General features: G+C 53.6%; 3 protein-coding genes and 1 non-coding gene across 4 annotated transcripts in view; all 4 read left to right on the forward strand.

Moving 5' to 3' along the window:
• The window catches only part of TRNAI-UAU, a 94-nt gene extending 11 nt beyond the window's left edge, over positions 1 to 83 (forward strand). Inside the window, exons 1-2 of the tRNA in view lie at positions 1 to 27; positions 48 to 83. The exon at positions 1 to 27 is cut by the window's left edge and continues 11 nt beyond it. This is a non-coding gene — a tRNA (tRNA-Ile). The remainder of the gene's footprint in view (positions 28 to 47) is intronic.
• LOC123372267 (myosin heavy chain, striated muscle-like) overlaps positions 1 to 1,743 on the forward strand; it is a 79,846-nt gene extending 78,103 nt beyond the window's left edge. Inside the window, exon 6 of the mRNA XM_045020270.1 lies at positions 1,600 to 1,743. Within this exon, the coding sequence (XP_044876205.1) occupies positions 1,600 to 1,743 (144 nt within the window). The remainder of the gene's footprint in view (positions 1 to 1,599) is intronic.
• A 5,057-nt stretch (positions 1,744 to 6,800) lies between these two features.
• On the forward strand, positions 6,801 to 22,886 carry LOC123372268 (unconventional myosin-Va-like). Its single transcript, XM_045020271.1, has 3 exons — positions 6,801 to 6,827; positions 20,841 to 21,080; positions 22,644 to 22,886. The coding sequence occupies exons 1-3, from the start codon at positions 6,801 to 6,803 to the stop codon at positions 22,869 to 22,871; spliced, it is 495 nt and encodes a 164-aa protein (XP_044876206.1). The 3' UTR covers positions 22,872 to 22,886.
• Positions 22,887 to 23,703: 817 nt separating this feature from the next.
• On the forward strand, positions 23,704 to 40,113 carry LOC123372269 (unconventional myosin-Vb-like). Its single transcript, XM_045020272.1, has 13 exons — positions 23,704 to 23,776; positions 24,303 to 24,448; positions 28,061 to 28,176; positions 28,776 to 28,950; positions 29,329 to 29,422; positions 30,660 to 30,809; positions 32,706 to 32,857; positions 34,432 to 34,521; positions 35,979 to 36,129; positions 36,787 to 37,057; positions 38,159 to 38,333; positions 38,884 to 38,964; positions 39,164 to 40,113. The coding sequence occupies exons 1-13, from the start codon at positions 23,704 to 23,706 to the stop codon at positions 39,320 to 39,322; spliced, it is 1,833 nt and encodes a 610-aa protein (XP_044876207.1). The 3' UTR covers positions 39,323 to 40,113.
• The last annotated feature ends 29,130 nt before the right edge of the window (positions 40,114 to 69,243 follow it).

The raw sequence follows: 69,243 nt of genomic DNA on the forward strand, positions 1-69,243 counted from the left end.
ACAATTGGTTAGCGCACGGTACTTATAGGGCAGTGCTGAGAGGAGCTATGCTGAGGTTGTGAGTTCAAGCCTCACCTGGAGCACTGGTTTACCAGAAGCTGGGGATGGAGCAGTTGATGATTCCCTCTGGGGCACCTGGCACTGGCCACTGTCGGTAGACAGGATACTGGGCTAGATGGACCCTTGGTCTGACCCAGTAGGGCCGTTGTTAGTCATGCCCCCTGCACCAGGCAGAATAGAAAGGACCATTGTTGTGGGTACATCCCTACTCTGTATCCTAGCACCAGACCAATGGGGCTCTTGCAATCATCTGTCTTTAATGCAGCAAAACAATGGTTCTTCTTTGACTGCTTGCTCATGTCCATTCCACATTAGATGTGTGTGCTCGCCACATGCACCACTGCTCAGCAGTATCTGTAGGGGAGCAGCTCTGGCGCCCTCTGGAGAGGTGTCCATATGGCGTGGTATAAGGGGCACTGCCGGCTTCCCCCATCCTCAGTTCCTTCTTGCCGCCAGTGACAGTGCACGGCACGTCCGCTGCTCTTGCTAGCGTTGCTTTGGCTTCGTTGGTACGAACCAGAGTTCTTGTAAAGTTAGCGTACGTGAACAGGCGAGGAGGCGCGCGCTCACCAGCTCTCTGCCAAGAGACTCTCCCTCTCTGGGATTTTTGCATTGGCCATGGCATCCATCTGGAAGCTGGTCACCTCCCCAGCATCAGGAACACCCTAGAAGATCACCTCAGCCAGGACTTCTCCTCTCACCACGAGTGGTCGCTCCACCTGGAGGTGGCCTGCATGATCTTCCAGAGGTGGGGAACTCCCCACATAGATCTGTTTGCCACCAGGCAAAACAGAAAGTGCCATTGGTTGTGCTCCCGGCAGGGCCTGAGCAAGGACGTCCTCTCCGATGCCTTCGTCCCCAAGCCGAGGGTCTGATGTACCCGTTCCCTCAGATCCTCTTGTCAGCCAGGTCCTAGTAAAGATCAAGAGGGACAAAGCACCGGTTATCGTGATCACCCGGGTGGCCTCGCCAGCACTGGTTCCGCACACTCATGAACATGGTGGTGGCCTCTCCCTGGCCCCCTTCCCTACCGTCTGGACCTGCTATCACAGGATCACGGTCGGCTCCTACACCCCAGCCTCAAGTCTTTACACCTCTCGGCATGGGGGCTGCGTGGCTGAACCCAGAGGCACGTACCTGCTCAGAGGAAGTCCAGCAGGTCCTCCTGGGAAGTAGGGAGCCATCCATGATACTATCTTACCTGGCCAACTGGACAAAGTTTTCCCCCTGGGCATCGGAGCGCAGCATTTCTCCCTCACGTTCTTCAGTGCAGTCCATCTTCTACTACTTACTGCAGCTCAGGACCCAGGGTCTGGCGCATTCTTCCATCAGAGTGCACCTTGCGGCCATCTCCGCGTTCCACCAGCCGATCCAAGGTCAGACGGTCTTTTCTCACAACATGACTGTCAGGTTCCTGAGGGGCCTCGAGAGGCTTTACCCGCAGGGATGGGCCCCTGTCCGGCAATGGTCCTCTCCAGGCTCACCAGCCCACCTTGTGAGCCGCTGGGCTCCTGCTCCTTTTCCTGCTTGTCCTGGAAGGTCGCCTTCCTGGTGGCGGTGACGTCGGGAAGACGAGTCTCAGAGATTAAGGCTTTGGCCTCGGAACCACCTTACACGGTGTTTTATAAGGACAAGATCCAGCTGCGGCCTTCCTGCCAAAGGTGGAATCTTCCTTCCACATGAGCCAGGACATGTTCCTGCCTCTGTTCTGTCCCAAGCCGCACAAGACTGCTGAGGAGAGGCATCTGCACGTGCTGGACATCTGGAGGGCCTTGGCTTTTTACTTGGAGCGTACCAAGCCCTTCTGTACATTGACCCAGCTCTTCATCGCTATGGCGGAGCGGAGGAAGGGCCTTCTGGTTTCTTTGCCAAGGATTTCCAACTCGATCACCTCTTGCATAAAGACCTGTTATGAGCTAGCAAAGGTCCCGCCACCACCAATCGTCAGGGCCCATTCGACTAGAACACAGGCGTCTTCGGCGGCCTTCCTGGCGCACATCCCAATCCAGGACATCCGTCGAGCCGCGACATGGTCCTCGGTCCACACGTTCACGTTTCATTAGGCTCAGCAGGCCAGAGACAACGCTGGGTTTGGCAGAGCTGTACTACAATCTGCACAGCCGAGAACTCCTACCCGCCTCCGCGGGATCTGCTGGGAGTCACCGAATGTTGAACGGACGTGAGCAAGCACCCGAAGAAGAAAAGACGGTTACCTGTTCTGTAACTGGTGTTTTCGAGATGGGTTGCTCATGTCCATTTCATGACGCACCCGCCTTCCCCACTGTGGGAGTTTCCGGCAAGAAGAAACTGAGGGTAGAGGGAGCCGGCGGCACCCCATATACTGTGCCATACGGGCCCCACTCCAGAGTGCGCCAGAGCTGCTCCCCTATGGATACTGCTGAGGGAAAAACTTCCAGCACTGGTGCATGTGGTGAGCGCACACACCTAATGTGGAATGGACACGAGCAACACATCTCGAAGAACAGCAGTTACGGAAGGGAACCGTCTTTGGGGGGAGGTTGCAATTCTACTCACTCCCCTCCCCTTGCCTGATGTGCTGTGAACAGGGCTGGAAAGGGCTGGAAATATGGCTCCCAGCCTACTCAGCAGCTTTCCTCTCTGGCCTTGGCTGCAGATTTCACAGCTGACAATAACTTCTTGCTACAACTGACTCCAGTTAGCCCTGCAGAGCCACGACCGCTGAAAGCTGGGATTTATTTGTGAACGGTGCCTAAGGGAATTAGACACCCAAGTCCCATGGAAACTGGGTACCTGAACCCCTTTGCAAATCCTAGATGTTGTCTAGTCTGGATCCTGAAGTGTGACCTCAGCTCAAACCTGGCCCTGGGCAGGCCAGAGCAATGACTGCAGCCGGTGGCATCTTCCATGGTGCTGAGGCCTGAACCAGGAAAGGGCCCAGCTTGGCTTTCACTCGCAGACTGAATTGGCAATTAGAAAAACGTCCTCCTCTGCCGTTTGAAATGCTCCAAACTGGTTATAAATAAGGGAGGCGCTATGAGCTCAGAGCCCGTTAGCCGAACGTGCCAGGCGCTGACCTGCAACCGGCTGGTGTCCAACGCTGCGGCCCGTCGATTCCAATGTTCGGGGAACGGTCTAGGCCGCAATGGGCGTAACCCTGGGGCTCTGACTAAAATCAGAGACGCCGACAGGAGGCAATGGCCACACAGAGCCCCTGGCAGCGGCTTAGCGATACCCGGAGCCTCCGCCGGCTCTGTAATTCCCTCTAGACCAAAGAACCAGCCGATGGCAACACTTCACACTGTCCGGCAGAACCCCGGCCCTCGGTTCAGCTCTGCGCAGGCCCCAAGGAGCTTAATGTTGACACCCGGCAAGAGAGAGAAAGAATTCGATTGGTGCCGAGGTATGAGGGGCTCAAACTCCTTGGCGTGGTTGGGAAGGACCAAGAACCCCGGTGGATGGCAGAACGGGGGCCCCTGGGATGGGTGGGGGGGCACACACAGAACCTGTGGCAAGAGGGAAGCAGGGTTGCAGGGCAGCTGGGGGGCCCTGACAGCTCCGCTGGGTCTCAAGAGTCCTGTCTAGAGACGGCAGTGAAGCTGCCGGGCTGCTAGCCAGGACAATGCAGCTGGGGGGGAAGAGGAACAGCGGGCCAGGGAGCTGGTCTGGCCTGAAGCACAGGGAGACACACACAGCCCTTGCTCCTTCCAGGTCCCACCCACTGCAGTGAGAGCAAGGCCAGGCCCTTGCTGAGAAATACCTGGGGAGGGGGGGGGTTAATATTGTAAAGTACCTCTAGAGCCCCCAGCTCTGTGCATGTCAGGGCCGAGGCCTGGCTGGCTCAGGGGCTTGGCTGTGAGCTCTGGAACCTTTCCTGGCCGGTGCAAACGCAGAGCAGGGGCTTCCCGTCCTCAGGGAGCCTGTGTGAACGGAGTGAGTCTGGAATCCCGGGGACCAGGGTCCCCGTAATAACAGGGCCCCAGCGGGCCCCAAGGCCCAGCGCCTCTGAGGTATTTAGCCACCTACGGCTGATTGATTTCACTGGGCGTTAGGTGCCTAAAAACCCAGAAGAACCTGCGTTTAGGTCGCTTCCCTTTGCTGCCAGTCTCACCAGAAAGGCCAAGGTCTGACTGGGCCATAGAGGCAGAACCTCCAGGTTCCCTCAGCTCAGTCTGTGAGCTCTGGGGCAGGGACGGTCTGCGTTTCTCCAGCACACACAGCGAATGCCATTGAACGGAGCATGGGGACCATGAGGCACTCGGGTTTTGTGGGAGGGGAAATCTTGCTCTGCCGCAGCCCGGGTGTAGCGGCTCTGGCACAGGGTTTATCCAGCAGGGCTGGCACTCAGTTTTACATGGGAACACTCAGGAAAATTAATCTGAATTAATTTTTAAAGTGGATTAGTTAAAACGCATTAAATCCCTATGTGGACACACTCATTTTGGATTAAAGTGGCCTAGATTCGGTTTAGCTTAATTAATTTTGGAAGAGAATTAACGCCACTTTCATTCTGAATAAGAGTGTCTACACAGGGGTGTCACACAGTTTAATCTATCTACTTCAAATTCACACCTTTAGTTCGTTCGGAATAATTCTTCTGAGTGTCTCTGCATAGACGATCATTTTTTACCAGGGCTAAATTTTACCATGCTTTTTTTGTTATTGGCAAGTGTGACAACCCCCTTTGGAATTTTTTTTCACCCCTCTTTTCTCCCTAGCTGTAAATCCTGCTATTAATGGCATTCCGTCTGCGTCTACTGGGTCCTGATAGGGATTTTAAGGGGTCCCGTGTGCCCCAGACTGTGTCCCGCTTGCCCCAAGCTGAGTTAGCTGCCAGACCCCCACCCATAGGGTCAGAAGCAGACTGCATCCTAACCCCTGCCTTTCAGGCCTAGGCCTGTTAGCAAAACCCAATTGCTATATAGAACAAAGGTTAACTTCTGCAATTCTTGTTTGTCTATATAACGGGCACGAGGGGGGGTGATGGTGGTGAAGAAACCAGAGAAAGGGGAACTGAGGGAAGCTCAGCTAGAATGCGACAAGAGCCTTATCCAATGCAACCGCAAAGGAGGGGTCTTAAGGCAGGCAGACTACCAACGAAAACTGTCAAAGAACAATAACAGGAAAAACCAAATATGGAAAAATACTGAACTAGCTTGCTTAATTTGCCACTGTTAATCCCAAATAAGGAAATCTAGGTAAGTGTTAATTTGCGGTTTTAGCCTTTATAAGCTTGGTGAAAATCTGTTGAAGACAAGGCAGCAACCCCCCTTCTTTGCGTGGGGCCATGCTAGCCTTCCCTGTATGCATACCTGTATTTCAATAAAGGTGCCTCAGTGTGTGTGACACAAAATCAACGGTGTGGTCAATTTTTCCACAACAGTCCGCACGGCGCAAACCCGCCTACATGATTTGTTAATGAGACACATGCTGCTGACAGCCCCTGGGCAATTAGAGCTTCATTATTTTTGCATCAGAAAATGTCTTTATGGGCTTCATGTGGCAGAATTTGTTTACATAGAAAAAGGCAACGTTTTAATCTCCCCGATTATTATGTTGCACTAATTCTGCGGGGCGCGTGCTGGATTAATGGAGCGTTTGCCTTATATAATTGTCAGGACCAAATTATACTGAGCCACGGAGACCAGAGAAACAGCCAGCCCAGTGTATGTGTGTGTGTGTCGGGGGGGGGCAGCCAGGGGTGCACGGGACATGGGCTGGAGGCATCAGGATCTTTCCTGCTAAATGACACACACTGTGCCCTGGGTGAAACTCACCCAACACAACGCCACCAACTGAGTCCTCAGAAATCAGGTGGAACTGGGGCCATGTTGTTATTATGATGGCAGGGCCCAGAGGCCCCAGCTAAGAGCAGGACCCCATCGTGCCGGGCGCTGCATGCAGAAAGGCAGGAGCAGAAGGCTGGCCCGGTGGTTAGGGTAGGTCCCAGGACGTAGACGACCTAGGTGCAAGCCCGTTCTCGGCCACAGCCTCCTCGTGCGCCTTTGGGGAAATCACTTGGCTGCTCTGTGCCTCAGTTTCCCCTCTGTGCCCTGGAGATAACAGCCCTGCCCTGCCTCCCCGAGCGTGGTGAGGCTAACTACAGTACGGGTTGTGAAAGCCTCAGAGCAGCTTGGCCGGCCTTGTGCGTCCCTCTCCCCATGAGCACTGACCCTCAGAACGTGGGTCTTGACTCCGCTCCCCTTGCCGCCTCCCAGGAGCGGCTTTTCAGCCAACCCCGCAGGCGTCCCCCTGTTCTCACCCAGCAGGCAGGGGCAGGCTGCCCTGGGGCTAAGAAATTCCCACCCGCCTCAGTGGGCAGGGAGCCCCCACCCTGTGATTGCTGCACCCGGCCTGACACGGGGGCTGTGCTCTCTGGGGCAGGGGCCTCCCCCCTTTGCTACCGGGCAGCACCCAGCACAAGGGGGCCCTGCCTCCCAGGGTGACCCCTGGCCCCTGGGGTGCAAAGCGCTAGAATACGATCCACAGGCCAAGTGGGGCCCCTCTTGCAGGAGTCTCCCCACCTACGCCTGGCCCCAGGGGAAGCCGGAGCTGGGGAGAGGCTCGGGGACGCGCTGGGGCACCTGGGCCCTGCAGCGCCCATCCCCGCGGCTGCTGGGCGCCCGGAGCAGCTTAATTGGCGATTGAGTCCAGGTGCAGGCGGCCCGTGCACAGGGCGGCGCGCGCTCCGCCCGCCCCATAAGCGCCCTGGGCAGCCCGGCTGCAGGCTCCTTGCACCGGCTGCTCCGGGGCCCCTCGCCATGGGTGCCGCGGAGCTGTACGCGCAGGTAGGTGCCGCGCCCCGCCCCGCCCCGGGGAGCTGAGCACGGTGCGCTCCGGACCGGGCTCCCCGGGGCGGGCAGTGCCCGGGGCGGGCTTCTCCAGAGCGGGCCCCCGTGTCGGGCCCGGCCGTGGCTGCGCCGCTGCAGACCCCGCCAGGGACGCTGTTACTTGCGCTAGTGAAAATAGCAGCTCGGGGTCTGCGCCAGCGCAGGGAGGCGGCTATTTTCAATGGAGGAGGCACCGCTAGTGCAGCCGGCAGCCCTGCCTGGCTGTGGGGGCGGGAGACTCCCCAGAAGAGGCACGTCTGTAAACCGTCCCAGCCCCCCGGCACTTACAGGCTGGGGGCTGAGCCCCCTCGGGGCGAGGGCTCGGTGCTTAAGGGCCGTGACCCGTTCATGTCCTGCTGCAACGCTCTGCAGGGGCTTCACATGTGCCGCCTGCAGCCCTAGCGAACGCCCTGAGCCTCCCTGGGATTGGGGGCTCGGTTGCTATTTTTGTGCTCCTAGAAACGTGGGGCTGGTAGAGACCTCGAGAGGCAGGAGCCTGTGACCCTAGACTGGCCCTGGCCGGGGTTTGTCCAGCCTGGTCTTAAACCTCCAGCGTCGGCGATTCCACAACCTCCCTGGGCCGCTCGTCCCAGAGCTGAAGGAGCCTTAGACTTAGCAAGATTTTCCTAACGTTTAAGTGGAACATTGTGGCTGGTTAAGCCCATTATGTCTTCTCCTAATTTGAGTGGACATGGAGAACAATCGATCGGCATCTTTTTTTTCTAACAGCCCTTAAGTGTTTGAAGACTGTTCTCAGGTTCCCTGTCCAGTTGTCTTTTCTCAGACTAAACATGCCTGGATTTTTTTTTAACCTTTCGTCTGAGGCAGTGGCTCTGGACCCCTATTAATAGTGGGGGTGCCCCCTGCCCATTCCCCCCAGCTGGGGCTGGGAGCAGTGTCTCTGGGACTGGGGGGGGGGTCCCAGACAGGGGTAAGGGGGCAAAGGCTGGGGGGGGGGGGGGCGCTGGGCCAGGAGTGGTGTCCTGGGCACGGGGCCTGCAGTCGGGACCCCGCATGCAGGGTCAGTAGCTGGCTGGGGCCCTGAGAGCGGGGGCTGGGGCCCTGAGAGCGGGGGCTGGGGCCCTGAGAGCGGGGGCCAGGGCACAGGAAGCAGGGCTGGCAGCCGGGACCCCGGTGCGGGGCGCAGGGCTGGCAGCTGGGGAGTGGAGGCCTGGGGCCATCGGCCCCGTGTAAAACCCAGGGGGGCTGCAGCACCCCCCACCCTGCTAGTTCCCAGGCCTCTGCTCTGAGCTCAGGTTTTCTAAACTTTTTATTATTTTTGTTGCTCTCCTCTGGGCTTTTCCCACAACTCTACGTGGTACCCAAACTGGACCCATGGTTGACCCTCACAGTCTGACCGTGAGCCATTGATAACTACTCTGTGTTCAGTCTTTCAACTAGTTGTGCCTCCACCTTGTAGTAATTTCATGGCGCTCACGTTTCCCTAGAATGTTGGGTGAGCCTGTGTCAAAAGCTTGACTAAAATCAAGATCTGTCATGTCTGCTCCTGCCCCCTCATCCACTAGGCCAGTGAGCCCTTGTCAAAGACAGACATTAGGATGGTTTGTCATAACTGTTCTTGACAAATACAGACTGGCCATTGCTTATAACCCTGTCACCCTCCAGGTGCTGACAGACTAATTAATTTAATAACTAATAATTTTTATTATTTTTATTTAATAATAATTAGACATTAAAAAATAACACACAATAACTGGTTAATAATTTGCTCCAGTATCTTTTGAGGTATTGAAGTTAGGCTGACTGGTCTGTAATTCCCCAGGTAATTGTTCCTCTTTTAAAGCTAGGTGCTGTGTTCACCCGTCTCCAGGCCCTCTGACATCTCCCCTGTCCTCCATGCGCTCTCAGGGGGAATTGCTTCAGCTAGTTCCTTACGTACTCTGGGATGAATTTCATCAGGCCCTGCTGACTTGAATTCATTTAACTTGCCTCGCTGTCCTTTAACCCGTTCTTCCCCTGGCTTGGCTTGTGTTCCTCCCCCCTTGGGATGACCTGACACCCCATTAATATTAACAAGTTTTTAGTGAGGACTGAAGCAAAATAGCCACCAACACCTCCGCTGCCTTGATGGTCTCAGTTATGGCTGTCAGAGGTGCCGGAACAGTTTGTACAGTGGGGGTAGGGTTGCCAACTGTCTAATCGCACAAACTCAAACACCTTTGCCCCACCCCCACCCCGTCTCCGAGGCCCTGCCCCGCTCACTCCATCCCCCTTCCCTCCGTCGCTCGCTCTTCCCCACCCTCACTCCCTTCCCCTGGGCTGGGGCAGGGGCTTGGCTTGAGGGAGGGGATGTGGGCTCTGGGCTGGGGCTGAGGAGTGAGAGGGGGCTCCAGGCAGGAGGTGTGGGCTCTGGGAGGGAGTTCGGGTGCAGGAGGGGGCTCTGGGCTGAGGTTGGGGTGCAGGATGGGGTGATGGGTGCAGGCTCCGACTGGGTGGCCCTTACCTCTGGCAGCTCCCGGGCGGTGGCACAGCAGGGTTAAGGCAGGCTCCTTGCTTGCCCTGGCCCTGTGCTGCTCCAGGAAGCAGCCAGCATGTTCCTTGAGGGGCAGGGGATCTCCATGCACTGCCCTGCCTGCAAGCGCTGCCCCTGCAGCTCCCATTGGCTGCAGTTCCTGGCCAATGGGAACTGTGGGGGTGGTGCTTGCAGGCAGGGGCAGTGCATGGAGACCCCCCACACACACACAGGGGGATGCTGGCTGCTTTCTGAAGCAGCACAGGGCTTGGGCAGGTAGGGAGCCAGCCTTAGCCTCGCTGTGCTGCAGGACTTTAAGCAGGCTAAAATCTCCCAGTGGCTTCAGGAACCTCCAGGAGATAGAGCCTGATTCTGGGAGACGCCTGGCGAAAGCAGGAGGGTTTGCAACCATAAGTGGGGGTGGGGGGCCCTGAGAGCCATTGAACCAAACTGTAAACCCTCTATATGATAGAAACCACTTCAAGCCGGGGGTGCAGCAGTGCCCCAAGTTCCTGCAGCTATGGAGGACCTAGAGTTTCTTTTGTCTTTCTCCGGCTATTGATGTCTCTAAAGCACCTCTTATTGCCTTTTATGCCCCTTGCTCAGTGGACCTCGTATTGTACCTCAGCCGAGCTGACTTTTAGCCATACGCACTTGAGCTGCTATTTTCTTATACTCCTTAGCAGCTTGGCTGCATTTCCACTTTTTGTAGGATTTGTCCTTTGGGTTGTTTTCAGGTCATTAAAGGGCTCCTCAGGAGCCGTGTTGACCTCTGATTGTTGTGCCTGCCTCTCCCTTGGATTGGCATGGTGGGCAGCTGTGCCTTTGTCTCCTTGCGAAGCTGCTGGCTCTCCTCAACGCTTCTATTTCCTGCTTTCTGTTGTCCCTGCTGCTCCATAGCAGCTGAGAGCTGCTCTCAAACGGACAGTACCAGGGATGCCAAAGCTGGGGCGTGGCACCTTCCTGCAGCTAAACCTTTGGCCTGCTGGATGGCGTGTCAGGCCCAAGGGCCACCTACCTCACTGGGTGGCTGATGTCCGTTTGAAACTGGCCATGCTGTTAGGCAAAGCGTGTTGGTCTGTTACAGGAGGCAGTGAGACGTGGCACTTGCTTATTGCTCTCCACTGTAAAAGCTTTGCACTTTAAACCTTACCCTGGCTTAGCTATGTTGGTCAGCGGTGGGGTGGGGGCAACCCCCCCCCCCCCCGGGGACATTGCTACGCTGACGCAACCCCCAGTGTAAATACCGTATGCTGCCAGAAGAGGGCCAACAGCATTCGGGGTGCTGGTGATCCTACCCCTGTGGAAAAACGCCTGTTGGCGTATGCTGTCTACACTTGGAATTACGCTGGCGTGGGGTCTGTAGTGTAGACAGAGCATCCCGAGCCCCCCTGTACTCTCTCCATAGCATTGCTAGGGGCCGGGAACAGGTGGCAGGGAGTGGGTAGTTTACAATGATCTGCCCCAGCCCACCCACTAAAACGTCCCAGCGATGCCCTAAGTTAGGGCCCTGTCTTTCTGCCATCCAACGTTGCCTGCTCGGGGGGGCGAACAGCAGCATCTGGCTCGCGTCACTGGCAGGTGACAAGCTGGGCTGGCAATGACCATTCCCACCCACTTCACCCCAATAGCCGAGTGACCTGGCCTAGCGCCCAACATCCAGGCCTCCTGCAGAGGGAGGCTGCGGGCATCCAGGGCGCAGCTTTCAGCACTGGCCCATCGGCTCTGAAGTCCCAAAGGCACAAATCAGAAGTTTGGCCTTGTTGCTAAAAGCCCTCCCCTGCCCCCACCTCCTCCTCAGTCTGGCTGCCCTGTGTTCCTCCCCAGCCAGGGCGCGAGCCGACCGGCTGTGCCCTGTGCTGGCTTTCCTGTAAACCTGGCGAGATATCGTGTTACAGGCTCCTAGGTGCAGTGCTCTGGATGCTGGGGTCTCGGTTCTCGCAAAAAGGCGAGAGCCTTGTTTAACGTTTGTACAATGCTCGGCAATAGACTGACCCCTCGTCTCTGGGGAAACTAGCACAAAGCGAACGACCATTTGGCTTGAGTGTCCCTTTCCCCCTCCCCCACTTTTTAAACCTGCTTGAGACGCTCGAGTATCCGGAGACCGTTATTGCTCATCGCCAAGGAGTGGATGCTGGTAAAACTATTCTGACCTCCAGCACCTTTACAGACACTAAGGAATTGTCGGCCTCCGAGAGGGTCCCCGTTCTGTGCTGTGTGTTGAAGCAGGAGCAAATGCTAACCAGGAGCAAATGCTATTACTATAGACACTTATTCAGGTTCTTCACACTTATATTTTTGTTAGAAAATGGTGAATGATGCATTTCTTTACTGGAGCACTGTTAACTTGTTGCTTGTGACTTGTGTCCAGTTCCATTTGGATGGAAATGCAATTAAAAGCACATCAGCATTTTCAAATTGTTAGTGAAATAAAAATAGGGCTGGATACGTAAAGGGGGAAAGTTTATCAAAGTTTGTATATTGCATTTTAAAATTTTATTTTGATTTTTATTGCTCAGTTACCGAATTGGACTGATTTTTGGTCACCATTGTCCTTCAAGGATTTAGAAGTGGTAGATCTCATCCTCTCATCTAGTTTTTACTCTTGGAGTGGAAGACAAGCTTTCCTATTCTTCTCCCTCCCTATCTCCCCCCAAACTCCCAGTTGGTTTCTTACCTTCGTGTGAACTAGTCATTGAACTGAACTAATTGAATGAACTGAAGTGAAGAAAACACTTGCTCTGCTCCTGCAGAAGAGACTATTGCTGTCAAAAGCTGCTTCAGCTAACTCTGGTTCCAGGTGCTTAGCAAATGACTTCCACAAGTTCACTTTCTTGAAAACTTGGCAGCTGCCAAGCTTAGTTTAAATAACTTTGTAATTGATTATAATATCCTTAGGCCTTAGCGTAGGTTGTTATAACTTCACATTTAATTTTAAATAGGTTTTGATTTTTCAAAATCATCATGGTGTTTTTTTTTTTTTTTAGTTTGGACTAGGGTGGGTAACTGCTACATGAAACAGGCAAAACCCATGGAGCTCTGACTCTGTATAGCAAATGTACCCAGCTTGAGGTGCTATAGTTGACAACTGAGTCCGTATCTTGAGCAGCGATGGTTTAAAATTGGCATATTCACTCCTGCATCTCGGAGCATGTCCTCATTTTAGCACCGTTTAAAGCACTGCCCCTCCTGACCCCCCCAAGCTGCTCTTTGTTATATTGGGGTGGGGGAATCGATGGTGAAGTAGGGAAATACTACAAGCGAGATCAAGGGACTTCTTGTGATGTTCAGTTTTGTTGAACATGCATAATGCTGTGGAGGGGATTGAACCTTGACGTTTAGCGTACGAGTCTCTACTGCATGAGCTAAAAGCCACAGGCTCTTTCAGACTCAATCTCTAGAAGGTTTAGGTGCCGTAAGAAGGGGGCAGAGTACCACACCAAACAGGCATGCGTTACACACGCTCAACTCCATCGAATCATAGAATATCAGGGTTGGAAGGGACCTCGGGAGGTACCTAGTCTAACCCCCTGCTTGAAGCAGGACCAAGCCCCAGACAGACTTTTGCCCTAGATTTCTCAAGGATTGAGCTCAGCCCTGGGTTTCCTTTTCTCACAGATGAAGACTTGCAATATTTATCTCCATATAGTCTATCGCCTAGAACTGGAAGGGTCCTTGAGTCCAGTCCCAGCTCTTCACAGCAGGACCAAGTATTGTCCCTGACAGATTTTGCCCCAGTTCCCCAAGTGGCCCCCTCAAGAATTGAACTCTCAACCCTGGGTTTAGCAGGCCATTGCTCAAACCACTGAGCTCTCCCTCCCACTCTGCTTGAAGGCTATAGGAGCAGTGGGTGCTCCACGTCTCAGACCTGCCCCAGAACCACAACGCTTGCTGCTGTGTGTTTAAAAATCCCCTGGTGCACTTTGACTTGCTCGTGTTTGAAATGGGATTAAAAGGCTTTGGCCAAAGTGGTTCTGCTGTTTCCAGGAACAAGCTTAGGGAAAACTATTCCTTGCCCGTCTCTTTATTTGTTTTTTCATTTATATACTGACATGGTCTCATTGCAGAGTTCTGGTACAGCTGCTTTGCAGCACGGCCTTGAAATTTGGCATGAGTGGGGAGGGAGGGGGTCACCGTGGTGTCAGAGGGACCTTTTGCTGCCCCCATAAAGTGCTCAAATTGGCAGAACTAAAACCTCTGAGAACTTAGGTCGTTTGGTCGCGCTCACTCTTGTTAGAGTTTTGCAGCTCAGATTGTCTGCCCTGACCGTGTTCCGGTTTGGGGGTGAGCAAGATTCTCCCTGCAGTTGCTCCTCCTGGCACCAGAGGTGTGTCTACACTGCAACTGAACCCCCGGCTGCCTTGTGCCAGCTCACTTGGACTTCCAGGCTCAGGCTGGTGCCTGAGCTCAGACCCTGTGAGTTGGGAGGGTCCCAGAGCTTGGGCTGTAGCCCGAGCCCAGGAGTCTACATGGCAGTGAAACAGCCCCACAGCCTGAGGCCTGCAAGCCTGAATCAGCTGGCATGGGCCAGCTGCAGGTTTTTAACTGTAGTGTAGACCAACCCTGAGGCTCCAGTCACTAGAACTGAGAGCTGGGAAAATCTCTCCTGTGCTCTGTGCCCTCTGCAAACAGCCTGGCTGAAATGCAGAGCAGGGAAGTGGGCTGCAGGACCCAGTGGGAAGGGGTCAGTAGGGTGGGTGGGGTTGGGAACAGGAACCAGGGGATGGGACAAGCTGGGGGTAGAAGGGTTGAACTGCCAGAGCACATTTTCCCCCCAATACAACCAGGAATTAATCCAGATGTTTTTTCAAACAGCTGTGAAAGCCAGTGGCAAACTGTTGCCATCTCCCTCTAGTGGCTGGTCATATAGAAGATAACCTACTACTGCTACCGGTTACTCCATTAGCTCTAGCTGGGGCTGAGTAGGGTTACCCATGCAACCTAAAACTCTGGCATTTCCCAACATTGAAATGCTTACCTTTGCAACCTAAATATTTTCAGCACAGGGTTTTTGGATATAATGCCATACACACCCTGTGTAGTTAAAAAAAAAATAGCTGTTCAAGTCTTCTAGACTTAACTATTCACTGCTTGTTTTGTTAACATTTTATTAACACGTGTCTTACACGCTGCAGAAACACTTGCTCTGAGCCAAGTTGGATTTACAAAAGGTAGACCGTGCCAAACCAACCTGATCTCCTTCTTTGAGAAAGTAACAGATTTTTTTAGACAAGGGAAATGCGGTGGATCTAATATATCTGGATTTCAGTAAGGCGTTTGATACGGTACCGCATGAAGAATTACTGGTTAAATTGGAAAAGATGGGGATCGAAATGAAAATCCAGAGGTGGATAAGGAGCTGGTTAAAGGGGAGACTGCAGAGGGTCGTATTGAAGGGGGAACTGTCGGGTTGGAGGGGGTTACCAGTGGAGTTCCTCAAGGTTTGGTTTTGGGTCCGATTTTATTCAATCTATTTATTGCTGACCTGGGAACCAAGAGTAGGAGTGGGCTGATAAAGTTTGCGGATGACACCAAGTTGGGAGGTATTGCCAATTCGGAAAAGGATCGGGATATCCTCCAGGGAGATTTGGATGACCTTGTAAACTGGAGTATTAGTAACAGGATGAAATTCAATAGTGAGAAGTGTAAGGTTATGCATTTAAGGATGACTAACAAGAATTTTAGTTATAAGCTGGGGACGCACCAGTTGGAAGTAACGGAGGAGGAGAAGGACTTAGGAGTCCTGGTTGATCGCAGGATGACTATGAGTAGGCAATGTGATGTGGCTGTTAAAAAAGCTAATGCGGTCTTGGGATGCATTAGGCGAGGTATTTCTAGTAGGGATAAGGAGGTGCTAGTCCCGTTATATAAGGCATTGGTGAGACCTCATTTGGAGTATTGTGTGCAGTTTTGGTCTCCCATGTTTAAGAAGGATGAATTCAAACTGGAACGGGTACAAAGAAGGGCCACTAGAATGATCCGAGGAATGGAAGGCCTGTCGTATGAAAGGAGACTTGAGGAGCTCGGTTTGTTTTCCTTAACCAAAAGAAGGATAAGAGGAGATATGATTGCACTCTTTAAATATATCAGAGGGATAAATACCAGGGAAGGAGAGGAATTATTTCAGCTCAGTGCTAATGTGGACACGAGGACAAACGGATATAAATTGTCAGTCAGGAAATTCAGGCTTGAAATTAGACGAAGGTTTCTAACCATCAGGGGAGTGCAATACTGGAACAGCCTACCGAGGGAAACAGTGGGGGCGAAGGACCTCCATGACTTTAAGATTAAGCTAGATAAGTTTATGGAGGAGATGGTATGATAGGATAACGGGCTTAGTCAATAGGTCAATTAAGTGCCACACTGAAGTAAATAGTACAATGGGTCAATGATATGATATAACCTTTTTCAAGAGGATATGGCTGGAGAGTCTTGCCCGCATGCTCGGGGTTCAGCTGACCGCCATATTTGGGGTCGGGAAGGAATTTTCCTCCAGGGAAGATTGGCAGTGGCCCTGGAGGTTTTTCGCCTTCCTCCGAAGCATGGGGCAGGGGTCGCTTGCTAAAGGAGTGGGGGGAGCGGCTTATGTGGCCTGCATCTTGCAGGAGGTCAGACTAGATGATCGTAATGGTCCCTTCTGATCTTGAATTCTATGATTCTATAAGTTACAATTTTGCTGATTTTGCAAATCTGTGAAATTTGCAGCCCCTATTTCTAGCAACAGGCAGGCAGGAGCCAGCTGGGAGCATGATATATTACTGGCCTTGCAAATCTAAAATAGACTGTATAACTTACAGAATTGTGGGGCTTCTGCACGGGCCTAAAACTCCTCCCAGAGCCTGTCCCTGAAAGCTGGGCTGTATGTATTGGGAAAGGAGCTTTCCTTGGACTGCAAAAGGCCTCTGGTTTCTCTTATGAGGGGTTAATCTGTGTGGGTAGATGTAAATTTTGTAGAATTTCTGGGTGGCAAGGAATATAGCCACACTAAGTTTCTCCTTGGATATTAGGAACTAATTAGTAGGAATTGATTGCGCAGAATAAAGAAGCGGGCTCTAGTGATGAGGGCCGGCTTTAAGCCGATTCACTGGAATCGGGCCTCACACCCGCGCCTCTGAATGAGCAGTGTTGCAATGTAAATTCTCAGTCATGATTTGGTAACCGAATTCTATAAATCCTCAGCAGTTCAGGGTTGTGCTATTTGGTCTTCTGCATGTCTGCTTTAGAGAACTGCCAACTAACTTGTGCTCCGACTCGCCCGAATGGGATAACGCTCCTTTTCACTGCTGTTCCTGGATTGACTCTTCCAGTGAATGCTCTGGGGCCTCGGTGGTGAAAAGGGGCTTGGGCGACGCACTCGGAGACCTTGCCCTTCAGTGAGCTCCGAGTTCGGCTTTTGCTCTAGCATCGCATTTTCTGTGGAGTCAGTTTAGTGTCTGAAGTAACTGCTGTATGGAGGAGCCAGGAGGCACTGTTGTCTGACCTCGTGCATAACACAAGCTATAGAAGTTCCTGAACGAATTCCTCCGAACATGAGCAGATCTCTTTAGAGCAGTTGGGATTTTTGGAACTTCCAGTGATGGGGGGGGGGGGGGATCCCTCCCAACCCTTGATAAATAATTCAAGGGTTAATTATCTCACTGTTCAAAACTTGCACCTTATTTCCAGTCTGTCTAGCTCAGGGGTCGGCAGCCTTTCAGAAGTGCTGGGCCGAGTCTTCATTTATTCACTTTAATTAAAGGTTTCGTGTGCTGGTAATACATTTTAATGTCTTTTTAGAAGGTCTCTCTCTACAAGTCTATATATTATATAACTAAACTAGTGTTGTATTGTAAAATAAACAAGGTTTTCAAAATGTTTAACAAGCTTCATTTAAAATTAAATTAAAATGTTGATCTTACACCGCCGGCCCGCTCAGCCCGCTGCTGGTCTGGGGTTCTGTTCACCTAGGCCGGCAGCGGGCCTGCGGCCGGGACACCGGCTGGCAAGAGTCCAGCAGCCAGAACCCCAGACCAGCAGCGGGCTGTGCAGGGGGCTGCTGGGACCCCAGACCGGCAGTGGGCTGAGCAGCTCAGCCTGCTGCCGCTCAGAGGTTCCATCCGCCGGCTCCTGCCAGCTGGGATCCTGGCTGCCAGACCTACTCACCCCGCTGCCGGTCTGGGGTCCCGGCCCTGCCCACATACAGCGGGTAGCTACCTTCTCCCTGGTTCTGGCCATTCTCTCCCTCTCTCTGCACTGAGCTGAGGGTGGGAGTGGACCGAGCACAGGGCTGGGGGTGAAGGGTCTGGCCAGGAGCTAGAATGAGGGAGGGGGCTCAGGGTTGGGGCAGGAGGTTTGGGTGTGGGGCACTTACCTGGGCAGCTCCCATGTGGTGTGAGGGGTGCAGGTGGGAATGTGGGGGTGTGTGCAGGAGCTCCCGTTTGGTGCTCTGGGTGGGGATGTGGGGGGTGCAAGAGTCAGGATGTGGGGGGTGCATGGGGTGTGGAGGGGCTGGGGATGTGCAGGGGGTGCCAGAGTCAGGGCTGGGGTCATGGGGGTGTGTGTGAAGGAGTCAAGCAGAGGGCTGGGTGTGTATGAGAGGGTACAGGGCTCAGGGCATGGGCCTGGGGGGTGGGTGGGGCTGCGGGGCTCAGGGCAGGGGCCTGAGTGTGTGTGTGTGGGGGGGGGGATGTAAGGGGTCAGGGCTGGGGCGTGAGTGTGGGGTGGGGTCAGGGCTGGGGGCTGGAGGGGATATGTCCTTATTCCACCCCACCCCTTCCCCAAGGCCCTGCCTCTGCTGGGAGCAGTGAGCACGCTGACCCTGGTCTAGCTTCGGCATCCAGCCGCTGGATAGTGGTGGTCGTTTCTCTGCGAGATAGACTCCACTTGGCTCTTCCTTCTCCACGTGGGTACTTGCAGGCTGAGATCGAGTGACCCCTGAACCGTCTCTTTGTTAAGCGAAGTAGATAGACACAAGGAGCTCATTCACTCCATGGCCGGTTTTCTAACCCTTTCATCGTTCTCGTCAACCCTCTCCAAATGATCAACATCCTTCTTGAATTGTGGGGACCAGGACTGGACACAGGATTCCAGCAGCTTTCGCACCAGAGTCAAATACCCTCTGCTTGAGATTCCCCTGTTTATGCCTCCAAGGATCCTGCTGGCCCTTTGGCCACAGTGTTGCGCTGGGACGTGGTGTTCAGCTGATTATCTGCCATGACAGGACAGGCCAGGAGGTGGTTTTCAAAAATGGCCACAGTTGGTGCCGACAACTGTTGGAAAGGAGTTTAGAGATTCTCATAAATAGAAGCGATTAGGAGATCTAATGTGGAGGGTGCAGACTCTAACCTGCTTAATGTTGAGGTTTATTTCAGAGCAAGGTGCAACTTCTGATGCTGGCCACAATCCGAGACTGGATACTAGACAGACGATCTGGTCCAGTTGGACTGTTCCCAGGTTTCTAACCTAAAAAAGTCCATGACAGATTCTTCTTTCATGAAAACTTCCACCTGATTTCTTTGCGCTTGTGGGCGTCATACTGTGGGAATCGTGCCATTTTTTTCCAGAAGGGCTTTTCCCCCACTTCCACCCCCCAAAAAGTCCAACCTGCTGATCTTTCTGTATTGGGAAAAATTGCAAGAACTAAATCTCTTGGGCCTCGCTGAAAGACCTGCATGCAGCTCCCTTGCGAGGCGTAAGAGCTCACGGCTGAAGGGTGAATTAAAGATGATGCTATGAGAAATTAGAGTAATAAATTATTGATAACATAGAATCTCTTATAGTGACCTACATGATACTAATTGGTCTCATCTATGTATCAGGCTCACCCTGGGGCAACACCCGCTGAACAAAACTTATGGACTATTTTAATGGTGCTTTTCTGAGCTTCAGATGGAAATTTTTGTTTGTCACCCCAGTTTGAGGGAGCCCCCAGCCAATGCTGGCACAGATGTGCTCAGGACCTAGAGCAGGGCTGGTAATCTAGCAGGCATCACCTTTCCTTGTGGTCCTCCCAGCCCCAGCGTCTCTTGCGAACTGAACCTGGAGCTGTTGCTCTAACTGAGAAAGAGCCTGGGTCATAGATATACAGCTCCAGGTAGCAAAAAATCCCTCCTTTACCTGTAAGGGGTTAAGAAGCTCGAATAACCTTGTTGGCACCTGACCAAAAGGACCAATAAGGGAAGAAGAACCTTTCTTATCTGCTGAGGGGGGGGAAGCTTTGTTTGTGCTCTTTATTGTTCTCTCCGGGACAGAGGGGCCAGGGCAGGAAAAAACATCTCCTAAACCCCTACCTGAAATAAGCCTCCAAGATTACAAAAATTGTAATCAATAGCAAGGAAATGTGTTGGTTTATCTTTTGTTTTAGCTTGTACATTCAAAGTTACAAAAACACAGGAAGTTTTGCCTAGAGGGGAATCCTCTCTTAAATCTTATTGCCCTGTAAAATTACCTTCCTTCCTGATTTTAGAGGTGCTGCTTTTACCTTTTTTTCTTTATTATAAAGTTCTGCTTTTTAAGAACCTGACTGGTGTTTAGTGTCCTAAAAACCCAAGGGTCTGATCTGTGCTCACCTTGTTTACCTATTTGGTTGGTATATTATTCTCAAGCCTCCCCAGGAAAGGGGGTGAAGGGGCTTGGTGGGGGGGATATTTTGGGGAAACAGGAACTCCAAGTGGCCCTTTTCCTGAATCTTTGTCTAACTCACTTGGTGGTGGCAGCGATACCGTCTGAGGGACAAGGAAGAATATGTACCTTAGGGAAGATTTAGCCTAAGCTGGTAGAAATAAGCTTAGGGGGTCTTCATGCTTTGGCAGACCCTCCGCTGAGAAGGCGGCTGCTCATGTTGGCGCTTGAGAATTTCAGGGCCAAGTCAGGCCCCAGATCTGAGCTCTGATTTTAAGAGAACCCAGAGGCCTGTCTGTTCTGTGCCCTTGGCACAATCTCTGACTCTGGCCAGAGGAATTACCAGCTCACCCCGCTCCACAGCACTTCCTATGGCCCTCCAGTCCCACATGTGCATCTCCCCAGGTGACTCCAGTCTGCTGCCTTGGCAGGACAGAATCCAGGAGTCTGCATTGCAGCTGTGCATTGGCCACTGGCGTATGCTCAGGCCTCCGTACCATGGAACGCTGCTGCAGTTGGAGTAGTGGCTCGGGCCATTTCCCCCTTTGTGCTCTGCTCCAAAATGGCTCTGTCTCTTCCTGGTCTCAGGCATTTCGTGTCCCTGCTCTGTTAGCTGGTCTGGGGTCCGCACACCCCCTGCCTGCACCCACTTTGTCCCAGTGACTCTCTGCATGGAGCGGTGTAACAGACTGCTTTGCTAGGCCCCTGCAGCCGGATGGACGTGCCCTGGTGCTGCCAATGGCCGTTGCCTTTGAATGGGGCTGGGTGTGCAGGGAGAGGCACTCGCGTGTTCTTGGATCCCTTGTGGCCGCTGTTTGTGCAAGGACGTAGCTGCCGGCACCTGGTGCTCTGGCCGAGTTTCTGCCCTAAGCCTTGGCGGCTCTCTGCTCTCTACCCAGATGGTGGCAAGCCAGAAAGCTGTGGTGATCCAGAGCGCGGTGAGGGGCTGGCTGGCTCGCACCAAGTACCTTCGGGTGCGCAGGGCGGTGGTCTATCTGCAGTGCTGCTACCGGCGCATGCGGGCTCGCAGGGAGCTGAGGCGGCTCCGGATCGAGGCCAAGTCGGTGGAGCACTACAAACAGCTCAACAAAGGCATGGAGATCAAAGTGATGCAGCTGCAGTGCAAAGTGGATGAGCAGGTGGGTAGGTTGGCTCCTCCTGCTGCCCCAGAGCTACAGGGGGATTCCTGGGTCTCTAGCGCTGGGATGAGCCTTGGGCACATCTGGGAGAGTCCTGGGGAGCTGCATTCTGCCTTGCTAAGTTCCCCTAGCAGTCTACGTTGGATCGTCTCCTCCTCTTCCGTGTTCCTGTGAGTTGTTAAGCAGTAGCCATGCTCCACTCCAGAGGTGGCTGCATTTCACTCCCTTAATGATACTGAACAATCTCTGATCACTCTGTGCTGAGAAGGTGCCTGGGGGAAAGGCCTCTCTACCCTTCTCCTGGGAAGCACTGTCCATTAGTGCAGCCAGACTTTGGTTCTTTTCCGGCCCAGCAGTACCTGACTCCAGGGCCCGGCAGGAAGACTTGGATCGGGCTCTCCTGGCAGAGCAGGATCCTGGACCTCTTGGCTCAGGACAGATTTCTAGTTCTGAACCCACCTAACTCCCTCTGGCTCAGCCCTCGGGCGGGTAGGGGAAAGCGAAGGTGTGGGGAGTGAGGCAGTGCAGGTGGAGCAGCCGGCTTGGTAGGGCTGGAGGAAGGCTGCAAGCAGCAGCGGCTTTCCCTGCTCTGGTCTCCTCGGGTATTTCACGGGGCGCTCGGGGACTGAGTGGCTCTAGAGGGCACCACGTGCTCAGGCCCTGGCAGCCTTTGAACCTTTTCTTCTCCCCACCCCTCTCCCGCGTGACCCAGCGGATGCCGCTTGTGTAACTTCCTCACGGTGCCTCGTGTCCGCCCTCTCCCCCGCCCGGCAGCGTCTCTGGCTCTGCTCGTGCCCGGCAGGCCGTGCTCTGTCGCTGACTATTTACCAGTTGGCGCCGCCATCTGTCTGCCTCCCGTGTCTTGCGGGTTGCTCTCTGCTGGGGAGAGGCTTTAAATCGAACCTGCGCCCCTGACGGTCTCTGGCCTGTGTGGACAGACCCCATCTCGCTGCCCTGGGGTGGATCAGGCGGCCTGGGAAGCTGGTGTGGGGGCAAAGGAGACTTGGGAAAAGCCAGCGCGCTCTTGGGCCAAACACATCCGGGGTGGGGCAGGGCAGGGCCCAGGATCTCTGACACAGGCTGGCCCCAGGGGGGTTCATGGTTCCTCTGAGATGTGCAGAGCCTGGGAACAGCAGGTGGCCCAATGCCAAGGAGCAGGTACACCAGGCCCGGCCCGGCCCTAGCATAGGAAAGACCGATGCCAGGGCTGGTAAAGCAGGAAACTGGGAGTCAGGACTTGGGTGTCAGGGCTGAGAACAGAACCCAGAAGTGATGGGCCTTGGGGAAGTCATTCCTCCTCCTATGCCTCAGTTTCCCCAGCAGTGTCCTGGGGCTGACGCTGCTCGGGTTGCCGGGAGGCACTGGATAGCACCTCACTTCTGGGGAGCTGTATGGCTTTTGGGGGGATGATGGGGGCAGTCTGGTGAGATGAGGCCCAGGCAGCTTCTCTGGATTTCCCCCTCCTGGTTCCCCGCTGTTCAGTGCTCAGATAGGAATCACCCAGTTCCTCCCCTGGGACCCTGCCAGGCCTGAAACGGCTCTTGACTGCTGCCCCTCCCACAGGCCAGGGAGAACCGGAGTCTCTCGGAGCAGCTGTCCGCACTGAGAGCCTCCCACAGCGAGGAGGTGGAGCGGCTGCTGCGGGAGGACAAGGCGCAGGAGAAGCGCATCCGGGAGCTGCAGGAGCAGCTGCAGCGCGTGGAGTCGGAGAAGAGCTGCTCAGAAGGCCGGCTGGGCCAGGAGATGGAGGAGCTGAAACAGGTGCAGGGCACAGGCAGGGGTGACTCTTGATTGTCCGGCTAACCGGCAGCCAGCAATAACACTGAGGGGAGTTAAACGTCCCTTCCTTAGACCTGGTCCCAAAGAGCAACGATCCCCACCCCAGTGGTTAACGGGTGTGACTCAAACCCAGCACTGAACATATGGGGCAGCTCCAATAGCTGGCAGCAGTAGTAGGCTGGTTATCCTCTCTGGCTCAGCTGTGAGAGTGGGAGGCGACACAAGTGTTCTCCTTGCTAGTGTGTTGCAAAGGCTCTGGTGACTTGACTTAAGCTAGTCTGTACATAGACTTGGCAGGAGTCAATTTTTTTAATTGATAAATATTGGCCACCATAAATATCCCTGTACGCACAGACAGTCAAATATGTCCGTCGATAGTCGAAACCTAGACAGCCAGAAACGCTGCTTGACATGAACCTTCTGAAAGCAAACCCGGATTATTCTGTATATCTGACGTAAGACGTTGATGATCGGGTTTAAGTTGTGGAGACTCCGAGAGTTAAAGCTCCACCTTGTCTGATCCCCCTTCTGCCACCAAAGTTCCCACAACTCAAAATTTGAATAAAAAATTGAAGCCAACACTTAAATCCTTGATGCTGCCCATCAAAAGTAAAACTGTCAAATCTCCCATGCAGGGGCCTGGCTACTCTCCGGGCCCCCTGGCTGGTGGGGTAGAGGAAGGATGGGCCCTGCAGCCTGTGATGGGCCCCATGTGAAAGAGCCTGCCTGGCCTCCGACCCCCAGAGCAGGTCCTCTCGCCCCATAGCTCTGGACTGCTGTCAGGGTCTGCCCCCACCACCCAGCTCTCTCTCTCTCCCGCCAGCGCCTGACTGAGCTGGAAGCCATGACATCCAATCTGAAGGAAGAGAAGGACGCTCTCAACCAGCAGATCATGGAGCAGTCGCAGGAGCTGGAAGGTAAAACGCCCCCCTCCCCCTCCTCCCAGCTCCTTTCCTGCTGTGCCGGGTGCAATCAGCTGGGGTCTGGATTCTAGGGAAGCCCAGTGGGTGGCTCCGGCTGTGCTCACCCGGGCGGCCCAGCTCTGTGGGCAGGGTGATGCTGCCAAGCCGAGACTGTGGCCCAAAACTAGGTGGGCTGGTTACTGAGACGGCTCCTGCCGATCACTGCCCTAGCTCTGTGCCCAGCCTCGTCCCAGAGGCGAGGTCTCGTGTGGCCTGAGCCTGCCCGCCCTGGCGGCTGAATCCATGGGCCTGCTGGCCATGCTGCTAAGTTCCCAGCTCTCTCCTCGCAGCTCCACGCCGGAGGAGATGTTTTCCAGGGGCGGCGCAGCATTGGCGCTCGGCAGCCCCCTCAAGTTCCTCCCCTGGCGCTGGTGCCTGGGCTCCTGCACAGGGTGGGCAGGGAGCAGAGCCTGTCACACTCAGGTCCAGGCCTGCAGGCAAACGTTACCGTCTCTGCTCTCCTCTTCCCCGCCCCCTGCAGACCAGCTGCGCCGGCGCGCGGCGGAGAGCCAGGAGCTGCTGTGCCAGCTGGAGGGGGAGAGGGCTCGCTACCAGAACCTGGTGAAGGAGCGCGCCCGCCTGGAGCAGTGCTGCGAGAACCTGCAGGATGAGGTGGCCTTCCAGAAGGTGAGCAGTGCGGGCTGGGCTGATGCCCTGGACATCCCAGATACCCCGGGGAGCCAGGCGAGGGGTCACAGGCTGCCGCGAAATGGAGGGAAGCTCTTGCTGAAGGATTGTCGCATGGAGGCCGGACGGGCAGGACTGGGGAGGTGGACAGGAAGCCTTGCTGGTCTGTGCTGTGTTCACTCAGTGCCAGGGCAGAGGTGGCCCTAGGGTCGCTGTGTGTTCAGAGCCGCGCCCTGCCGCTGAGAACAGCTGCACCATCGGCGCGAAGCTGGCTGGGGCTTTCGAAACCGCGAGGGTGCCAGACACCTACAGCTCTCTGGGAAAGTCCCAGCCCGAAGCTAATGTCACAGCTGCACCATCCACTTCTGCCCTGCTCCCTGGAGATCAGAGGGGAACGTCTCTCTGGTCCCCATGGCGGGACTCCCTGGCGGGCAGCACATCCACTGGAGGACGGAGGCACCCCGCCCTGTATCTGTCACCACTGGGCTAGGGAGCGGTAGCACCCCTTCTCCCACAGGAACCTTTTCCGGCCACCTCGTCCCATGGTGTGTCCCCCCCCCCCGAGGTTGGCCAGGTCCTCTATCCTCCGCAAGGAGGGGTCTTCCCGCACCGCGGCCTGGAACGCAGCAGCTGGGACAGGGATTGGGGATCTGCTCTCTCTCACCGGCTGGGTCTGCGGCCGCAGCCTCTCTGTGCCCTGTCCCTGGGCGTTCCCTCCCCACCAGGTCAGGGTCCTGCGCCTCGGGCGGAGTACCTTCCCCGGTGTCAGGGTGCAGAGCCCTGCGTCGGCTCTGACTACGGTTCACGGCCAGGGCACGCCGGGTGTTACTTGGCCAGTCCTCGAGATCCCCCACCATTAACACCTCCGTGGGCAAATGTGGGTGCACCCCCACATCCTTGGGGCCCTCCTTGTCCCCCCACTTCAGGTGTACCCTCGCCACAGGCACCTTGAATGGGGTCCCGATCACACCCCTCAGGGTCAGGTAGGTGTTGGGCACCATCCGATCTGGGTCCACCACCTCAGGCCGGGCCAGCATCACCTCTGCGCCCGTGTCCCAGTACCCAGTGACCTCCCTCCCGTCTACCTCCAGGGGAACAAGGCACTCTTTCCGGAGGGGTAGCCCCGTGCCCACCCTGTAAACCCAAAACTCAGGGCTGGGAGCATCCAGCCCCTCGGAGGGGTTGACCCGGGGCCCCCCTCCCTCCTTCGCAGGTGGTACGCAGCCAGCCCCCCTTTCCTGCAAACGCTGCCCCTCATCCGGCTGGTTCTCTACCCAGTTAACCCGGTGGGGGGGTTGGTCTGCTCAGTTTGTCCGGGAGTTTGGGGCACTGGGACTGCAGGTGGCCCCTCTGGCCACATTGATAGCAGCTCATGTCCCGTTGGTCCCCTCGAACCGGTCGGTTGTCCCTGGCGCTGGCCGTTCCCTTTGGGAGGGGATTCTCCCGATTCCCCTTTTGGGTGGTCTCAGGATGACTCTCTCTCTGCGTCGCGACAGTCCTGTTCCTTTGGGGTTCCTCCCTGCCACCCCCCAACCGGCTCTTCACATAGTCATCGGCCAGCTGCCCTGCATGTCGCAGGTTCTCTGGCTTTTGGTCCCTTAACCACAGCCTCAGGTCAGATGGGCACCGCTCATACAGCTGCTCCAGTACCAGCAGTTTAACCAGGTCCCCCTTCGTCTGGGCCCCATCTGCCCACTTGCTGGCGTATCCCTCCATGCGGACGGCCAGTTGCAGATAGGAGACCTCAGGGGTTTTATCCTGACTCCGGAACCTCTCCCGGTACATCTCAGGGGTCAGCCCAAACTCGCGCAGCAGGGCCTGCTTGAATGGTTCGTAGTTCCCTTTCTCCTCCTCTCCCAGCTGGCCGTACAATGCCACGGCCTTGGGGTCCAGTAAGGGGGTGAGAACCCGGAGCCTGTCCGCAGGATCCACCTGGTGCAGCTCGCAGGCCATCTCAAAGGCACCCAGGAAGTCACCCATGTCCTCCCCCTCCTTGCACGGGGCCAGGATGGACTTATCAAAGCTCCGCGCCGTCCTGGGCCCCCCTCACTCACCGCCGCCCGGGGCCTGCTGCCCCCCTGCCTCGCCAGGTCCAGCTCATGTTGATGCTGTCGCTCTTTCTCCGCCCATTCCTGCTCCCTCTGTCGCGCCTCATGTTCCCTCTGTTCCTTACGATCCTCCAGCTCTCTCCGTTTTAGCTCTCTCCCATTCCAGCCGCTGGCGCTCCACGGACGAGCGTCGCTGGGACGATTCCCTGCTGGGGGGTGAGCTTCGCCGGGAGGATCCCCTGCTGGCCGGGGGGGTCACGGCACCCTCGGTGCTTGCTGGGCTCCTCTTCCCCCTCCCCCTAGGCATAGGAATGGGGGGTCTCGGGACACCCTCAGCAGCCGGCTGACCACTCCCAGCCGGGCCAGACACTGGTACCTGGGCTGCCTCTGCCTGGCTGCTTCCCTGAGACAGGGATCGGTTCATTCCTGTGATCTTCCTCCTCCAGCTGGGCAATCAGCTGGTCCTTGGTAAGTTTCCCACTGCGCAGCCCCCTCTGCTTGCACAGCTCCACCAGGTCGCACTTGCGCCGCTTGGTATACATCTTCCTGCTGGCTGCTCGCAGGCCGGGGTGCTCGCCGCTCCCCACGGGTTCCAGGGGGACCCCTAGTGTGCCAGTCCTTGAGGTCACCCCCTCTCTGCCAGGGTCAAGCTGCAGACTCCTCTACCCCTGGGACGGCTTGCTGTGATCCCCCGGGTGACCCTGTTACTGCAAAGTCCTTCTCTCTGGTCACACTCTCCCAGGGGTTAATCGCCCCTTCGTTTTACTGCTCCCCAGTCACTTACTGCAGGAAGCGCCATCCACGGGGTGCAGTCATCCCACTTCTGCCACCAGTTGTCACGGAGTGTAGGGGAGTCAGGCCCTGCACCCCCGGGCTCCCTGCGATTCACCAGGACTCTCAGCCAGCCAGTAAAGCAGAAGGTTTATTTAGACGACAGGAACACAGTCCAACACAGGACTCGCAGGCACAGATAACAGGATCCCCCCTGTTAGGTCCATCTTGGGGTCCCAGGTGCCCCACAGCTCCCATCAGGGATCAGAGCCCTCTCTCTCTGCTTCCCCTCTTTTCCCCAGCCAGCTCCAGTCTGCCCAACCCCCTCCGGCCCCTCCTCTCTGCTCAGCTTCTTTCCCGGGCCAGGAGGTCACCTGACCCCTTTGTCTCCAACACCTTTAGCCAGCACCTTTGCAGGGAGGGGCCACAGAGTGCCACTAGGCGACAGAGTGTCAGGCATTCGGCTGCATGGCCTTTTGCTTTGCTAGATACTTAGAGGCCTGCACCCGGCATTCCCAGCCCCCAGTACGAACAGTCCCACTTCGTCACACCCCCTATGAGAAGGCTTATCTCCTCCTCCTGGGGCAGCTCAACGTGGTCACGGAGGACCTGGCCAGGACCCGCGAGGAGCTGCGCAGGGCCAAGGCTCAGCTGGCTCACGGGAGGAAGCCCTTTGAGATCTTCAAGCGCAGGGTGAGATTCTCACCCATCATGTCCCTCGCTGCAGCGGGGGTGGGGGTGGGGAGGGGCCTGCTGCTTGAACGGCCCGGTTCAGTCTCCTCCTCCTCCCCAGCAGAACATTGCGGAGATCCTGGGGTTGAACAGGAGCCCGGAGAAGATGGTGGAGGAAGACTCCATGATGGAGGAAGACTTGAAATATGGGTATGATGCTGCCCGGGTCTCCAATAAGTGAGTCTGTTTACTCAGTGTCTCAGCCATGTCTGGGTTTAAGCTGCTGTGGAAGCTTAAACCCCCCCTCCCCCCCGGGGGCCTGGCCTCCAGGGCCGCCCAGAGGATTCAGGGGGCCTGGGGCAAAGCAATTTCAGGGGCCCCTTCCATGGAACAAGTTGCAATACTATAGAATGTGACATTCTCGTGGGGGCCTTGCGGGGCCCGGGGCAAATTGTCTCTCTCCCCCCTCGGGTGGCCCTGCCGCCCTCCAGCGGCGCTGGCCCTGGGGGGGCAGCAGGCCATCTGAGGTTGCAGGGATGCATTTGTGGTGGAGAGGCGAGACGGAGTTTGGGTGGCAAGAGCCAGGTCAGAGCCCTGACAATGGGAAGTGCGTGGTTCAGAGTGTGGAGACTTCAAAAAATTCCAGGTTCAAGTCTTCTGGGTTCTGTTCCAATCTCGGCCTTGGACTTAAGCAACCCCTGCCTCCGTTTCCCTAGCTGTAAAATGGGGGAAGCTTGCCTGTCTCAGCCACGGAGGGGCATAGAGTTGAGGCCTTGCCAGCCTCCTGCCTGGTGAGCCAATCGCTGGCACCTCTGAGTTATTGCCCTTCCTTGCAGGCTACTCGAGAGCCAGCTGCAGGAGCAGCAGCAGGAGCTGGAAGGTCTCCGCCTGGACGCCTGCTCCCTGAAGCAGCTGAGCAAGCAGCAGCAGAGCCTGATCCAGGACCTGCAACTGCAGCAGGAGGAGGGCGGGCTCCAGCACCAGCTCGTCCAGCTGAAGAGAGAGAACCTGGTAAAGCGGGAGTGGGTCTGTTGGGATGGCGGGAGGGGGGTTGGTGGGAGCATTGCATGGCTGAGCTTGCAGTTCAAGACTTGCTACATGGCCAGGCTGGGGCTGTGAGAAGGCTGATCGCTGCTCAGCATGCTGGGTAAACGCCCTGGTGCAGCGCACCCCCCCCCCACCTCCCCATGCTGGGACTTGGGCTCCATGGAGGGGCCATGTGCCTATTAGAGACGACAGTAGCTGGGGCAGCGTTCTGGCCAGCTGCTTTCCGTCTGCTGCAAGGCCTTCCTGGGGAGATCTTGCTGCTGGCTGGGAGGGTGTATTGGAAAGAGAGGGTCCCCTCCAAGCACCAGGTGATGGACTATCCTTTCCCCGTGTGCTCCCCAGGATCTGAAGGGTCAGCTGGAGAGGCAGGAGAAGAACATGCTCAAGCTTCAGAAGCAGCTGCAAACCAACATGAAGCAAATCCAGGATCTCACAGGCAGGTGCCTCCTGTGACTGGTCCAGCTGGGGGGCGAATGTCCTTTGTGGCCAGCCTAAAGGGGGGTTCTGCTCCCGACCGCATCCCCTAGCCTGGATGCAGCAGCTTCAAGCAGAAACACGGCTCTGCCGCCTCACCGCAGGAGCAGTGGGGGCTGGTGGGATGGGCCTGAGCGCTGCTCAGATGGCGAGGGGCCCTGGGCCTGGCGATGGCACTGCCGAGGCCTGAGCTAGAGGGGATGGGGCCCCTGCTCCCCCAGCTGCCCAATGAGACCCGCTAGGCAGCAGGGCAGAGGCGACCATCTGTGCACCATGAGCTCCGTTAATGCCAGCGTTTCTGCTTTTCCTTCAACGCCCCCTTACCTGCCACGGGGCATCGCTACCCGTCTGCACGAGAGCTGCTTTGCAGCCGGGAAGCAGAAATGAGCCTCTCGCTGACAGACGACCGACCAAAGTGGCTTTTCTTAGCCGCTGTTCTGGGCTCGCCTTGTGTCTCGTGTTGTCTCCTAATAGCAAAGCTCCCACACATCCTTCTGTAAACCTCCATGTTCTGGGATGTGCTCCCCGAAAGCCCCACACTGAGCGCACAGGACCCCCATCACAGCTGCCAACCCCAGAGCAGAGCTAGCAATGCCTGGTGAATTGCAGAGTCGGACTGCTCTGATTCAGCGTCCCCTTCGCTATTGTGGGGTACAGAGCAGCAAGGGTACCCTACTAGGGCACTGGCCGAGCAGGGAGCTTTGCAGAACTGGGGGTGCTCTTGGCAGCAGTTTGATGGAGGGGAGATGCTGGCTGGGTTTGTAGGCAGCTGATTAAAACTGGTGGGTGGAGAGTGACCAGACAGCAAACGTGAAAAGTCAGGACGAGGTTGGGGGGTAATAGGAGCCTATGTAAGAGAGACCCCCAAATCAGAACTGTCCCTGTAAAATTGGGACATCTGGTCACTCTAGGTGGGTGCCATGGGGTACTGGACATTCACAGATTAAGAGACGAGCAAGTGAAGGGTTATTTGCCAACAGCAGCTTACAGGGCTGCCTGGCAGCACCATCCGGTTCGCTCTCAGCCCAAGCAACCTCTAGCTCTGAATATCCCTCTGCCTGGGGCCCAGCTCTCCTGGCAGGAGTTCCCCGGGCAGAGGTGGGACCCCCAGTCCCTGCCCCACTCAGGAGTCAGGTTACGTGGCCCCGGATCCAAGCGGATGCTCTGACTCTAATGTTCTTGCTCCTTCCCCTGGGCAGCAAGCGGAGAGGCCCGGTTGCTGGAGCAGAAGGTGAAGGTGGAAGAGATGGAAAGGCCCTTCGATGTCCCGTGCCCAGCGGGGGCATTCGGGGGCATGCTGGGGTGCAAAGCAGAGGATGAAGGGCGCCTCATCAGGACCATCATCACAGGTGGGGGGCTGGAGCCCCACGGGGAGTTGGGGCTGAGGGTCTGTCTACACACCAGTGTAAGTCCTGGCTCAAGCCAGACCCCCTTGTGTCCACACAATTCCCCATGGGCTCGAACCTCAGGGCCCAGGACCCTGCAGAGCTGGAGGGGCCGGGACTCTCCTATCCCCAGTGGCTTGAACAGACAGACTCCCTCGGGGCCTGTCGCGCTAGAGCAGCAGCAAGAGGCAGGTGTGATGCGGAGCAGCATATGCCGAGGCATCAATCGCGTCCCGCACAGCTGCGTGGTGCCAGTCTCGCTGCCGCACCTGGGCCATGGCGTGCAGACAGGCTCGTGGGAAGGCGCTCACGGAGCAGCAGGCTGGGACTGATGTGAGGAAAGATGACGTGTGGCTGGCTTGGCGGGATGACAGCCGGGGAGGGAAGTGCCCGAAGAGAATCTGCGCTGGGAGAGGTGCAAAATGGCCCGATGGAAAATGGGGACAAACTTCCCCTTTCTGAGCCCTTGCAGGGGAAGGATCCCTGGGCAGGTGCTTTAGGGCATTGGGCTACCCAAGCTGCTCCAGAGCCTCCACATTGCGCATGTCTTTCTAACCACGCTGACCTCTCCCGAGGAGCATCTGGGAATGGGACGTTCCCCATGGCCCGTGCAGAACTTCACTAAGCTCCTCTGCTACTTCGCCCTCCACTGCAGCTCCCCTTTCCGCCCGCACGCCTCGTCCCGTTCATCCCAGCCTCCCCGGATGCTTCTTGCCCCCGGAAAAGCAGCCAGTTCTGGGGTAGAGCACATCAGTGCTGCACTGGGAGTGAAGAACCCTGTATCCCTTTGAAACCTGCAGGGTAATGCAGGCACACTGGCAGAGCACTGCGGGTCTGGCCAGGACCGTGGGGGTGAATGTGCCCGTTCGGATCGAGCCGTGGGCTGTAGAATGGCCGTGTGAGTGGCGCTTGGTTTGCTGACCGGTCGGGAAGGCACATGAGGTTGAGTTGCCTCCTTTAATGAGGGCAGGGACCCTACATGGGAGCAGGCAGGGATGGGGTGGCTAATGGACAGCTGACTTTGAAAGGGGATGGGGGGGGGGTTCTGTTTGTTTGGGGTGGATGGGAAGTCTCCAGCCCCACCTTGGTTAGTGCTGGGCCAGGCCAGCGGTGGCTCTGTGCTTATGAGCAATGACTGAACTCTTGTGAGTGGGTGAAGGGATTAAATCAAATGTGCACGTGCCCACGTGGGAGAGCCCAGGAATGCAGCCGTGGGGCAGGGGGGTCTGTGCATGTTAATTTCCATGAGACCGGAGGGCGACTGTCAGCAGCCAGAGGCCTCCTCCCCAAACACTTCAGCAGACCTGCAGGACAGGAGCAGGAGCCTGCTAGGGGTGACCCCAAGCTGGCGAGGAGGGGAAGGAGGAGGACAGCACCTGGCTGGGCCAGATGTCGGCTCTGTCAGTGGGGGCGGGTGGAGTGGCTGTGCTGGAGGCTGGGGGGCAGAGGAATTGGGCAGGGTGGGGGCAGAGATGAAGCCCCTGCACGGGGAGGGAAGAGCAGAGGGGGCTGTGCCTGGAGAGGTGCTAACGGCAGGGAGGGGTGATGCCCCTCTGGGCGCTGGGCTGAGCTCAAGCTGCTTGGCTGTAATGAAAGGGGCGACTGGGCCTTGGGATCCGGGCTCTGTCCAGGTGATGGGCCCAGGTCGGGGTCAGAGGACGTATTGCTGAAGTTAGCAGGAGCTTGGCTCCTTCCGGGGAGGGGAGGGGTTTGAAATTGGGGCCTGTCTCGTCCCACCTGTCGCTTGCTACGACCCCTCTGCCCTGTAGGCAGCTCCCGTGGGGCAGGCCCCAGCCTGTGACTTGTGGCTCGGACCTCCGGCTCCATCCCGGACTCACTCGGCCCCTTCTCGCCCTGCAGATTTCAAACCGCAGCACAGCCCCGGCGCCCTCCCCACGCTGCCGGCCTACGTCCTGTTCATGTGCTTCCGGTACGCGGACTCCGGCCACGACGAGCACGGGATCCGCTCGCTCTTCGCCGCCGTCGTCAGCGGCATCAAGCAGGTGGTGAAGGTACGGTGGTGGGGGACAGGCCGGGCGAGGGGGCAGGGGGATCGTGGCCCCTCTGTAGCCAATGGCTGAGGGGCGGCCCTCAGGCGCTGGCTCCCTACCGCTGGCGTGTGCCCCCCACCCAATTGTTCCAGCTCGGGCCCGAGCTGCCCAGAAATGCCTCCTGCAGCCCCCAGGCGTGTCCTTGTGTGACCCGGGGCAGGGGCCAGGGCGTTACTAGGGATCTGTGATGCCACCCTCAGGAGTGTGCCCGTCGAGGAGGGCTTGGGGCCCTGGGGCTGAGGTTACAGGCCGGCTCAGCACGGCTGCTCTGGGCCACTGCCTGGCTTGGAGGGGCAGGAGGCCTCGTCCTGCAGTAGCCGTGCTGCTTACGCGCATGGGGTGGATTGGGGTTTTTGTCAGGGTGGGGATCTGGGAGGTGCAGGCGGGCGCCACGATGGGGAGGTGCAGGCGAGCAGGTCGGCTCCCTGGGGTCAGCCAGCAGGAGCCTGAGGCTGCTGGTTTTCTGCCTCTGGCCAGAGGTGGCCTCAGTCACTGAGAGTGTCCCACTGCTCCACCCCCTGGGCAGGGGCTTGGGGCTGCCAGCAGGGAGGGCTGGGTTGCTGCTTCCCCCCTTCTGCCCCCCCCCATGCAGAGGGAGAGGCCAGGGGTGTCTGGGGGCAGTGGTTGGGGGAGGTGTTGCTGCCCCAGCAGGGCATGTGGGGGAAGAGACCCCTCGGTCCCAGTGAGAGCCCTGCCGAGGAGTGTCCAGCCCCAGTGGCTGGGAAGAGGAGCGGAAGCCGCTCTCGCTGCAGTGTCGGTCCCCTGTGAGGGGCCTGGGCCTGGGCCTGGGCGGAGAAGGGAGCAAACGCTGATACTGATGTGATATTAATCCTTGTGTCTCAGGGGCTCCTCTGCAGGCTGGCAGCCCCCCAGCCTGGAGCACTGGGCCCTGCAGAAAGCAGAAGCTCTCGCTGGCCTGGCCATGCCTGGTGCCGCTTCTGCCTGCAGCTGCATTTGCCTCTGGCAGTGACTTTGGAGCCAGCCTGGGGCAGTGACGGCTCCTCCCCAGCACTGGCTGCATCAGGGCTCTTACTGCCTCTCAGCAGACGCTGCTCCCTGATGGGCAGTGGCCCCCAGGGTCCATCCCGGCTCCCCTGATCGCTGGGGCCCCACGGCGCCGTGAGATGGAGATTGCTGGAGCTCGCCCATGGCTGCCAGCTGTGAACAATGAATCAGGGTGTCTCTGGAGCAGGCCCCGTGGTGACTGGGGACCCCAGACGCTGGTTGGGCTGTCGGGGAGCAACTGTAAAATCCAGGCCTCCCGAGGCAGCCAGGGGCACAAAGGGGGGGCTCGGCTGGGCTGAATGCAGCCACTTGTGTCTGCTGAGTGGCCTCCTGTTCTGGCCCTCGCACTGATTGGGGGGAGGGGGGGAGGGATGCAGACCCCCAAGCAGCGGCTGGCTCTGCTGGTGTGCCCACGCCCTCTAGCGCGGCTCCCTGGCACAGTCTCCTCGTGCTCCCTCCTTGTGCGAGTCTCCAACGCCTGGGCCCCCCCACCCCACCCTGATGCGTCGCTTTGTGTCTCCCGCTCGCAGAAGCACAGCGAGGACTTCGGCGTGGTGGCGCTCTGGCTCGCCAACACCTGCTGCCTCACCAACTGCCTGAGACAGTACGGCGGGGACCAGGTGAGGGCACGGGGCCTGCTCCAGCACGGCACCTCCAGGCTGGCCTGGCCTGGCCTCCCCCGGCTGGGGGCTGCCGACCAGGTCACAGCCAGGAAGCAGCAGGCATGGGGGGGCTGTTTGCCTTTAGTAGGCTCCCCCTAGTTTCTTTTGAAACCAAGATGGCGCTGAGTCAGTCCCTGGCGCTGGCTTGGGCCAAAAGGCCTGTCTTGGCCCACTGCTCCGTGGCTGTTTACTTCAGCTTCTCTCCTTTGGGGTCAGTGGCTCCTGCCCTCGGCCTCAGACAGGACCTGGCCGGGCCATGGCCTCGCTGCTCCAAGGGGAAGCCTCTGGCTGATGCCGCCCTGCGTGTACTGGCTCTTTGCCTGCCATACTATGCAGCAAAGTGCACTTGCACTTACTGAATTTCATCTGGCTGATTTCACACCAGCTCTCCAAAGAGCTGCCTGTAGGCAGGGACAGCCGAAGGGGAATAACCGGTGAGGCAGAGGCACCTGAGACTGGTTCTGGGTGCCGCGCGTCAGGAAAGATGTGGATAAATTTAGTCCAGAGGCGAGCAACGAGAATGAGAACAGGCTTCCACAGCCTGACCGTGGAGAGAAGCTGAAAACTGGGCATGTTTAGTCTTGAGACGCAGAGCTTGGGGGATGGGAACCTGATGATTAGCCTTCAAATGCGTTAAGGGCCGTTACAAAGAGGACAGTGATCAATTCGCCATGTCCAGCCTTCAGAGGACAAGGAGTGATGGGCTTAATCTGCAGCAAGGGAGATCTAGGTGAGATATTAGGAAAATCTTTCAAACTCTCAGGGTAGCGACGCTCTGGAGGGAGGCGGTGGGATCCCCTCCCTGCAGGTTTTTAACAGGCTGGACGAACACCTGTCAGCGATGGCCGAGGTTTGGTCCTGCCCCAGCGCGGGGGGGGCTGGAGTCTGACCTCTCAAGGTCCCCTCTAGCCCGACAAGCCTACGATTCTATGGTGAACCACAGCCCAGACCCTCTGGCTTCAAACTGGGCAGTAGCTGCTGGCCTGGGGAGGGGTCTCTTCCTACCAGCAAACCATCCACCCCCGAAGGGCTGAGAAGAACCCAGCCAGATCCCCTCCATGGAGGCCCCTGAGACCAGCATCCTCAGGGGATGTTCTGAGCACTAGAATAGGATGCCTGGGTGACCTGTACCGTGGGGATACTGGGTGCTGCTGGGTTCTTTACGCCGCCTGCCTCGGGGAGGGGGGCAGGGGAGCTTGTGGCAGTGGGGACGGAGTTGATCTTCAGTCACTGGCCTGTCAGGTGCGCTGAGACCCCTGGGTGGGAATGTGACGGACTCTGGAGGGGAGACGTGTGCAGTGGATGCTGGGGTGGGTCCCTGCATGGCTACCCCACAGCTCTCCAGAGCCCAGGGCGTGGCTCTGCCGGGCTCCAGCACCTCTCGGTCCACGAGCCTGGCCATTTGCTGTCCGCAGAGCTACCGGCTGGCCAACACCCCCAAGCAGAACCAGCACTGCCTGGGGAACTTCGACCTTGCCAGCCACTGCCAGAGCCTGGGTGACCTGGCCATCCAGATCTACCAGCAGCTGATCTGCATGGCTCAGAAAAAACTGAAGCCCATGATTGGTAAGTACCAGCTGGGCCTCCTGGGAGCACTGTAGGGATGGGAGCGAGCTTGGTGTGACGAGCTGCACTCGAGGCGTGAGGGCAGCAGAGAGCTGGCTTCTGGCTCGGTGCTCGAGGCGGGGATGCCATGGCGGGCTGGGCAGACCTGGCATCTCGAGAGCAAGTGGCTGCCCCGTCCCCCTCAGTACAGCCTCAGAGGGACCCTGTTACCTGCCCAGTGACCCTCTGGGATTGAGGGTGGCTGGGCACTGACCTGCCACAAGCCCTGTGGGGGGAGTGAGGAGATTAATGGCATGAGCTGGACAGGGCGGGGGGTCCCTGCTCTGCCGCCTGGCTGAGCGACTGCCCCCTGGGAGCGTGGCACTCGGGGCTAGTCTGGGTCTGCTCTGAATGGCAGGGAGCGGCAGGTGACTCACCAGATGGCAGGAGCCGGTCTGGAGGTGCAGCCTCCCAAACGCAGCGCCTAGGCTGTGGGGTCCCAGGGCATGCACCGGGTGCTGCCCAGAGATCAGTGCCCAGGACGTACCCAGCCCCCTGGGCACCGAGAGCAGAGCCAGCCGCAGAGACAGGGCCCTTTGCTCCCTGAGGGAAGGGCCCTGGGATTTCAGCGCCCGCTGGCCAGGCTGAGCTCAGCCTCCCTCCCCTCTGCCCTGCTAGTCGCCGCCATGCTGGAGGGCAAGACCATCCTGGGCTTGTCGTGGGCCAGATCCACCAGTTACCGCAAGCAGCCGGCGGCTCCCGCCTACACACTGGACTCGCTCCTCCAGCAGCTCAGCTCCTTCCACGAGGAGCTGGGGAGGCACCAGCTGGAGCCCGTGGTCGTGGGCCAGGCCTTCCGGCAGCTCCTCTTCACCATCAGCAGCATGGCCCTCAACTACCTGCTCCTCAGGAGCAACGCCTGTTCCTGGAGCCAGGGCATCCTGCTCAGGTCAGTCCGTCCCCTCCCGGCTCCCGTGGGGCTCGGGTGCTCCCCTGTCAGGCTGGTCTTGGGCTGGGCCTGGAGCCTCCTGGACTCTCCATCCAGGCTACAGCCGCTGTCCGGGGTTTTGTACCTCCTAAGCTGGGCTTGGCCTGCGTGGCCCAGGCCCATCCTCCAGAGCACAGGCCCCTCCTGGGCTCTGGCTGACTCTCAAGTGCTGGGTTTTCCATGGGCGTAAGGCTAATCCCACCTGGCCAGGGGGTGTGTGGCAAGGGGGCGTCTGTAGAGGGGGAGGAGAAGCTAGAAGTGCCAGGTTCCTATGGTGCCATCAGGCCTGGCTACCGTCCAGCTCTGCCCCCATCACTGGTGGGGCACCTCAATCTGCCTGCACGTATCCTCCTGACACCCCAGCGGTGGCAGTAATACCACCCCCCGGGGAAGCTTGCTGTGCCAGAGACCTCAGGCAGGACTTGAACCCAGGTCATCAGAGTCCCAGGCTAGTGTCCTACCCCCTGGGCCATCCTTCCTCCCACCTAGCTGGTTGGGAGTGGGGCCGCTCAGCTCTTCATGGCCCTGGGCTGCTATTGGCAGTTCTCCTGCTGGGTCGAGCCAAGCTGTGCCCGGCATGGGGATGTCCCGGCTGGCCGGGGGCACACAAGTGTGTGTGTGGCGCGGGGGAGGGGGGAGCTGTGTCCTGGCTGACTAGTCTGGGGCGGGGGAGAACTGGGCCCAGCTGAGTGGAAGGGAAAATGATGCTCAAACTGGGGCCACCCGCTCCATTGCGTGGGCAACAGGGAGCCTCGTCCTGGGCAGTGTGGAGCCCAGGATAGGGCTTGAACCCTGGACGTGTGGCTCTAAAAACCTCCACCCCTGGGCGGAGCGAGGGAAGACACGAGCTGTCACGCTCCCGTCCCCGGTCCTGGCACTCGAGGGGGACAGAGCCGTGCTGGATACATTCATAGTGCTGCGGCCGCGAAGCCACCCTGCTATGCGCTGACAGGCGCCAGGCTCCCCCAGGCCGGCCCCTGCGGCTGGGGAGGCCTCCCCCAGGCAGCTGCTCTTAAGGGGCTGAGCTTATGGCTGGAGCGTCTCGGTGTGGCTCTGTTCCAGCTGCAACGTGAGTCAGCTGGAGGAGTGGCTGCGGGCCAAGGGCCTCCAGCAGAGCGGCGCCATGGAGGTCCTGCAGCCCCTCATCCAGGCCGCCCAGCTGCTGCAGGTGAAGAAGACGACGCAGGAAGATGCTGAGGCCATCTGCTGCCTGTGCACGGCGCTGACCACTCCGCAGGTGACCGGCTGCTCCAGGAGCCCGGGGGTGATGGGCCACGGGCCTGGGCTCCGCCACCCTGGAGGGCTCAAAGCTCCCCAAAGGAGGGGGTGGTGCTGGGGGAGGCCGTGTGCATTTGGGTAACTTGAGGGCATCACCCACCCCATGAAGGCAAAGCGCTCGGGCTGCCAGGGCCAGTGGCTCTGGGAGCTGGTACCAGGATGTGGCCCCTGATTCAGCCCCGAGGGCTCCCAGCCAGTGCCCAGGGCTCCTGCTCGCTCGGGGGCCCACAGGCGGGCCCCTTTTTCTGTAACTGCCCCAAGTTCCACCAGCCAGGACCTTGCTTGGGGTCCCTTCTCTGCTCCCCTAGGACTCCGCTTCCTGCTGGCCCCGGCATGGGGACCAGATGGGCCCTGTCGTCTTTGCTCGGGACTTGCTACCTTGGTGGGCTTGGAAGGGGCACGAGGCCATGGGCCGGGCTGGAAGGGCCCTTGGAATTCCCAGCCTGGCTCTAGCGCCTGCTCCACTGGCTGCCGTCCAGCCCCGTCACCTCTGCGCTCCCTCCTTGCAGATCGTGAAGATCCTGCAGGCCTACACGCCCGCCGCCGGGCTGGAGGAGCACGTCAGCCCCAGCTTCATAAGCAGCGTAGAGGTGAGTGAGGCCTTTCTCTCCCCCCCGACTCAGTTGTGCTGGCAGGCAGCCGTGCGGAGTTGCTTTAGCCTGCTGCTGGAGAGTTGGCCTGAGCTGGCCAGGTGCTTGAGCCAGCCATGGCTGTAAGGAGGGGCTGGGGGCTGGACCGGGGAGGGGGGGGTGAGAATTGCTGGTGACTGGATTGTTTCTCCCCACACAGAACCGGCTGGCGGAGCGAACTCCAGCTGGCCCCTGCCAGCTGCTGGTGGACACGGCTCACCTGTTCCCCGTGCACCTGCCCTTCTCCTGCTCTCCCGTGCAGCTGGATGAGCTCTGCATCCCTGACAGCATTAACCTGACCTTCCTGACCCGGGTCTGAGTGCCGCCGCAGCGATGCTCCTGGGGAAGATGCGGTCTCACAACCGTGTGCAGGGTACTGGCTGCCGTGCCCTAGACATACCCTTTTTCCTTGGAAAGGAGCCAGCGGCTCAGGCTGAAATTTCAGGGTGCTGGCATGAGGCTACAGCTCCAGAAACGGCCCCTTCTAAAATTCAAAACTCGGGCAGGAATTTCCTCTCGGAAACGTCCGCTTGCCCAGCTCTGCCGCATGCCCGGCACGTCCCTCCCTGCTCGGAGCCCGAGGGCTGTTTGCAACGGGCCCTCGGGGAATGCTGTGCAGGGGGGGTAAAGGTGCTTCCCTCACACGCCCGGGTCTGCACGCCATAGCCGAGCGGGGCAATGCGGGGCGCCCGTGCTGTGGGCTGCGCCATCGCTGACTGACCCACCTCCTCTGAAACTGCAGTGCTCCCTGGCGGTGTGGGGGGGCGGGTTTACGGCACATGGGGCAGCATCTGAGCACTTGGGAGCAGGTTTAAAAGCATGTCCTGAGTGTGGCTGGCTGGGCAGGGAGTCCCCACTGCTGCTGAGTGAGGAAGCAGCTGCCAGGTGGAGCCAGGTTAGGGGGCTTGTCCTCCTTGCTGCAGGCGGCTGCTCTTGACCCAGTACCCACTGGGCATCCATGGGTGTCTCTGGGGGGTGCTGTTCCTGCCCCCTCAGCTGCTAGGGCCTGGGGGAGAGAAGCCAGGCCTGGGGGCTGCCTGCCCAGCAGCTGGGGGTGGGAGAGGAGCTCTCTTCATGTGGCCTGTGTTCAGTGAAACGCCTTTTAAAAATTGTGTGAAGTGAATAAAAGTCTCTTTAGTAATAAGCTGGAGGCTGGTCTCCCTCGCGAGTCGCCGATCTCCGGGCCGGGGGGTGGGTGGGTGTGTGTGTGTAGGGGGGGAGGCTGTGTGCAGTCTCTGGGGGGAGCATTGGGAGCTGTGCTCTAGTAACGGGACAGAGGCCACCTGCGAGGCTGGAGCTTGACTTGAGACCCCTGGTAAGGGGAGCGGAAGGTTTGTTAGGCGCTGCAGACATGAGTCCCAGGTTGTCTCCAGCAGGCCCCAGGCTGTGTCCTTTACCTCGGACGCTGGCCACCTGATCCTGGGTGTTCACAGGTCCTTGGAGTTTAGCAGGTGAATCCAACCCCCAGGCCAGGGAATGTTTTCCCCACTTCCAGGGGGAGAAAACGGGGGCAGTGGATGTGTAGTGGGTAGAGCTGGGCCAGGAACCCAGGTATCCTGGGCTGCAATAGGGGCCTACATGCTCCATCCCCAGCTAGCACCTGGACCTTCATCTCTTTCTATGCTTCTGCTTGATACTTCCTGGGGTGCTGGGACAGAACACGCAGGCTCCCCAGCAGTTCCTGCCCCTGCCCAGCTCCAGCCAATCACACCTGGCCTCTCCTCTACAGGAGTATGAAGATTTGCTAGGGGAGGGGGATACTCTTACCCCTGTACTTCAGCTCAGTCGAGTCCCCGGATTTGGGAGAGTCCAGGGCTTATGGGGGTGCCGAAGCGGGAAGGTTCTTGCTGTGAGGTGAATGCTGAGTGGGGAGGATTGACCTGGGAAGGTTGCAGGGGGTTGTGCTGGGACTAGCTGCCTTGGGGAAGGGAGGATACCTGAGCATGTAACATGAGAACCCAGGAGGGGGGTTGGAGGCCAGGTGACACCTCTGCCCCGGATGCTGGACAAACGCTGGGGGAGGAGCCGGGGGGAGGCTGAGTGAGGGGCTGGGGGGAGTTTCAGTTTGGAGCTGGCTGGGAAATGGAGGGGAGCCCCGACGGGGCTTGGGCTTCCCTGGGGCCCCAGATGGACCAAACTAAAGGGGATCCTGTTGTCTGTACCGGCAAGACCTGTCTGGGACTGTGTTCCTGTCATCTTACAAACCTCTGTGTTACTGGCTGGCTGAGAGTCACGTCTGACTACGAAGTGGGGGTGCAGGACCCTCTGGCTTCCCCAGGACCCCGCCTGGGCGGACTCGCTGTGGGAAGCGCACGGAGGGGCAGAGGATGCTGAATGCTCCAAGGAGAGACCCAGGAGGTGAAGCCGTGTGAGCTGCTTGCCCTGCAGACAGTCTGCTCCAAGGGAGAGGGGGCTCCCCAAAGTCCTGACTGGCTTTGTGGGGAGCAGTTCCAGAGCATCGCCCGGGGACTCTGTGATAATGGGTCTGGGGTGTGTGCTGTACCCTCCTGGGGCTGATGTGAGAGCACCAGCCCAAAACCCATGCAAGAGCAGCACTGCAAATTCCCTGGTGCTCGTGCCATGGGTGGCCTCTCCCTTATGGGAACATCTGGGCAGAGACTTTGAAGGTTCATCAGAACCAGGGCCGGCTCCAGCGTTTTTTCTGCCCTAAGTGCGGGGAAAAAAACAACAAAAAAACCGCAATCGACTTCATTCTTCAGTGGCAATTCGGCGGCAGGTCCTTCCCTCTGCGAGGCACTGGGGGACCCGCCGCCCAAGAGCCTGCCGTGCCACCCCTTTCCGTTGGCTGCCCTAAGCACCTGCTTGCTGTGCTGGTGCCTGGAGCCGGCCCTGATAAGAACAGCTGTACTGGGTCAGAGCAATGGTCTCTCCGGCCCAGTGGCCCTGAGGGAATGAACAGAACATGGAATCATCAAGTGATTCGTTCCCCGCTGCCCAAACAGTAGCCCCACCCCTTCCACTTGAGGCAACGCCCCTGCCCCCCCTTCTCCCCAAGGCCCCTCCTCCCGCTCACTGCTCTCCATCCCCTCCCCACCCTCACTCGCCCTTACGGTCATTACAAAGTGGCAAGGCAGAGCCCTCCCATTTTTAAAGTCCTGGGGTGTTGTTCCCCCCTGTTCAGGCCCCCCTGGGGCCCTGCACTTTGCACAGCTCTCCCTGATTTCAGCTGTTAGTGAGGGAGCCTCCCTGCTAGCGCAGACTGGGCAGTTTCTTGCATGAGAGACACTGTCCCAAAGCAGGACTAATGCTTAGAGCTGGTTCTCAGTGATTACAGCTCTGTTGGGCTGCAGCAAGACTCTCCATTGAGTCTCAGATGGAAACAAAGTGCCAGGAGAAGCAGGCAGTCGTAATCAGCTGTTATTACACAGGGAAGAACAAAAGGGTCAAATGGGGCCTGGAACCCTTAACAAGAATCCACCCCACCGAGTACCAACACTTGTCGCTACCTGCTGCCAGCTCCACTGAGAATGTTTTGGGGTCACTCCTTGGCTTTATCAGCCTCGGGGTTTTGGAGAATTGTAATTAGCAGGTGCTCTAGTGGCACAATTGATTAGCGCACAGTACTTACAGGGCAGTGTTGAGAGGAGCTATGCTGAGGTTGTGAGTTCAAGCCTTACCTGGAGCACTGGTTTTCATTAGCCAAATGGCTTCACCCCCTTATTTGCCCCTGTGGAATGTAGAATTCCAGCCCTGGGGACACTGAGGCAGGGGAGGAGTCAAAAATGACCCTTCACTTATTACCTCCTCTCCAGAGCACAGGTCAGAATCTACAATCCTTTCTCCCCCCAGCCCCTGTGCCAGGATCCCTCAAGCAGAGCATGGTGGGGACTGCAGCTCACCCCTTGTGGGGCAGGAGAGCACAGATGCAAGGTGCTGGGCTCAAAAACACCTGGAGGGCAGCTCCGGTGGGGTGGGGCAGGGCCTGTAGTTTACGTTCTGCGTTGCCTGGTGCTGAGCCATTGCACAATCCCCAGCCACAGCGCACCCCGAGAGGAGGTGGGGGGCCAAGCAGATGATCCAGCACGAGGGGGAGAGGATGTGTGGTTGGGGGGAGGAAAGGCCTTGGGCTGCACTGGGGGAGGGTAGAGCAGGGGTGACACCCCAGAAACCTGCAGCAAAGGGATGGACAGGTGGGCTGGGTGGATAGAAAAGGCAGAGAGCCTAAAAGGGGAGTGGGGGCTAGTGGTCAGAGCAGGGAGGGGGCTGGGTGCTAGGACCTCTGGATTCTATCCCTGGCTCTGGGAGCAGAGGGGGGTCTAGAGGTGAGAGCAGGGGGACTGGGAGCTTCTTCCTAATTCACAGGGTAGTTCTCTTCCCAGCTCGTGCGAGGGCGGGAAGCGCCACCAGCCCCATTTCCTTGACGGGAGAACTGAGGCCCAGAGAGGCTGAGTGATGTGCCCAAGGACACTCGGGAAGTCTGTGGCAGAGCAAAGCATGTTTCTCCCCCTCCCTCCCCGGGGTCTGCCCTGCTACTGGGTGGTGCAGGGGCGGGGTCTCAGGAGAAGGAGCAGTGGGAGGGCAGGGTCTCGGTTGAATGGGTGGTGCAGGGGTGGGGTCATAAGGGGAAGGGGCAGTGTGGGGGTGGGGACTCAGGGGGAAATGGGCAGTGTGGCATTGGGGAAAGAGGCGCTGTGTGGGTGGGCTCTCGGGGGAAGGGGCGATGCGGGGGCAGGGCTTTGGGGGAAGGGGCGGGGCCAGGGCTTTGGGGGCAGGCACAGCGGGTGGCAGGGCTTTGGGGGAAGGGGCGGGGCAAGGGGGGCGGGCACAGCGGGGGCCAGGACTTTGGGGGAAGGGGCGGGGCCAGGGCTTTGGGGGTGGGCACAGCGGGGGGGCAGGGCTTTGGGGGAAGGGGTGGGGCGGGGCCAGGGCTTTCGGGGTGGGCACAGCGGGTGGCAGGGCTTTGGGGGAAGGGGCGGGGCCAGGGCTTTGGGGGCGGGCAGAGCGGGGAGGCAGGGCTTTGGGGGAAGGGGCGGGGCGGGGCCAGGGCTTTCGGGGAAGGGGCGGGGCCAGGGCTTTGGGGGCGGGCACAGCGGGTGGCAGGGCTTTGGGGGAAGGGGCGGGGCCAGGGCTTTGGGGGCAGGCAGGGTGAGGAAAGAAAGGAGCCACCAACCCCCCGGCATTGCTGCTTTAGTTAAAGTGTTTAGTTAACAGCTATTGAATGTCCTCCCTATGCCCCGTGTGTCACCAGAGCACATCCACGCTAGCAGTTCTTGGATGGCAACAGAGAGCAGTGCACTGTGGGCAACTATCCCACTGTGCAACTGGCTGCAAGGTGTTTTGGGAAGGGTTTGCAATGCCTCACGGGCTGGTACAGCATCACGTGATGCAGGTTTCTCTATCCCACCGTTCCATGGGCATCTTACTAGATTGCCAGCTGCTTTTCAACTGCGGTGTGCGTGGCGGGGTAGAGACTGTTTGTGTTCTGGGGAGAGACAGTGTGTGTGTTGGGGAAGAGTGAGTGTGTTGAGCTAAGTAGGAGCAGATCATTATTATCCCTACTTGAAAGAGGGAGAAGTGTTGCCTGATTTGGGGAGGGTTAGTAGGGACAGTGGAATTTATCCACTTAATTTGGTTGTATGTAATAATTAATTTTCTAATTAATTAAGAATGTTAGTAATAATTAATAGATATTAATAATATGGGTATGGCTCGCCAATATGTGTGATCAGAAGATAAAAGTTCGTTTTGAATCAGGCTACACAGAATTTAATACAAGGAGATTGGGGTGTATTACAGGAATTAGGACAGAGACAGAGTTTAGTTAAACAAGACCTTTTATTTAAAATCAACAAAACAAGAAGTAAATGTAAAATGTTAAAAGCAGTATGAGATTACAAAGTTACAAAATATCACAGTTCTTTAAGAGATATAATATGATATTATACAGTTCTAAATGTACTCTACAGCGCTAGAGTAAATTTCACACCTCTGCTAGAGGAAGTTACAAAGAAACTGGTTATAAGTAAAACCCTTTTTTGTTTAACCTAAATGCTCTAGCAAAAATGAGAATATGTTCATACTTACAACTTTGAGAAGAATCAATACTACGACTTAGTATTAACAGCTTTTATAGGAGAAAAGGCTTCGAAGCAGGTTGAGACGACAAGGAAACAGAGAGATGTATCGCCCGCTCTAATGGTGGATTATTACACCTTTTATAGGGAGAACTCCTTCCTCTTACGCCCAAATTTGGCTTTCCCCATGGAAAGGTGAGGGTACCTGTTTTCATAGGCTGACCTTTGTATACGTATTAATGACAACTATCTACGTATCTTGTGGTGTACTTGTTAGGTCCTTTTGCACCTAACTAGGTGAAAGGTTAGCAGATATTCAGAAAGTCCCCAGACAATTTGCGTAGGTTTGTTTCCTATTATCACTTTTCTGAGTAAGGGTCTTAAAGGTTGCTTTCAGCGTCACAGAGGAAATAGGCCAGGATGTCTGGTTTAGAAGCTTCTAGGTATCTTGCGTTACAGCTATTGCAAATTTTTATTAATCTATGCAGCCTACACACTTTATCAAAAAGACATTTTATACAGACCAACAGATTAATCCTCAGGGCTACACGCCCCCCTTTGACGGGGTGGTTTACATAAAGAAACCCCGTCACCTAGGACTTAACATCTGTGGGGCCCTTTTTAGTTTCATACCTGGGCAAATTTTGGTAGGTATCAGGAATGGGCACCATGTATATATATTTATCTTTATCCCCAGATGGTGCTCGTCTGTGCATTTGTTTAGGTGATTGTCTGGGTGTCTGTCTAGGTCTCTGCCTAGTTTTTGGCTTGGGTTTGTTGCGTTTATACAGCATATAACCTAACATAAGGAAATTAATCACAATACCAATTCCTTGGATAATTATCCATACTTCTAATCCGAATTTTTCTTTAGAAGTTGTTGCAGGCTCATTCCCTTCATTCATTAATTGGGTAATAACTTGTTGGGCTTCATCCATATTGTTAGTAATTTGAATGAGGTGAGTCTCTTTATGAGTCATTAAGGATTTCAGTTGCAACTCTAATGGTGGAATATAAGCCAGAAAAGTAGGTGTACTTTGAATAGTTAAATTCTGGTAATCAGGGTTAGACTGAATAATGGTAATGTTCTCAAAAATAGGAATAGGGGAAATAACTTGATTTCCTATTACCGTGGGCTGCTTTGGGGTAAAACAGAAATTTGGCTCTGTGACAGGACACTCCAAGGGACCATACTGGTACCTCTTTTGGTTGGTAACCACGCAAAATTGGTTCCTTCCAGCATAGGTCACCCTCTCCATCGGAGTCTTCCATGTGGTCAGCCTCACCAGGCATGACGATGATGAATTCTGTGCTTTCTCTCCCTGTAGTCCACACAAAACAGTGTCTGTTTCAAACACATTACACCTACAGATATACTGGGGTCCTTTTTCAGAACAACAGGCCATCTGTGGTACCTTCCAAGTTTGAGTTGGAGTGTGATAGACTACCAGGGGAGGTGCATTAATGCGTTCCCTGTAGATGTTATCTTCGAGGTGACCTATAGAATGGATAGCAGCCAATTGCCTGTACACATCTTTGTCTGGGTCAAACACTGGTAACGAGACCGTGAATGAAACATACAAAGATCGTGCCATTATACATTCTTTTGTAAGAGAACAACTGTCTCGGTTGGGGTGAGGTGTCACAGATCCTATCTCTCTCATAGCACCCACTGACAAATGCTGGCATGCATCCAAACAAGTGGATTTTTCCTTTTCCAGCTTCTGAAAACATTTAGGACAATACCAACTCATTAGTTGTTCATCCTTAATTAAGTCAGGGACTTCTCCTAATTTTAAGGATCGCAATGCATCAGTAATTGTGCTTACAACATATTCCCCATATGCAGAACATATAATTTCTTTCCCCAAATGCTGATCTCTTTTCTGATTATTGTTTAAAGAAATTAACTGGTTAATTTTCTGTTGAGTTTCATTAAACAATTGGGTTATATCATGCATATTATAAACAGTAAATCGTTCTTCCTGTGCCAATCCCTTTATTCCCTGTAACATTGGATTGACTACTCGGTTAGCTTCCTCTTTTAACACATAATTTATATGCTTGCGGATTTTTCCAATATCCGCTTGGTTCCAAACTGACATTCCTGCACCAAATAGTCCTGTTAGGGATCCTAAACCTCCAAGGAGATTTAGGCTACGTTTTCTCCTAAGAGTTGGTGACTTAGGGACTTTATCATCCTTCAACAGAACAATATCCCGTACTCGTTGCTGATAGGCTACAATCCTATCCACAAGTCGTACTGAGAAGAAAGAAGCTACTTTGGTATGCTGACAATAGCTAAAGTCTCCCAAGTACCAATTAGACAAATTTAGCACTACAGGAATATGCATAAATTGAACTTGATTAATTATTTTCCCCATCATGGGTGTTGTGGTAAGACCACTAACAGGTCCTGGGCTTAACACTGGACAATTTACATCATTTATTCTTGACTGATCAACATCATAGTCAATAACTGGGTCCTGAACTCTAAGTTCAAATGTCATATTCTGGACATATTTTTTGTTTCCTGTTTTGGTTTGAAAGGTAGCTATAATGAGCACCTCATATCGCCCTTGGTCCTCATATTCAAGCTTATACAAGGTTAAACTTCCCCCTGTTATCAAATTGTTACAGCTAGCCTTATTTTTCCAAGTTCCATAAGCTATACCATGTTTTAGGGAAGTTGAATTTATAAACGTCTTGCAACCACCACCCTTTGAATCCTCATCCAAGGGCCACATCTTTTTCCAACCACTAGAGGGTAGTGTAGTTACTTCTACCAATTGATATTCAAAAGTAACATCTTCCCCCCGAATTCCCTTAACCTGTTGAATCGGATTGTTGACCAGTTCTGGATTAAGTATAATAGTCCGTTCCTTCTTTGTTGGTATGTTCTGTTGCTTGGGCTCAGACAACTGAGTGCGATCCGGTCGTCTGGTTTCCTGGGGTTGCAATAGTTCGGTTTCAGACTTAAGATTTTGGCATAGTCCTACCCTTAGAGCAACAATAAGGGTGTAATAAGTCAAAAATGTCAATGTCAATTTCATGGTTGCAAACTGCTGGGCTCCAATTGTTGCGATTTCGTCTGATCACTTAAGTCCTGAGGAAGAAGTTGCTCCTGCGACCTGGACGATCGATACAGCTTTAACTGGTTAGCATGATAAATTTTATCTCTATTATGCTTTCCTCCTGTTACTCTGATCTTATATACTGCTGAACTGAGTTTATCAATGATTTGGAAAGGACCAATCCATCGATTACACAACCCATGTTCTGGTGACTTATATGACAATAACATTACTTGGTCTCCTACCTCCCAAGTATTCTCTCTCTGGTTTTTGTCAAAGTAAGCCTTTGCCTTACGTCTGGATTTTCCCAATTTAGCAGCTACCTGCAAGTGAATGTGATTTAAATGTTTTTGCAGATTTTGCAGGTAGGTATCCATTTTTATTCCCTCTAATTGAGTGCCACTAGCTTGCCAAATTAAATGTTCTGGTAATCTCATTGTTCGGCCTGTCATCACTTCAAAAGGTGTTTTATCAGTAGATGCAGCCGGTGTCGCCCTTAATGCCATTAAAATTAAAGGCATGAGGGTGTCCCAGTTACGTCCATTGGCATCAACCAGTTTCCTCAACATCACTTTTATAGTCCGATTGGTTCGTTCCACCATCCCAGATGACTGTGGTCTATATGGGATGTGTAGTCTCTGCGGGACTCCCATCAATTTAAGACAATCCCTAAAGAACTGTCCTGTAAAATGTGATCCCTGATCTGATTCTACCTTTGCAGGGATCCCCCAGCGAGAGAAGACTTGTTCTACCAAGACCTTGGCAGTGGCTTTTGCAGTATTGGCTTTAAGAGGAAATGCCTCTATCCACTTTGAGAAAGGATCGATAATCACCAATAGATATTGGTTACCTCTTTGGGTCCTTGGCAAAGGACCTACAAAGTCAATCTGCAAAGCCATCCACGGACCTTCATACACCTGGGATCTTAGTGGCGCATTTCTTTTGGATGGAGTAGGATTAGCTTGGGCACATGCCAGACAATTTTCACAATATTGTTGCACATCCATCCTAAGAAGTGGCCACCACCCTACAGATGCAAGATGTTGGACAGTTTTGTCCACTCCCTGATGTCCTCCTGTAGGAGTGTCATGGACCATGTACATCATTTCCCTCCGTAGGTGAGCTGGAACTACCCACACAGGGAAAGGACCTCCTGTGTACATGAGAACTCCATCTACGACTTGTAACTGCTGTTCATGTCGTTTGTACAAAGGGTCTATTGTTAGTGATCCCTCTTTGTCTATTTTAGAAAGCTCTAAAATTACTTTTATTATGTCCTTATCCAATTTTTGCATGTCTTTTAGATCTGGTATATTGGGTTGTACCAATTTAGTTGCAGCTATAGGACATTTAGGATTAGGGTTAATAACAGAATACTCCTGATCCTTACTTTCCCAAAATTCTCCTGATCGGGCTCCTTCACGGGCCAATTTATCAGCTTTCTCATTTTCCATAGCATAGGGGTCTAATTTCCAGTGAGCTTTTACTTTTTTTATATTGATTGGCCGCTCTGAAACAGTAACTATTACTGTTAACCAATGGATATATCTCATCAGTGATGCATACCTAATAGGTGTGCCATCAGAAGATGTAAAACCATTTGTTTTCCAATATGGTAGGAACTCTGTGAGAGAATTGCATACCCATGCAGAGTCTGAAAACAGACAGATATCTTGGTATGTGGTGGTGATGGAGAACTGCACACAGTACTCCAACACACAAGCCACTGCAGCTAATTCTGCATATTGAGCCGAATGTGGAGTGCATGAATATGCCTTTTCCCAAGGCTCTCCTTTCCCCTCAGGGGGAACTGCATAGATTCCGAACCCAGTATAGGGTTTGCCTTGATGGTAATAACTAGAACCATCAACAAAGAATTTATACCTATTAATGGGATCTGTCTCCTGGATTAAAGGTTGAAAGAGCTTTTGTTTTTCCTCCCCCCTTAGATCCAATTGATCAAGGTTGGGACACTTGTGTGGCTCTCCCTGATACAATAGAGCTGTTGGTAACAAGGATGGTGTCCTAATAGGTTTGACTGCAATATCTTTCCCTTGCAGTAATAATGCCCAGTGAGCAAGGCGAGCATTTGAAACTTGCCCATCTTTTACCCTGTTGGACAGTAAAAACTGAAGAGGAGTGTGCGATGAGTGTAATATGATCGGGCTGAGGCCAATTAGAAAAGAAAAGTGTTGTATGGCCCAACTGGTTGCCAATAGATACTTTTCACAATTGTCATATTTGAGTTCAATTGATGACATTAAACGTGAGGCATAGGCCACAGGTCTGATTTTCCCATGCCTTTCTTGTGAGGCCACAGCCGCTAACGCATTAACACTCACCACTACCTCCAGATGATAGGGTATTTCAGGATTTGGTGTGATCAACACCGGAGCCTTGATAATGGCCTGTTTTAGTTGGGATACTGCCTCCGTGTGTTGCTCAGACCATTCCCACTGTACACCTTTCTTTAGAAGTTGGTACAAAGGACCTGCAATAGAAGCAAAATTAGGGATGAAATCCCTGTGGTACCCAGTTAAACCTAGGAAAGCTCTTAAAGCCGTAGGTTCCTGTGGTAAAGGCAATGTTTGGATTGCATCCACCTTCTGTTGCGCTGGAGTCCTACCCCATTTTGTCAGGGTGAGGCCCAAGAAAGAGACACAATTAGCCATTAGCTGAGCCTTGGCTGGATTGCACTTTAACCCTGCTTCTTTTAGAATTTGCAGGAGCTCATCAAGTCTTTCTAAATGCTCCTTTTTCGTCTGTGTTGCTAAACACAGATCATCTACATATTGAAATAGAACATTTGGTTTAGAAAATGGTGACAGTATCCGTCTCATTTGTGCATGGAATAAAGCTGGAGAGTTTTTATATCCCTGGGGCAAACGTGTCCAAGAATATTGCACTCCCTGAAAACTAAATGCAAAACGGTACTGTGAAATGTGTGCCAATGGTAATGTCCAAAAGCTGTTACTGATATCTAATACAGTAAACCATACAGCCTCTGGATCAAAGGATTTGATTAGATCTGGCATTTTGGCCACTGTGGGGGCACAAGTTGGTGTGACTTGGTTTAGGCGTCTGTAATCTATTGTGAGACGCCACGAACCATCCGGTTTCTTAACAGGCCAAATAGGTGAATTTGCAGTGGAAGTACATTTTCGTAGTACTCCCTGTGTCAGCAAGGACTTAATAGTCTTTTCTATGTATGGATTTGCTTGTTCTGGGTAAGGATACTGTTTTTGGGCTGAAATTTCTCCTCCTTCCACAACAATAGTGACGGCCATGCATCCACAGTCATGTTTGTGTTTAGCAAAGGCATCTGCATGTTTGTACAGTAATGCCTGTAACTCAGGTTGGTCTGCATGTTTAGCCACTATCTGGTCCAAATCATACCCTTCAGGTTCAAAGTCCTCCACTGGAGATACCATGCCACACTCAGGTATGACTACTGGAGAGTCATCCTTTTCCTGTTCTACTGAAAGACACAATAATTGGTTACACAAATCAAGAACACATCCCTGTTTGTATAAGAAATCAGTTCCCAATAAGGAATTCTTTGGGTCTGCTAACTTCATTAATGCAAAAGTATGATTCTTTCTTAGGTGACCTATCTGTACTTCAAGGGGTGTAGAAAGTGTGGTAGTAACCTGATTACTTGCAAAGGTTGCAAGTGTCTTGGTACATCCTGATGATAGAGGAGAGGATCTAGGATCCTCGACATGGAGAATACTGATTGCTGCTCCAGTATCTATAATGAGATTCCTGTCTAGTCCCTCTATCACTGCAGATATTGTGGGTCTTCCACTTGTATCTCTGTCTAAAGGGGTTATGACTACACTCGGGGTTGTTTGTAGTCATGCAGCATATGCTGTCAGATAATCAAGGGGTTCCTCCTCTATCTCCTCAGAGGCAGCCAATTCTGGAGGAGTGGCTGTCCACTGGGGAAAAGGGGATGGATCGACGGAGGCCACTGGACGGTTCAAGGTTGCTGAGCCTTGGCCTTCCATCATCATCAGCTCATTCACACGGGCATGAAGTTCTCGGATAGCCCGTCGTTGAGCCTCAAGCGTCTGTTGCACTGTTTTAAACATTTTCACAACTGAGTCCTCAGTTTTGTGCAAAGGCGGTGATTTGGGTCTCTGCAGACGTGAACTGTTCTGTGCAGCATCTGAAAAGAAAGGAACACGATCCCGGGCTCCTGCATAGGATCCAAACGCATAACCCTGTCGAGGGGCCTGGCCACTCGAAGGTCCAGGGTTATTACGTGGGTTAGGGTCATTTTGCCAACGTTGATACTTAGGGAATTTAGGAACTCCTCGTCCTAATCCTGGCTGAGGTTGAGGTCCCTCAATCCTCACCGTAGGATTAGTTTGTGGTTCCTGAAGTACTGCAACCGGGGCTCCACGCCGACCTAATTTAGAGCCTCCCTGTGCATGTGCTTTAGCCAGTAAGGCTAATGTTCTTTTTAAAGAAATATCATCAGTGATATGCATATTAACCATTTCTCTTAACTGAGGAAGGGAATTATTAACAAGCAGACTGATATATGGCAGTTCATCTGTTTCCTCTTTGATATGACTCCGCCAAGCTGCACTTAACCGCAAATGAAACTGATGTGGAGTTTCATTAGGTTTCTGCTTTAAGTTAGACAGAATTGCTACTCCAGCTTGCCCTGGGTGCTGGTTATGTTCCAATAGGGCTACTGTCTCTTGAAAAGTTTTCTCTCCTACTCTATACTTAAGTGGCAAAGTACTCCACAATGCTCGATTCACTGTGAGTTGTAAGATTTTAACCCAATCCTCCCTTGGTAAGCCAAACACTTTTGCTGTCTCCTGCACACGTTGTGCATGCATAGCAACTGATGAATCCTCCATCATTCCTACTTGCTTTGCTACCAGGTCTAAGGTTTTAATATCTGTAACAACTGCTACAGGACAATCAGAATTGGAACCTGCAGTTCCTTCTTCTGGATCTGAATCTGAGCTTTCATCTGAACTTTCATCTGAGCTTAAATCTACAATTTCTATTCCTTGCCTCCTTCTACCTGGATTCACATTTTCCTCATCTGAACCATCAAAACTTTCCACTGGAGATAATCCTGGGTATCTAGGATAATTTTCCATGAAATGTCTATGGGTTACATTCAAAGTGTCTCCACACTGACGCAGGACATCCCTTAGTCCACTAAAGTCTGGTGTGGTAGGGCGTTCTATCGATACACTAGGTGATACCAGCATATACCACGGGGGTGTAGAGGACCCACGAAATTCCTGGGGTCTAGGCAATGTTGATTGCCCAAATGCCAATAAATGTCCACCCAAAGGGACTGGATTTTCTACTCTATATGGTGCTAATGTAACATTGGGTGGAGGAGCAGGAATTCTATTCCCTGCTTGTTGTTGTAGCTCTCTTTGTAACTTAGAGATCACTACATCACATGCATTAGCTACCTGTGTTACCTGTGATACGGCCTCCTCTAACCCTTGAACAATGACCGATTCTAAAGGTACTGCCTCTGCACTTACAGAAGCTGTCTTTACAGAAGCAGAAATCTTTTCCTCTTTCTCTGCTTCTCTGTTTGTGTCACTAACTACTTCACTGACTATGACACTTGTCTCCGCCTCCTGAACTGTCACTTCAGAACTTCCGTCCTCTACCAGCAGACTGTCAGTGACTGCTGCACTGCCAATTTCCTCTGACTCCACAGATTCAACTTGCAAATTCGCTTCTGAAGGTACTGTGTCTGCTTGAGCTAATTCTCTTGTTTTACTTCTAGTCACTGGTCCAATAGGATTTTCTACCTCTCTCGGATCCACCATACCAATAGGGATGGGAATCAATTCTTCAACCTCCTCTGCTATATTTTCTCCCTTTTCTAGTTCTTTAATCTTTTCCAACAGCCGACCGTGGTCTACTCTATAGGCTACTAGCATCTGCTGAACTTCCCTGAGTAACTCCATCTTTTTATCCAATTTCTTTCCCAATGAACTACAAGCTACAAGCAAGCATTCAACAGCTATTCCCTTCACCACCTTAGCTCTCTTCTTTTTCTGCTGTGTTTCATCCTCAAATACATTACTCACAAAACCCCATGGGTTTCTCTGCTCAGAAATCATTTCAATATTTCTCAGCTGCTCCAAATCTCCACCATGTTCCTGAATGTATTTCCTAGCAAAGTTTTCCAAAGCTAAACTGCTAGAAATTCCAACACACTCCACTCCAGTTCTATCTTCACTTTTAACACTCTTACTACGAAATAGAGAATTCATCTCTTTCTTTTCCTAGTATATTCACTAGAATCTAGTATATTCACTAGAATCAAACCTCTGTCGAATTACTTCTGATACACAAAAAGGCGTCCCTTTTACAGAAAACAACAGGATAATACCCCTTAACCACCGGTTTAAGCACTATATATCATAAAAGTCCCAAGTAAATAGAGGGAGCGGGGATACTCTCTTCTCTCTTCTCTCGATGGCTTATAGCAGATCGAGAGGTCTTTCCCCTCTGTCGGGACCTGCCAAATATCGGGGAATACTGAGGCAGACGGATCAGAGGTGCAGTCCGGAAGAGTTAATGGGACTAAGATAAGGTATCTTTGAACTATTCAAGTTCTGACTGATTGCGGCCTTTCTGGCGGCTATGAATACCTTGCTTTATTAACTCCCCGCCACCACTAGTGTGGGTCACCGGATCCAGGTGCGGCTGCGAATTATTTTATTCGGTACCATTCATTAACTTCTTCAACATATAAAAACCCCTTTCTGTGCACATATATCACTTTTAAACTTTATTACTTTAATATTCAGTTAGCTAATACAGTTAAAATCCTTTAGGCAAAAGTGAAAGTAAAAACCTTTCGGATGTATAACCACAATACAAAACGGAAATACTGGGCGTACTGCCAGCAACAATAATCACAGGAAGGTGTCTCTGGTTTAAGAGTTCCAGAGTGTACTGAAGTTAACTATTTACTTGCGTTTCAAAGAAAAATTCTCTAAAGGGTCCAGAAATATCTCTGGATTCCTGTCACACTCCTCAAATCTCCTCCTGGCGGCTCGCCAGTCTGTTGCCTGATTTGGGGAGGGTTAGTAGGGACAGTGGAATTTATCCACTTAATTTGGTTGTATGTAATAATTAATTTTCTAATTAATTAAGAATGTTAGTAATAATTAATAGATATTAATAATATGGGTATGGCTCGCCAATATTTGTGATCAGAAGATAAAAGTTCGTCTTGAATCAGGCTACACAGAATTTAATACAAGGAGATTGGGGTGTATTACAGGAATTAGGACAGAGACAGAGTTTAGTCAAACAAGACCTTTTATTTAAAATCAACAAAACAAGAAGTAAATGTAAAATGTTAAAAGCAGTATGAGATTACAAAGTTACAAAATATCACAGTTCTTTAAGAGATATAATATGATATTATACAGTTCTAAATGTACTCTACAGCGCTAGAGTAAATTTCACACCTCTGCTAGAGGAAGTTACAAAGAAACTGGTTATAAGTAAAACCCTTTTTTGTTTAACCTAAATGCTCTAGCAAAAATGAGAATATGTTCATACTTACAACTTTGAGAAGAATCAATACTACGACTTAGTATTAACAGCTTTTATAGGAGAAAAGGCTTCGAAGCAGGTTGAGACGACAAGGAAACAGAGAGATGTATCGCCCGCTCTAATGGTGGATTATTATACCTTTTATAGGGAGAACTCCTTCCTCTTACGCCCAAATTTGGCTTTCCCCATTGAAAGGTGAGGGTACCTGTTTTCATAGGCTGACCTTTGTATACGTATTAATGACAACTATCTACGTATCTTGTGGTGTACTTGTTAGGTCCTTTTGCACCTAACTAGGTGAAAGGTTAGCAGATATTCAGAAAGTCCCCAGACAATTTGCGTAGGTTTGTTTCCTATTATCACTTTTCTAAGTAAGGGTCTTAAAGGTTGCTTTCAGCGTCACAGAGGAAATAGGCCAGAATGTCTGGTTTAGAAGCTTCTAGGTATCTTGCGTTACAGCTATTGCAAATTTTTATTAATCTATGCAGCCTACACACTTTATCAAAAAGACATTTTATACAGACCAACAGATTAATCCTCAGGGCTACAGAAGCTACGTGTGAGAAAGGAGAATTGACTTGTCTGAGGTCACACAGCCAGTCAGTGGCAGAGTTGGGAATAGGACCCAAGAGCCCTGATTTTCAAACTAACCATCAGATCTTGAATTTCAGACATTGAGTGACCTGAATAAAGTGCTCTGATGAGCTCCAGACCAACAACAGTGACAGTAATTATTCAGCAAGTATTTGAGGAGAACTGCAAGGTTAGAGAGAATCATGAACTGCTCAGAGACCATTAATGCAGAGAAGCAGCAAAATTCATCAAACATAGAACTGGTTCTGACTTATTTACTTGTCTTAAAAGAGAACAACAAGGACCTGAGTCTCCTCCCTGTCAATAACCCCCTGCTGAGCCAATCAGGGTAGAGACTGAGGACGGGCGGCTGAGAGTTCTCACCAGAGAGCCCAAAGGATGGCCCAGGTTACTGGTGGGGATCACTGCCCGAGCACTATTTCAGCCCCCCAGTTTTGGGTGGAGCTCCCTCAGTGGGAGCTGCAGAGCACTGCCCCGCAACACACACACACACACACACACACACACACACACACACACACACACACACACACCTACCTCTCCTAGTGTTGGGAGGGGAACAGGAGAAAGGAAAAAAGAAGCAAGAGACAGAGAGAAAGGAGGGAGGGAGGAAACGGTGAAACAAAAAGGACAAACCCTAATGTCCCCAGTGATTCTAAGGGACAAAATCCCAGGTGTGGAATAAAATTCTGCATCCTTAAGCTTGTGTTTTCCATGCCTAGAATTCAACTCTCACCAGCTGGATCAGACTGAACAGGTTTCAAACCTCCAGGAGGCTCTTACCTTCTAAACAGGGATGGCTGTTTTCTAGTAAAATCAGGCAAAGGGAAGGAGAAAACTCGAAAGAGGTTCCTCCTGGCGCTCACGTCCGTGAACCCGAATACTCTCTCAGTCCTCAGAGAGAGACCTGGAGAAGGAGACTTGCGGAAGCAAAGCCACAGGGGTCTCTGAGGTTTCCCTGGCCCCTCGCCCCTGTCCTGCCTGGCTGATGTCAGCATATCTCTGTGAGGTCACCACCTCCCCACCACCTTGGACCAATAGCCTGAGGTCCTGCAAAAGGCCTTTGTGATGTCACTGCCACACCCCTCCCTTGCTGGGCTAATGTGCTGCCCCTGGCCAGGCACTTTGCAGGTTTGAGCTGCTCCCTGTGGATCACCCCACTCAAGGAGCGTTCGTTCTAGGCAGCAAGCCGGCTAGACAGGGAAACATCAGACGCTGCTCCCAATGCTACACTCAGTTTTTTAGAAATTAGTCGACTTTATGGCCAGAAGAGACCATTAGAGCATCTAATCTGACCCCCTTCGTATCACAGGCCTCCTGTATGACACAATAGTGAGTTTATTACGCAGGGTCCACCCCTCCCTCACTGTGAATAGTACATGAACCAGCCTTGTAATGGAGCTCAGATTTCCCAAGAACTTCAAGCAAAATACACCAGTTTCATAAAACAGATTTATTAGCTACGGAAAGATGGAGTTTTAAGGATTATAAGTGGTAGGCATAAAAGATCAAAGTAAGTTACCATGGAAATTAAAGATAAATTCACAATCTAAACTTTACACCTTATTACACTAGGCCGTAGTTATGCCACAGGAAGGCTTAATGCTCGAGCTGCAGTGCATGCTGGGCAGGCTCTAGGCCGGGCTCCCCATGGCAGGAGAGAAGAAGACGACTTTGCTCACAGCCAGTGCCCTGCCCCCACTCCCAAGTCATTAATGGCTCCCCCAGGTCAGCCAGAATGGAGCAGCGGTTTTCACTCCACCAAGTCCACTTATGGCTTACAGGCAACTCCCAGACCCACCATCTCGGCCAGAAAGGAGCCCACTCAGCCTCGCCATTGCTGCTTTTCCTTCCCCCCAGAACCCCGCTTCTCCTGGGCTGCAAGGAGCCATCCCTGGGAGGCCAAGAGGCAGGCACAGGATTCTGCCTCCCAGCAGCCAACCGCACCTCCCCCGGCTTTGCAGAACGAATGGTGACGCTCTACTAATCCCACTTAGCCGCACTGAGGTGCTTAGCTTCTGCCCTGCCTTTCTCAGCTCGACTTTCCTCTTTTGCCCCATTCCTGCCTCACTTCCTCCTTTGGCAAGTCACGCAGAGGAGGCCAGCAGGAAGAGCCGGCCTCCACCAGCCAACCTCCAACAGCAGAGGAGACCAAGCCACAAGCCTCCAAAAGGTGACATGCCGCACTCCTCTAGGTTCTCCAGCCTGACGCCAAGGTGCTTTCTCCACTGCTGTCAGCACCCTCTGTCATGTGGGGGTTGGAGTTATCCCACGGACAGGCCAATAGGAGAAGGAGGAGCATCTTCCTGAACAGCAAGGGGATCTGGCAAAAGGAAGCCAGCATGTTTCTGAACCAGGGACCTTTTGCGTGTTAGGCAAATGCGATAACCACTACACTACAGAAACTCCATCTGCTTGGCTCTTGCTCACCCTGGCACAGACTGATGGACAAACCTGGAGAAAGTGGTGGCAGCCCTTCAATGGGCCAGCAGGCAGAGCAGAAGACTGGAGCCGGGGCTCAGGAAGTCGTCCTTACGTCGCCCTTGTGACTCCAGCTTGAGGGAGAGCTTCTTTTTCTTCCCCTTGCTGACAAAGAGCAAGAGAAGAATGAAAGGTCAGGTGGGCCAACTCGGTGCAGAAGCCCATGCTGCCTTTTCCTGCTGCATAGCCTGAAATGAGGGACTCGTGGCAGTTAAAGGAACTGCTGCACTTTCAGAAAACATCCCACCTGTGCACAAAGGGGAATAGAAGAGCCTGTTAGTCTAGCACGCTCCCAACTGAACTACTTCAGCAGCTGCTCGGTTTCTTTTTGGCCTCCTGCTTTTCTGTCTGGGATGTTGTTGTCAGCTGTGGCACAGAAAAAGGACGTCATTGCGAGCGGCCCATGAAGACAAGATTCACTTTTGCCTTCCTTGCTCGGCTTTACTTGCTTCCTCGCCCTATTCCTGCCTTAGTTCCTGGGTTACCTGAAGGCGACGGGGGGCCAGCAGTACCAGGAGGAAGTTGGGCAGCTAGACCCTGGTGGCAAAAGTCCTGCCACCACTTGCCACCCCACTCTCTTCTCCCAGTGTCACATATTGGCCACCAGGGACTTGGGGCCCAGCAGCGCAATGGAAGGCAGCGGACAGAGCCACCCTCGCCTTGAAGCTCCAGCTCATTAAACCACATCTTCAGTCGCTGATGGCCAATGAGAGACCAACATCACTTGCTATTTTAGCACTTGGAAATGCCATTGGTCAGTCACTGGATCTCTGTAATGCTGTTACAGAACAAATGAACATAGAATCTCAGTGTGACATTCTATACCTTTGGGGGAGCGGCTGTAACCCCATAATCCTCATTTTCATATCATCGTGATCTTACATATAGAGCATGACTTGTAAGGTATCAGGGAAAGGATATGATCTGCTGAAAGTCACTTCTCTACCCATAGATGTAGACCATTCATGCATAGGAAGTTATGAGGATTGTGCAGTGTGGTTGTCACTGTGCTGCAAGGTGGGGGAGTCAGCCAAATATTAGCTCCCCAGTGGCAACAGCAAGGCAAGTAACCAACACCCGGACAGGGTGTCAAACAACCCATTGACAGCCATTGTCCAGCAAGAGAGCTACAATGCAATGACTCTCCTGCATGAGGACACCCCAGGGGAATTGCTCAGACTTGCTTGGAGAGACGCAGTGATGCTCACCTGACTCTGAGGGGGGGGGGAAGCCATGAGGGAAGAAAGGACATGATAAAAGGAGAGACATTTGCCAGGCTTTATCTCTCTCTGCTACCTACATCTACAGACACCCCCACACCAAGCAACTGAAGAGCCGATGAAAGGGGAGAGCCCGGCTGAAAAGCCACCAGCCAGCCTGTGGTGAGAAGCATCTGAGTTTGTAAGGGTACTGAAAGGGTTAAGATCAGCTTAGAATTAAAAGCAATGAGGAGTCCGGTGGCACCTTAAGGACTAACAGATTTATTTGGGCATAAGCGTTCGTGGGTAAAAAGCCCACTTCTTCAGATGCATGGAGTGAAAATTGCAGATACAGGCATAAATATAGATTGGAACATGAAGTGACGGGAGTTACTGTACAAGGGGAGAACCAGTGTTGAAGGCTAATTCAGTCAGGGTGGATGTGGTCCTCTCCCCATAATTGATGGGGAGGTGCCAATATCAAGAGAGGGAAAATTGCTTTTGTCGTGAGCCAGCTACTCCCAGTCCTTATTCAAGCTCAAATTAATGGTGTTACGTTTGCAAATCAATTGTAACTCTGCAATTTCTCATTGAAGTCTGTTTTTGAAGTTTTTTTGAATGGCTACTTTGAATTATTGGGTGTGAATGTGTAAATGTGCTATTAACTCTACATGTCCCATATGGTCTTGTGATCTGGATTCCTGGTTTTCACTCAGGCGGCCTCGGTTCAATTCCCAGTGTGGGAACAGTGCAGAGCTTTTGCTCAGAGGGGAGGCAGGAAATGAAAGGAATGGGAAGGGATCCTGCCAGCAGGGGAGTTGGACAGTGTTGGGAGGGGACCCCAGAAGTGGGGGTGGGGCAGTGGTCTGGGGGGAGATGAGGGAAGGATCCCAGCTCTGTGGGAAGTTGACATTCTGGAGAGCACAGGCCTGGCATGGGGGGGTGGGAAGAGTGAGTGTGTCCCTCTAAACTCACCACCAGCAGACTAGGCAGGCTTGGAAGAATTACGTATTTGTTGGTAAATGTCAATTTCTGTGTAAACACACGAACCAATGGCAAAATCTTTCCATCGATAATCATCAAAACTAACAGATGGGCAAAGTAAGAAACATGTTGCTTGAGAGCTTATCCTGTTCTAATCCTCTAAGGTTCCCTTTTGCCTTAGGCATCACCACGTGGGCATTTCATATCCCTCCTCATTTTCACACAGACACACAATTTCCTTTGCACAGATCCATGAACAGCAAAACCTCCCTGTGTCTCTTGTCTGAGCCAGGGCATTCGATTCCACTGAAACCTTCTCTCCTGCAATGGCAATGGTCAGACAGAGGGAATGCGTCCACCTTCCCCGCTGGCAGTGAGATATTCACTCTCCTCTTCATGCTGCTGTTGTTATTCCATGAGTCATCAAGGATGGAATAAAAAGCTGAGTTTACTCCAGGGTGAGGAAAGAAAGGAGCCACCAACGTCCTCAAAAATCTCAGTGCCCAGAGAAAACTTGCCTCTGTTATTGGACTCCCAGAGGTGCTGGCAATACAACGGGAAAAGGGACTGTCTGAATTGCCAAGGCAGGGAATGAACAATCTACAGCAACATCATTAACCACAAACACACTCTAGCCATGCTCTAGCCAGTAGGGAAATGGGCAGGAACTCTGGCTGTTCAGCCATGGCCACACGTACAGAGCTGCACAGCAGTGAGTGTGCTGGGGAAGCTGGTCTGAGCAAACAATTTGTAATGACCCTTCAGTGAGAACAGAACCAGAGTGTAGAAAGGCCTCTGTGTTAAGTGGTTGTGGCTGAGGCAGCTGGGCTAGAAAACCATGGGGGCATTTCTGTGAAGGTCTGATTCTTGCCAGCTAGGCCAGGCTGGTGTGTGGTGTCTCCATGGCTGTACTTCCAGGGTCTGATCACCCACGGTGCCATAGGGAGCCAAGCCTAGACATATTCAGAGGCTAAGGCCAGGTCAATGTTTCAAAGAGTGAGTCTATGCTGCTGCAGCTCAGTAATGGAGATGCTCTGTGCCAGGGTTTCTCAAACGTCCTTTCACTGCAACCTCCTTCTGCCAAAATAACTTAATACGTAGCCCTGGAAAGAGGCAACAAGCCCCTCCACTCAAGGGGGGGGGGGGAAGTGCCAAAGACTGAGCCCCAGGGGGAGGAAAAACCAAAGCCTGAGGGATTCAGGGGTGGGGGGCTCAGACTTTTGGCTTCAGCCCCAGGACCCAACAAGTCTAATGCCAGCCCTGGAGACCCCATTAAAACAGGGTCACGACCCACTTTGCAGTCCTGACCCACAGCTTGAGAACCACTGCTCCATGCTGAGGGGGGAGAGTTTTCCTGTTGGTGTAGTCAATCCACTTCCCCAGGAGGTGGCAGCTCTGCCATGGGGAGAAGCTATATCAGTGGGTGTGCAAGCTGTGGTGTTTACCACATTTAAGAAGTTTAATCAAACCCCATTTTTAAAACCACCTGTGCTCTGGGAATGGCAAAGGAGCTCGATGAAGCAGGGTCTGTCCTTCAAAATCCTGGAGATCACGATTCCATGCTCCTGTTGTAATGGGGGTACAGCTCAGGGGTAGAGTGTTTGATTGCAGATCAAGTGGTCCTTAGTTCAAAGCCAGGTGCCCTCTTAAAGAAAAACATTTTCATTTCCATTCTCCATTATGTTCAGGAGCTCCACCATACAAGGATGCTTGAAATGAATGTGAACACTCAATGTTTCACTGTCCAAATGCATAAAAATCTAGCAAACCTGTCCATCCGCTGAAATCAGTGACAATCCTCTAAGTGTCTAGTTTATGTTTTCATCAATTAAACAAAGGGATCATTCCCTGGAAGCAGAGCACAAGTTTGAAATACGGGCAGCATAGAGCCAATATTCATAATGTCAACTACAAAAAACGATACACATCTAGAGATAGCATCCTTATAATCAGCCAATCAGAACCTCTCCATAGACCCCTTACACGACCACTTCTCTGTAATATTGGCTGCAAATATTGGTGGTCGCAATGGTGATCTATACAGTTACAGATTATGTCAATAACATCACAGGAGGTGACATGGTATCAGTGAGACTGATACTGGAATACTGCCTCCAGTTTTGGTGTCCTCCTTTGAAAAAGATGTTGTGAAATTGGAGTTGGGGCAGCAAAGAGCCACCTAATGTTCTGAGGGCTGGAGAAAAATGCCTTCTAGTGAGCTAGTGAACGAGCTCAACCTGATTAGCTGATCAAAAGAAGATTGAAAGGTGACTTCATTGAGGTGCCTTAATGGAGAGAAAAGATTGGGTATTTAAGGGCTCTTGAATCTAGCAGAGAAAGGCCTAACAAGACCCAGTGGCTGGAAGGTGAAGAGAGCCAAATTCATATTACAACTAAGGCACAAAAATTCAACAGCAAGGATGATTCACCACAAGAACAAGCTACCAAGGAAAGTGGTGGATTCTCCATCTCCTGATGTCATTTATTGAAGACTAGATGCCTTTCTGGAATGTGTTTGCCCCAAAAGTAGCTATTGTGTCATACAGGAGGCCTGTGATATGCAGGGAGTCAGATTAGATGCTCTAATGGTCTCTTCTGGCCATAAAGTCGACTCATTTCTGAAAAACTGAGTGTAGCATTGGGAGCAGCGTCTGACGTTTCCCTGTCCAGCCGGCTTGCTGCCTAGAACGAATGCTCCTGGAGTGGGGTGATCCACAGGGAGTAGCTCAAACCTCCACGGTGCCTGGCCAGGGGCAGGACATTAGCCCAGCAAGGGAGGGGTGTGGCAGTGACATCACAAAGGCCTTTTGCAGGACCTCAGCCTATTGGTCAGAGGTGGTGACCTCACAGAGAGATGCTGACATCAGCCAGGCAGGACAGGGGCGAGGGGCCAGGGAAACCTCAGAGACCCCTGTGGCTTTGCTTCAGCAAGTCTCCTTCTCCAGGTCTCTCTTTGAGGACTGAGAGAGTATTCGGGTTCACGGACGTGAGCACCAGGAGGAACCTCTTTCGAGTTTTCTCCTTCCCTTTGCCTGATTTTACTAGAAAACAGCCGTCCCTGTTTAGAAGGTAAGAGCCTCCTGGAGGTTTGAAACCTGTTCAGTCTGATCCATCTGGTGAGAGTTGAATTCCAGGCATGGAAAACACGAGCTTAAGGAGGCCGAATTTTATTCTGCACCTGGGATTTTGTCCCTTAGAATCACTGGGGACATTAGGGTTTGTTCTTTTTTGCTTCCCCTCTTCCTCCCTCCTCTTTTTCTTTTGCTTCCTTTGTCCTTTTACCTGTTCCCCTCCCAACACCAGGAGGGTGTGTGTATGCGCGCGTGTGTGTGTTGCGGGGGAGTGCTCTGCAGCTCCCACTGTGGGAGGTCCATCCAAAAATATGGGGCTGAAATAGTGCTCGGACAGTGATCCCCACCAGTGACCTGGGCCATCCTTTGGGCTCTCTGATGAGAACTCTCAGCCTCCCGTCCTCAGTCTCTACCCTGATTGGCTCAGCAGGGGGTTATTGACAGGGAGGAGACTCAGGTCCTTGTTGTTCTCTTTTAAGACAAGTAAATAAGTCAGAACCAGTTCTATGTTTGATGAATTTTGCTGCTTCTCTGCATTAATGGTCTCTGAGCAGTTCATGATTCTCTCTAACATTGCAGTTCTCCTCAAATACTTGCTGAATAATTACTGTCACTGTTGTTGGTCTGGAGCTCATCAGAGCACTTTATTCAGGTCACTCAATGTCTGAAATTCAAGATCTGATGGTTAGTTTGAAAATCAGGGCTCTTGGGTCCTATTCCCAACTCTGCCACTGACTGGCAGTGTGACCTCAGACAAGTCAATTCTCCTTTCTCAGCCTCAGCTTCTCCCTCTTTCAAGTAGGGATAATAATGATCCGCTCCTACCTACCTCACAGTGCGTGGAGACAGGGCCGGCTCTAGGTTTTTTGCTGCCCGAAGCAAAAAAAATTTTGGCTGCCCCCACCCAAGCCCTGGGCTCCCCCGCCACATGCTCCTGCTGACCGAGCCCTGGGCTCTCCCCCACCACCCACACACCCCGTGCCAACAATATAGATTTCTTCTCCCCAGTCCACCCAGGCTGAGCTGCTCCCGTTTATACTCCGTCTCCAGTCGGAGCATGCCCAGACAGGGTGAGGGGGTGTGGCCTCTTCAGCCCACATGGCGCAGTTAACCCTAGCAGTGCCAGTACAGGGTGGATGCACCTCATCACAGACAGCATTTCCCAAGTGTTGGGATTAGCTAGGAGATCTCTTCAGGAGTAACCTCCTGTAGGGACTGGATCACAAATACCTTGGGAACCAAATACCTGGGCGTTTTCCTAGTTCTGAATCACTTGCTGTGGAATTCTATCCCTGGATCATCTGAGACAACATTGACTTAAACAACTGAACTACCCTGTGACCATGTGCACTTACTTCGGTCAGTTGCACCCATTTGGGGTCTGCTGCTGTTCACCTTTTCAGAGTGGAGATTTAAACATACGACTGTTTCTTTGATAATATGTTCAACAGCTTGGAGTATTCTCTCCTGTTGACTGAACTGCATTTGAATTTTCTCCATGTCATCATGCAGGGATAGGGGGGGAAAACAAACCTGAAGTAAAAAAATGGTAATTTGTCTGAAATTTCCCAAAAAATCTGAGCTACATTCTGTCAAACAAAACTAACATGCAGTTATATGACCAAGGAGCCTTCATGAAAGATAGAAAACCCATATCACAGAGAGGTAGAAGACACTTTCATTTTAATTTAAAGTGAAATTCCAGTCTAGGTTACATCTGATGTCTCAGAATCAGGATGAGAAATTCTCCCATGATCCACTGAAACCTGCTTCTCTCAGCGCTTTCTCATGCATCTGACGAAGTGGGTATTCACCCACGAAAGCTCATGCTCCAAAAGTCTGATAGTCTATAAGGTTCCACAGGATTCTTTGCTGCTTTTACAGATCCAGACTAACACGGCTACCCCTCTGATACCTCTCTCATTAGTGTTATTTACAGGAGTTTTAGCACCTTCATAACGGGAGAAAAAACAGCCAACCTTCCCAGAAGCAGCTTTGCCATTGAGGGAAAAGGGGATTTGAACGGTGCTTGGGATCCATTTGAAATCCCCTTCCAAGTCTGACACTTTCATCGCCTACCAGACTGACTCTGATTTAGGATCAAAGACGTACAAGCACCATTCCCAAGCATGGACAGCCAAGAACATGACCCCACCAGACACGTTGGGAAGCGAAGGAATACGAAGGGGTGAACTGTGCATGGCTCAGGCACAAGGTAACAGTTCTGGGGTGATGGGGAAGGATGGAATGTCTGAGTCGCCCCATCTCCTTCCAGTGTCACAGAGCCTAAAATGACCCTTATTTCCCTGACACTGCTCCAGCTCTTCTTCATATTTAAATATATTTTAAATGAGAAAAAAAGTCAACAAAATAACTGCTGTTCTGCACAATCCAGGGTAATGTGAGAACAACTGGGAATGAGGAAATCTGTCCTCAAAGAGGAACTTGACGTCTCTAACAATAACTTTGCACTGGGAGGAGGAGTACAGATGTGAATCTCCAGGTTTGTTTAGACAAGGAAATGTGACGGTGGTTAGCTCAGATCAGGAGGAAATGTGCTAGATAACCCCACTGACTATCCATAGCCCATGTCTTTACTGCAAGAATAGCTGTCTTTTTACATCAGGAAAGTGAACTGTGATTCTATGACTGGGAGCATCCTCCTGACTGCTCTGCAGGGGGGAGGTGCTGATCGATGGGGGGGGGTGTCCCCCTCCCCCCCCCGGGTACCCGATTTCCACTGAGCTGGGGTGACGGAACGGGGGAATCTGCGTGTGCTGCTGCCTCTCTGGGGCCAGAGCTGCCGGCAGCTGCTTGTGTCTGAACAAGCCTAGTTCAGGCTCCTGCCCCTGAGAACTTTCTTAAAGAGACAGCGCGCTCACTCACTCAGGCACACACAGTCCTTCACCATAAACACTCCTTCAAATCCTCCTCTTAACACACACACACCAGGGCTCCCTGCATCCAGGTCACTTCCCCACCTGGGCTGTGCTGAGACATCAGGAGCAGCTGCTCTCCTGCCCTCCCCTTACGCAGCCTGCAGGGAAAGTGACCTGGGTGCAGGAAGCCCTGACGTGGCTCCTTGCTCCCCTCTCCCAGCCCCCCAGGGCTGTGTGGAGCGGGGCAGCAGCAGTCCAGTGGGGGAGCAAGCAGCAATGCCAGCTGCTTTGTGCATCCAGGTCAGGTTCCCCACTTGGGTGCAGGAGGGGGATGCCGGGGTTAGAGGCAAAGGGGGCACAGTGCAGGGGTTGAGGGCACAGGAGAGTGGTGCAGGGGGTAGCAGTGAAGGGCTGCATAGAACCATAAAATATCAGGGTTGGAAGGGACCTCAGGATGTATCTAGTCCAGCCCCCTGCTCAAAGCAGGACCAATCCCCAACTAAATCATCCCAGCCAGGGCTTTGTCAAGCCGGGACTTAAAAACCTCTAAGGAAGGAGACTCCACCACCTCCCTAGGGAACCCATTCCACTGCTTCACCACCCTCCTAGTGAAATAGTTTTTCCTAGTATCCAACCTAGACCTCCCCCACTGCAACTTGAGGTCAGTACTCCTTGTTCTGTCATCTGCTACCACTGAGGACAGTCTAGATCCATCCTCTTTGGAACCCTCCTTCAGCAGTTGAAAGCAGCGATCAAATCCCACCCCCCAGTCTTCTCTTCTGCAGGCTAAACAATCCCAGTTCCCTCAGCCTCTCCTCATAAGTCATGTGCTCCAGCCCCCTAATCATTTTTTGTTGCCCTCTGCTGGACTCTTTCCAATTTTTCCACATCCTTCTTGTAGTGTGGGGCCCAAAACTGGACACAGTACTCCAGATGAGGCCTCACCAATGTCAAATAGAGGGGAACGATCATGTCCCTCGATCTGCTGGCAATGCCCCTATTTATACAGCCCAAAATGCCGTTATCCTTCTTGGCAACAAGGGCACACTGTTGACTCATAGCCAGCTTCTCATCCACCGTAACCCCTAGGTCCTTTTCTGCAGAACTGCTTCCTAGCCATTCGGTCCCTAGTCTGTAACAGTGAATGGGATTCTTCTGCCCTAAGTGCTGGACTCTGCACTTGTCTTTGTTGAACCTCATCAGGTTTCTTTTGTCCCAGTCCTCTGATTTGTCTAGGTCCCTCTGTATCCTATCCCTACCCTCCAGTGTATCTACCACTCTTCCCAGTTTAGTGTCATCTGCAAACTTGCTGAGAGTGCAGTCCACGCCATCCTCCAGATCATTAATGATTGCGGCACAGGAGTGGAGTGCAAGGGCTGGGGTGAAGGGGGCACAGTGCAGGGGTTAGGGGCTCAGGAGGGGGCAGGTGTTGGGGTGCACGAGGGGGGCAGAGGTTAGGAATGAAGGGGTGTAGGGATTAGGGGTGCAGGAGGGGGGGCAGGCATTTGGGGCAAAGGGACACAGTGCAGAGGTTGGGGGGAAGGGAACGTGGGTTGCCTAGGAAGCCCATGGGAGCCAGGGGCACCAAAATGCAAGTTCGCACCGGGTGCCATTTCCCCAAGGCCGGCCCTGCCCACATCCCATCCAAACACTCAGTAGGAAGGGAGGGAGTTCCAGCCAAGGTGTCAATCATCATCTGTAGGAAGCCAGGAGTGAGATCTGCTGGGGACTGTCCTGAGCTCACAGAGTCTGTGGGGGGAATCCCAGCGGGGTCTTTCAGGCACTGACAGTTTCTGGGTTGGTTTAATGGTTCCTCACCTGTGCAGGGACTTCCCAGGATCTCGCTTTCCACTGAACCAGGGAGAACCAGGACCCACGGCTCTTCCCCTCCTTCCAGCTGGAAGATCACAGAGGGTTGGGAAACTGGAAACCCTGCTCAAGGGAAAGAAAACAAAGGAGATCAGGGGAATTCATAGGCCATTTATCATCATAAAAAACATTCTATTAGTTTAACCCCAGTCCATTTTAAACAATAAAATCACAGGGCCAGCTCCCCAGGTGCTTGAAGGTGCAGAACACTCTGCTTAGGAGGGATTTAACTATCCCCATCTTTGCTGGGAACACACACAGCCAAACACTCATTATCAAAGAGGCTCCTAAAAAACAGAGACTGGAACTGCATTTCCCAGAAAGTGACGACTCCAGACAGAGGGCAAGTCTCCCTGGCACTGCTTCTTGCTGACAGACAGGTCCAGAGCCAAAGAGAGAGTCCAGGGGAAGCTGGGAACAGGAAGCATGGGCTGGGGGGTTCAGTGGAGTAAGGACTAGGAAGGGCAGGGATATCACTGAAGGCA

Source organism: Mauremys mutica, chromosome 6, assembly GCF_020497125.1.
Source record: "Mauremys mutica isolate MM-2020 ecotype Southern chromosome 6, ASM2049712v1, whole genome shotgun sequence".
Classification (NCBI taxonomy): Eukaryota; Metazoa; Chordata; order Testudines; family Geoemydidae; genus Mauremys; species Mauremys mutica.

Excerpts from the sequence above, each read along its gene's own strand:
- LOC123372268 (XM_045020271.1), top strand. The coding sequence starts at position 6,801 with ATGGGTGCCGCGGAGCTGTACGCGCAG. Across the intron at positions 6,828-20,840 it reads CCGCGGAGCTGTACGCGCAG|ATGGTGGCAAGCCAGAAAGC; the intron begins GTAGGTGCCGCG and ends CTCTCTACCCAG. Across the intron at positions 21,081-22,643 it reads AGTGCAAAGTGGATGAGCAG|GCCAGGGAGAACCGGAGTCT; the intron begins GTGGGTAGGTTG and ends CCCCTCCCACAG.
- LOC123372269 (XM_045020272.1), top strand. The coding sequence starts at position 23,704 with ATGACATCCAATCTGAAGGAAGAGAAGGACGCTCTCAACCAGCAGATC. Across the intron at positions 24,449-28,060 it reads ATGAGGTGGCCTTCCAGAAG|CAGAACATTGCGGAGATCCT; the intron begins GTGAGCAGTGCG and ends CCTCCTCCCCAG. Across the intron at positions 37,058-38,158 it reads AGCCAGGGCATCCTGCTCAG|CTGCAACGTGAGTCAGCTGG; the intron begins GTCAGTCCGTCC and ends GCTCTGTTCCAG.